The sequence below is a fragment of the Patiria miniata genome, unplaced genomic scaffold, assembly GCF_015706575.1.
Source record: "Patiria miniata isolate m_02_andy unplaced genomic scaffold, ASM1570657v1 HiC_scaffold_22, whole genome shotgun sequence".
Classification (NCBI taxonomy): Eukaryota; Metazoa; Echinodermata; class Asteroidea; order Valvatida; family Asterinidae; genus Patiria; species Patiria miniata.
The window spans coordinates 14,554,954-14,612,099 of record NW_024037061.1 but is presented as its reverse complement, the minus strand read 5'-3'; the positions used below and the strand labels follow the sequence as shown (position 1 = coordinate 14,612,099).

Genomic DNA, 57,146 nt, shown 5'->3' with positions numbered 1-57,146 from the left:
AAAGTTCCCCGGGCCGACAAATCACCGTATACTAGTAAATTTGTTTTCGCGCCAAGCATTTTTTTTTTATAACTTTTTTTTTTAGCGTAGGGCTCATGTGACATTTCTTATATTTAGCACAACTATGTAATTAACAAGTGCCTTCAGTCGACAAAGTGACATTTTCGAACGCAGTGTCGAGTGCGAAAGTGCAATTTCTACAGTAGTCGTGCGCAAACAGTTCATAAACAATATACTGCTTAAATTCGGATTGAAGTACATTATGTACCATCGTCAGTATTCCTGTTATTGTCCTTATCTGACTCGAATATTGTCGCTCTTGATTGGAATTAGAATTCCGTAAGTTGAGAAAGTGAACGGCCTGGCCTCTAACCCGAACGCAAGAAAGCCCGCTAACCGGAAGAGGACCATTTTTGTTTCTTCGGCAGAAAACTATTGGACACCATTTTGGGCCAGTTGATCTACTTGTACCAGTTTTCTACATTTTAGTTTCTTCGAAAACTTTGTTGCCCGAGGGGCCCCCACCGTTCTTTGTCAATTACGAACATGCATGGTGATACTACATGCAGTTGACTCGGTTATGCTTGATCGGCATGGGTGTAATATAACGATTTGCAAATGATGCAAGCGGTGAAAAGCTGTCATCTATTTTATACAATGCAAGTGAGTTTTGATACAAATAACCACTTATCAAAAAACAAAACCCAAGAATAGCGAACGCATTTTGGAGCAATGATCAGACGCAAGTACTCATCGGTATATCGAGAATAGTCTTGCCGCCCAAGACGTCAGTGATCAAGAGCGATAGTTGCAATGTTCTGTAGCGCCCTTGCATCTTTACGTTTTCTCACTAACGTCTTGGTCATTTCGTAGCAATGGGGACGTGGCCATTTTATATAAATAGGACCGTCTGTGTCAACTTCGAACAAAACGGCAGTTACCATTTGCCGCAGTGGTCGCGCCCTCGACGCTGCAGCGTCGCGAATGTTTAACCGTCGGGCGGTATTTCTCGATCGCTGATTGGTTCCCTAGGAAAGCCTAGGGAGAAAATAAAGAAAAAATTAAACCGCTGATACGAAATAGCCAAGACGTTAGTGCGAGTAGGCCCGCTGGTCTAATAATGTGCCATTATAGAGGGCGCACTATGCACCGTCCACTATCGACTAGCGTCTTGGGCCAAGACTGTATCGAGAACTGCTTACTGATGATTAGCACACGCAACAACGAAAGTGAAATCACGTCACGCGATTTCCCGTTTCGGTCTGGTTCAACCAGTCGGTATTTTGTGAAGTAAAGAACTTTTGGTATAAGCTTGACGTGTTTTGTTTATCCAAAAAATGCATAATTGTTGAAGTTTGTACATGGGCGAGCGAAATGTCGAATTGGCTTATACGCGTCTGGCGGACACACGAAGCCCCCGGAACCACTGTCCAGGCTATTGTGCAAAGTAAAGCAACTGCCTCACGAGGAACATCTGAGTAATATCACCATATGCGTGATAGAAGTGATAGCGTGCCCGGATTGATCTATAGCTCAGAGACTGAAAAAACAACAACAACAAAGGCTTTTAGATTTACATAGTGTACGGACCTGGAACCATGGACTCGGAAAGTTTTAGCAGGAATGGGTGCTTATTAAAGCGTCATTAAAAATCAATAAATAAATAAATACATTGCTGCAGGATGAAAAGATGCCATGGAATTAAGATTCAAAACATTCTACTGCCAATTTCAAAGTTCAAGTAAAGTGGTGATTTTTCGTCAAGGAAGCCTAATGAGAACCTCGAAAAACGGGGCCGGAGTCTGACTCAAGGGGATATTATGCACATAATTATGAACGTTTCCTTCAGCCTCCTATCTCATGGTATAGTGGTGGCTATAATTATATTGAGTCTCAAAAAACAAGGCCTGAAATAAAGGCAGGTGATACTTTCCATAAACTCTCTTGATCAGTAATCGTCAAAGACACGTGCAGATTTATCGTAAAATCAGAAAGTATTTTCAATCTTTTCTTTGTGTTGTGGGCCTACTGACCATGCTGACAAAAGGAATATTCTTAATTAACATATTCTAATCAACTTTGCGCGACTTCTCTCATAGCAGATTATTTGTGGTAAAGAGCTTGATTCAGATCAGACCCCCCCCCCCCCGACATGTTTATATTACATTCCCTATGTGGACATTCCGTTTTGCACAGTTAAGGTAAACCGGAGGGGAAAAAAATACTCACACTGTGAAAACTCTCTCAACCCAAATATTTTATCCTGATTTCCTTGCGTGTTCCTCTTCATTTTGCGACCAATGACCCTAACCCCAAAATGCCTCTAAACCTGTTTTCCAGAGAGGGCGAAACCTTATGTGGACCTGGCTTACTTAATTCCTTCCTCCATGCTCCACATAACGTTCACACAACCTGCGTTATGTGGACCTGTTTTATTGTCAGGTCCACAATAAAGATGGTAAGGTTGGCACACACACCCGGTACCCATCTATGTAAACACCGGCAATCGTGGACCCCCCATTGTCCCTAATCCTCAGTCCTTAATTTGTGTGTACTGTAACTTTTTAGCAACAGCTCTCATTGGTGTTTTACATACGCTATGCGGACATTCCTTTGTTTTCCTTTGTCAACAACACAACCTGCATTATGTGGACATCTTTTGTTCACAAGTCCACATAGCTACTATAAGACAAACTCACACGTTTGTTTTATAAGGTGTAAATCGGTGCTTCCTAATGTTACTTATCATCGATCTTTTGTTCATGCTTAAACTTTTGTGCAACAGCATTGGTTTTGTTCACGTTTTCTAATCGAGGACGTCCTCGATTTGACTCTTGTCCTCAATTACGCAATGATGTTTCACGTACATGTGTGTCCTGGATTTATAAACCCACACACACATAGACATGTTTGTTTTACATTTTTTCCCCCTGTAGTTAAGAAAACTCGGTGCACAAAATAATTAACTTTACTTAAACTGTGAAAAGTCTTTCAACCCCAATTTTTTTGCTTTATTTCCTTGAATGTTTCTCTTCATTCTGCGATGGATAACCCTAACCCGAAAATGCCTCTAAATCTGTTTTGCAGAGAAGGCAAAACGTTATGTGGACACGGCTTAGTCCACATAACGTCAACACAACCTGCATTATGTGGACACTGGACACTGATCTTTGTTCACGGCATGTCCACATATTGACTGTAAGACAAACTCATACACTTCTCACCGCATTTTAATAAATACTCCCCCCCCCCCCCCCCTTAAAATCTCCCAAACACACGCAAACATGTATGATCAAAGATCTGAACGAACGCATAGCAATCAACAAACGAAATCAAAAGTTTGCTTCGACTCCACTTACTCAATTTTGCAGAAAAAACACTAATGTCATCTAAAGGACACTGTACACGTGCCGAAAGAAAGGACGGCTGATTTGCGGCTAGGCCCTCAAAACTTCACACTTGGCATGCTTGGGAATCGATCCCGGATCTCGGAACTCACGGAAGTAAAATCCGCTACGCATGAAGGATGACAGTGCACCCTGTTCTCGACCTCTTTACGTAAATCGTCCTTGAAACTGCCTAGATTTATCCCCTGAGTGACAATGAAGTGTACTTCTTAAAGCTCACAAAGTTCAGTAAGCTGGTAGACCTAGCTGAATATGGCGATGATATCTGAGAAAACTAAGTTGAAAGAGTCGGATGATCGCGTTCGGCATTGGAAGCGATGGGGACCGTACCTGTCTGAGCGGCAGTGGGGGACAGTCAGGGAGGATTACTCGGCCGATGGGAGCTGGTTCGTATGGTGGCATCGTAAAACAAAAAAAACAATATTATTTTTAAGACGTTTTAAGTGGGATCAGACATCGATACAGTAATTTTGCCCGCCCTGGCACAAAAAGCTGCTACGCTACTGACGGCAGGGATAGCATAGTGTTAGCCCCACTAGTGTGGCCGTCGGTATGCTGCGCAGAGGTTCAGCGCAGCATACCGACGGCCACACTAGTGGGGCTAGCATAGTGTAAGGAAAAGTTGTATTTAAGGCAATCAATATCGGAACTGTTTTCTCGCTTGATATTCACTATAGAACTGAGATACTAAGGGGATATGTCCCCACCTAATAACGTAGCCCCACTAGTGTGGCCGTCGGTATGCTGCGCTGAACCCAGCGCAGCATACCGACGGCCACACTAGTGGGGCTACTAATAACCATGAAAAATTGAATTATTTATCTCTAGATGTCTGGGTATCCTGTACTTTTCAGGCCAAATTTACAGTTAAACTCTTCCTAGATAAACAGTGCTTTACAAAGTTAACTAGAAAGCACTCAGACAGCACACACCACAATTTTCTGTCATATTGTCAGTACACCCAGAAGAAATACTTGCATCCACTGGGCTTCCATATTGTAAACTATAACTGAAAAATTACATCATTTTTTAAAAATAATTCGTTTACACTGTAGCGACTGCCCCTTTAACTTTAACTGTGTGTAAGCATATGTGGCATTATACTTGACCGTGTGTACCCCATTCCCCCATACCATCAAATGGTCCAGTCCATTGACCTGTTGGTTTCAGTGTTGTGTGCGCTATACGCTCATATACTGCACGCTGCGTTACCCACACACAGACACAGTGGCAATCTTTTCTGCTCGAACTGTGGTGAAGAATCCTTAAAAAAAATCCTAGATCCACATCCAGATCCGGATCACTTCCAAAATCTAATCCATTTGTGCTTGTACCAAGGGCCACCCCTAACATTTTTTTTTATAGTTTATAACTTTTTTAGTTATCATGTTCAAAGACCAACCAACCAACACACAAACCATTGCCGGTGAAAACAACCTCCTTCGTGGAGTTAATAAACGCTATGTCAATAAAATGGGAAACACAATATTGAAAAATAACCTACTTTAAACTAAACCAAATTTTTCAACTTTCTGTCTGTATTTCGACTCATTTCTCACCCATTATAAACTTGCGGTTTCCATGGTCTTCACGGTCGAGGAATCTGGCAACAGGAGTTGAAAAATAGACCCTTTGCATTCATCAGCAGCCATCTTTGAGGTTTTTCCATTATTTGAGTAATAATGGATGGAATGTATATCCTTATGGAACAAAAGCCCACACACACACACACACACACACCTCAAAGTTGGCTGCTATGCAAAGGATTTCCCAATCTCAGTTGCAGTCCCTCGCCCACAGAACAGTCTGTTAGTGTTAAGAATACAACATGAGCATAGGTTCTTTTTAACATCTAAAACCAAACATCTCTTGCAGTTGGGAATATTTCCCACATGACCACGCCCGTTCCCGGGCCTACCGCTGGGGAGAGGATGGGCTTCTTGGAATCTCAGATCGTCAGTGTCGCCTCTGCTTCGGATTGGCTCTCTGGAACGGCAAAGATCCCATCTTGAAGGAACGACTGTATGGTTTGACAGGTATAGATGAACCCAGGCGCATGATTACTGAACGCACATGATGCTTCCTTCAGTGGAGAAACCCTTGTGCACGCTATACATGTAGGTCTCTCTCAAATGACGTCATATCCTACAGATCAGCCACGTGTATCAGCATTTTGAACGTCAACTTGCATAATGCACATCGGCTGCGTTGTATTTGAACACATTTCGAGCAACAAGGCGCGCTTGTCAAGCACACGTGTTTGGAACATTTTCAACACTGCGCAATGCGTGCTTGATTGTGTAAAATACGCAGTTGCAGTTCTCCTACAGAGATGGCCTTCTTTGAGAGAGAGACCTATTGTACAAAATAACTGCCTCATGACAGATTGTCTGAACAGAAGCTAGCACGATGCTTTCGCCATTAAAGGGGGCCCTTGTGTTAGAATTTATAGCATGCCCAGATTGGTCCATGGATGATTGTGTATAGGAAGTCCTGTCAGATGTCATCATTCACAAGTTGGTCACAAGTCAAATCACAAGTCGAGCGCAAATTTGTGGCAAGTTACGTATCGAATGGTGGCTCTCCCTCCCCCCCCCCCCATTTTTTGCCCAATTTTTATTTTGGTTTTTTTAATTTAAAGGAACTGAAAGCGCAAACTCTCAGCCGCTACTAGTAGTATTAACCCTAACAGTCTTGAATCCTCCAATTGTGATTTTTCACACATGTATCCAAGGGAGTTAGGGTTTGTACTCTTTCTTAATGACGATGCTCAAATAGTACCGAACATTGCATGATAGTGTCCAAAACTGTGCCAGGACAAAGTGTTGCAATCTGATGCCACTTTTTCTTCATATATTATCTCAATGAAGGTCAGTCATTTCAAAAAGGATGATAAGACATGAATCTGGGACTGAGAAACATTTCCAATTTTGTTAGGAAATACACATTTTCTTGACTCTCCATAGACTTTGTACACAACCGCTGCAACATTTTTTTCCTGTGCCATTTGAACAGCACCCCAATAATCAGATGGTGTCCATCTCCCTTTTAATTTTCCAGTAGTCAAGTGACCAGATCAAATTCCTGGCTACCTTTTTTGTCAAAAAAAGTCCTATAATCCCTCCCTCCCCCACCCCCCGGACCAAAATCTTGATACACTACTGTTCTAAATCGTAAGAAGTTTGTCATCAACTTTTTTATTCGTGCCCAGGTCCGCAGGGCAATCATGGCGAAGACTGCAAGGAGAATTACTACTACCTTGATTCCTCCCCGACCCACTCCTACATGAAGGCGTTGTACAAGTACCCGCAGGCTGAGTACCCCTACGCCAGGCTGGAGAGAGAAGGGAGGGAACGCAGTGTCCATGATCTAGAGTTTGAGCTGGAAGACTCCGGTATGCATGTGCATCGCGAGGGGTGGGGCAATGAGGGGGGCACTTTCTCCTCCCCCCTGGAAAAGCAAAAAAAACAAGGGATCAAAAGAAAGAAAAAGAGGCGCGAAGTCATACTACTGTTAATTTAATGGGTTGATTGGGGAGGGGGGGGGGGGAAGTCCCTGCCCACCCTCGAAAAATGATAAATCAAGAATATGCTGGAAAAGTACTGGGATTTCACGGAGAAAATATGCTCTGCCCTCTTTAAAAAAATCCTAGAAAAAATCCTATTATAGGTGGACTAGTTTTCTCAAATTGCAACTTTTTTTGTTGAACACCAGAATCCTATTTTTTTCTAATAAATGCAACTTATCATCGAAAAAGTTACCAAAAAGTCAGGCAGCTGTGTTATTAGGCAGGCAGATGCAGGTAGAATAGCTATGCAGCAAATTTCTTTAAAAATTTTGCAGGGAATTGAGGGGGAATTGATAATGGTTATTTTCTTTAAAATATTTGGGTTACTGATTTAACGTGCTTATCCGTGTCTGAAATTCTAAATGTACGACAGGTGCTTTTGCCGAGGGTCGGTACTGGGACGTCTTTGCCGAGTATGCCAAGAACACGCCCAACGACGTCTTGTGCCGCATCACCGTGGCCAACCGCGGCCCGGAGACAGCGACCATTCACGTGCTGCCGCAGTTCTGGTTCCGCAACACGTGGATATGGGGCTGTGATCACGAGGGGTGTGGGATGAAACCGAGGATGTCCCTGGGCAAAGATGGCAAGATAGCGCTCACCCACGATACCTTAGGTACGTAGCATTGGTGTTATCAATCCATTTCAGTAGTCCGAACATTCAACATCGAAATATGTGTGAGCACAGTAGGAATTCAGTCTGAGAGACTGGTTATAGAGGGCTGAGCATCTAGTTACAGAGGGCTAAGCAGCGGATCAACCCCCCTCCCCCAATTTTTTTTTCAAGAAATATATTAATCAATTGTGTATCTCCCTCGCAAGCCATGAGTGTGAGCACAGTAGGAATTCAGTCTGAAAAGACTGGTGACAGAGGGCTTAGCATCTAGTTACAGAGGGCTGAGCAGCGGATCTAGCCCCCCCCCCCCCACCAATTTTTTTTTTTTTCAAGAAATAAATGAACAAATTATGTATCTCCCGGCCTCGTAAGCCATCAGCTACACGTACCTTTTAGTTTTTATGTTACAATGTGGAAATTGCGCACGATAAAATCCCCCTCCCCTTTTTGAGAAAAAAAATACTTGAGTCCTCTTGACGCCCCTCCCCCCGAAAAAAACACCCCCAAATTGGTTCTGGATCCTCCATTGGTTAGGCTTGTGATGATGGATAGGATTCGGTAGTTGGACAAAAAGCCATACTGAAAATGTTAGCTGTGTGTTCAAACACTCACATTCCTTTCTATTTTAACCATTAGCACCTGTAGTACATTGTATTACATTGTATTACATTTTATTACATTGTGTTTATTCACTGGAGAATCAATACAGCCATATAGTGCTCTGGGGGTTTTGGGTACTACAGCATGTACAGGGAGTAACGGGCAGGGCAGTTGTGGGCACTACAGTGACTTAAGACTAGTGTTAAGTAGTCGGTACAGCCCTAGGCTTGATTCCAGCTGTGTAACATTGTATGCCACCCAGGAAAAGACAATGACTACAGCATAACTACTCGGAGGTCTAGAGAAGGCGTGATTGAACCATTCAAAGCAGAGTTGATGTTCTTATATCACAGTGTAAAAACAATTCTTTTAGAACATTTTTCACAACATTTTCCCTAAATCTCAAGGTATTTTGGTGAGGAAGTGCCTAAAACCTTCCCCTTTGCATGTTAGCAAAGGTACATATTGTTCAAGGGGCATTAGCCCTAACCCCCTTGGCCATTTTGCTAGGATGCATCCTCAATCAGGCAAAATCCTCCAACTGCCTCCATTCAAAACTTGGATAATTCGTCAATCCACTAAAATCATGTGGCATCTGGAGTATTTTTAGTGGAGGGGTGACCACTGCCTCGATCCTTAAAAACAAATCACTTGACTCACTAAGAACAGGTTCAGAAGCAGTGAAGACACTCTCCAGTATACTGTAGGCCTCATTTATGCATGGCTAAACATAAAACTATATCATCTCAAAGTTAAATTTCAGTAACATCAACATTCCCTGTCCACTTCTCTTTTAAATCAATGCAGATAACATAACAATTGTGTACGACACGGCACCAGACGGCACCAAGGCACCGTTACTCTTCACGGAGAACGAGACGAACATGCGCAAACTCTTCGACACAGACAACTACACAAAATTTGTCCGGGACGCTTTCCACCGCTACATCATTGATGGTAAGCAAACTATCATAACGTAACAATTTGATATGTATTTATTAATGAAATTAAGTTTTTATCAGCTCACAAAAGCATTATATTGAGGACAAGTTAGACAGTTGTGTTTTGTCTGTTGGGGCCCCCAATATTTACTAGCTAGGCGCTCGCTGTGTATCGTCATGACATTAATTCCTGGTCTTAAGACTTGACTAACATGAATTCAGACGGTTATTCATTTATGCGCCCAGCGAGATGTGCATTACGTTCCCATAGAGAGGGCCAATGATAGCCCACCCATAGTTTAAAGGAACTTCATTGGCTTCCAGTTAATCAGAGGATTTTGTATCAGACTGTGCACGTTTGTGTCTTCGGTCTGCTGATCAAGACTTACTTATTGAATCACTGGTGCGTACTTCATGCGGATTGAATAGAATTATATGCACTCTGGGACCGGCGTTCCTAGGGAAAATTAAATATCACTAATTTTAAAAATGAAATATCCTCATCCGTTTTCCAGAGGAGAAGGACGCGATCGATGGTCGATGCCGGGGTACAAAATGCGCCTCTCACTACATCCTGGAAGTGCCCCCTGGGGAGGAAGCCGTCGTCCGCGCCCGATTCTTCTTCAAAGGAGAAGACCCGGGGACGTACTTTGGGAAGGAGGCATTCGAGGACGTCTTCGCAACCCGCAAGGCAGAGACAGACGAATTTTATGCCACGGTGAGTAGTAGCCAACCAAAACCCAACCCATATATTAAAGATATAGTCCATCATTTGTAATTTGTGCATTTTGTTCGTCTGAAGCAACAAAAGTGCTCAAAATCTAAAGAAGGGTACTGAACAACTGACCTGATGAAGTTTCAGCTCAGCTTCAGCTGTATATTCCGAGAAAAACAGCATTCTAGGATCTCAATTTCAAATCAAAAGTTGCTGAATCATGTTTTGAATTGGGCCTGAATTCAACGTCCGAGACACGTTTTCACTGAGCCGATTGCAGCTACGCCATGTCGCGCAATGATATATGGATCCGACGAATTATAGCAACTGCATGTGCGTCGTGCCAATGCTTGCGCGCTTCGCCGAATAACAAAATGAACTACTAATTTAAATTTCCTACGGTGCGTCTTAAGAAGCACCATTGGAAAAGCCTTCTTTCGTTGATTACTTCAAAATGACAGCCTACCAGAAAGAATCATTCCACAGGGAGTTTAGTCCCCTTACTATCTTTCAACCAAGCATGTTTTTCAACAATTATTACAGCAGTTACTTTTTGGATAGCTGTAAATGATGGACTATATCTTTAATCCTTCAGATTAATAGTTCAGATTGTACACAGTCAGTGACTCATCATTTTTGTTGGATAGATATGAAGCACTTAAAAGACTAAGGTAAACATTTGCAATCTGGGTATTCAGTGGTTGCTATGAAATCATATGCAATTTTTTTTTTACATTTAGTTAATTGTTAAAACTATTCAACCTTTAAAGCTGCTGACATGACTGCTCAATTGCTTGATCAATGACAATGATGTATAAAACATAACTTCGGGGAAACTCTTGAACTCTTCAAATGACTGAATGCATTGCTGTACTTCCATTGCATTATTTAAAAAAAACATTGCACTATGACTTGCAGTCCTATGCATAGACCTTATGCATTAAGGCGGAGTTAGAGGGCAAAGGTTTTGTATCTCTAGGATAGGCATGAGTCAACCATTCTTGAATTCTCTTTCCCCGTCCCGACCAGCTGTTTTGCTTCCTGTTTCCTCGTAGTATTTATTTAGTCTCATTATTATGTAAATCTTTGACCCCTGTTGTCTGAATGTTTGTCAGTCCGTTCTTGGTTATTGTTTGCGTTTCAGGTGTATTTGTCTATAGTTTGTCTGTTTTTTTTTATTCAATGCGTTGATATCCCTTTTTACAATTTTGCATTTAAGTACAGCCATGCCCTTATAAGCTTCAACATTTTCAAATCCTGCCTCCATCTTAATATAACTACTTATTGTTCTCATGATGCTTTTACTTTGCTTTTGATGGAACTAAATGTTATTGAAATTGAATTGAATTGAAACATATTAAAATAAAGAATACCCGCTTAAACAGTGGCAGGGCGTTTGGTGAATGGGCTCGCAAGTCATATTTTAGTGTCAACAATGTAACTTACAAATGTAACTTACCTTCATAAAAAGCCTTCAGTACATGTAGCTCATATGAATCACGAACTCTCATTTCTTGCCTATGTAAACAAAATGTGTACTGTAAGAACAGCACCTAATTCATAGTGATTCATCCCTTAATCTAAGCGGATGAAATTTCCAAGAAAAAGTTATCAATATTGTCCCATTTCAGTCTTTTAGATCACTGCAAATCGCCCTTGTTTCTTTGCAATCTGCTTTGAACATCGAAATCTCTTCATCCCTTGCATCTAGGCGTGCTCTATTCAGAAACAGAGAAAAAAAATGGTTGACCCGTTTAGCTTCATGACTGACATTATAATCCTCTCAATCCAGGGAGATCATTGAGCTGGTTTATGTGTAATCCACATAATCCATTTGCTTTAAACCATCTACTACTAGATATATTGCTCAGCTTAAAACCGTGTTGAAGCCAGTAACATTATTAGAATCAGGTAGAATATGTTTTTAGCCCCATTCCACTTGGGTCCTTATATCCAGAAATACAATCAATTAAGTGAAAGGGTGTAAATGTTACTTGGGCCACTCTCGCCTGTGACGTCACCAACTTCAATGCCTATTCAATGCTTGACCCAGATTCAGCATGTCCAGGTGAGAGTGGGCCAAGTAAAATTTACACCCTTTCACTTAATTGATTGTATTTCTGGATCTACGGACCCAAATGGAATGGGGTCAAAAGGAGTGGATTGAGAAATAGTCAGGCCTTAATGTAATATATGATTTTATTGAAGAAAAAAACATTCAACAGTTTTAATTATTTTTTTTCAGAATGTTGCATTTTTTTTGGCACACTCCGTATACAAATGTTTCTGTATAATAATCCCTACGCTTTCTCTAAAATCTCCAAGTGCGTTGCGATTATTAGCCCTGTCCACCATGCCACGAGACTAGTCTAAAAGTATACAACTGCAACAGGATGTTTGGCGATTGTGTCAGTATTATCCAGGCATGCAACTTTTCCTCGGATCCGCTGATTTCCTCGTTTTTAACTTCTCGCGAATGCCATTACAAATTGAAAAACACTGTGCAAAGTCTTGTGTGGTTTGGAACTTCCTTGTTTCTTTCTAAATTCTCTGTTGCATGCCTGATTATCAAATGTTAAAGGGAATATACATTATTTGCTTTTGCTGTAATTTACAGAAATGGATGGAATTGGGGGTTGGAAATATATAGCAAATATAGTTACACTGACTTTTTTGAGGTTTTGGGTTCGAAAATGCTATAAAAACCAAGAAAAACCATCATTTTCCTGTAGTCTGGTTCCCTGACTCCATATAAGAAGAAACAGAGCAGTTTACATACATTGGGGAATTGTAAGGTCAGGGAACCAGTCTAGCTGGCTTGTACCCGTTCATAGGTGTGTTATCGATTGCAAACAAGTGCGATGGTCAATTGGGGCCAGTATTTGAAAAAAAAGCCAGTTTTTTCCAACGCTGATCGGCCGATCAGCGTTGGAAATTGATACAAAAATAACACTTTTCTTGAAAATGACAGTATACCAGGTGCCATGATTTTACAGGATGCTTTACACTGTCATTCACTAACCGTCCAGCAAGGTATTTCAAAATGATTTGGTAGTTTTATTTTTTGATGTTTGCAAATGTTGTATTTTCCCTTTAATCCTAAAGCCCCCATTAATCCCGTTTAATCCCCCTCAGATTATCCCCGCTGCCAGTGAGTCCGAGGAGTACCGAGTTGCTCGGCAGGCCTACGCCAGTCTGCTATGGAGCAAGCAGTTCTATCACTACATCGTCAAGAGCTGGTTGAAGGGCGATCGGGAGACCCCTAGGCCACCAGAGAGCCGAGAGAATGGTCGGAATGTGGACTGGAAACACCTGTACAACATGGATATCATCTCCATGCCGGACAAGTGGGAGTACCCATGGGTAAGTTTCTTGCATCCTCTTAAAAAAGTTTTCTGATAATTTTGAAAATTTTCAAATGAACCACGATTGATCAAACGCTCAATTATACTGCACATGACCAACTCTTGTCAAGTCTCAAAAAATGATTTTGGACTAATATTTGTTCGATTTATTTACTGTAGCTTATTGTTTCTGGAGGCACAATTTCCACAACGGCTTCTGAGACCGTAATTGTTTTAGGGCTTGCATTTGCTTAAAGCCACGCAGGAGCATTTGCAATTACCCGGAAAAATATCTGTACTTACAGAAAGCTTGCTGAAAGTGAAGATAGGACTGGTATCAAACGCCCTGTGAAATTATTCTGCCTGAAATGGTATCGTCCGGAAGAAAACAAACATTGAAGATGGTTTACAAAAATACGGTGCCTGGGGGCACACTTTTAACATGCATATGCAGGGTTCGACCTTAACTTTTTTTTCACTAGCTAGCCGGGCTACTGAAACAGACTCTTAACTAGCCCGCAGGCATTTTCACTAGCCCGCATGTTTGTCTTTTATAGAGTGTCTTAATAATGTGCATACATGTAAAACGTGTATCGTGAGGCAATCTTGTCAGTGTTTTTATAAACAGATCAAGTAATTTAACCCTAAAAAGGTAATAAAATTAGACACAAATTGATACAGGTTTGCTTTCTGAATTTAATGATTTATTTCTTCCTGTCCTTTCATCTTTGCCGTATCCCAATAATTTTGGACTCGCCAGCCAGGCTACTTAAGGAATAGTTTGACTAGCCCACCGCTGTTTTGACTAGCATTTGACTAGCGGGCTACTGCTAAAGTCGAACCCTGGCATAAGCAACGGAATCCAGTCACAAGACCAAAAAAAACTGTGCATTGTTTTCCCTGTTTTTTAAAAAATGTAGTAGCTATTTCAACAGGTTAGTTGTTCCCGCACCCTACTTAAGATTTTGAGCATTTTTTGTTGCTTCGAACAAAAATTTGTAAAAAAGCAAATGATATACCTTGATCCATGAAATTACCCCCTCGACATCTTCAACGAGAGTTATAACATTATCCTTTGTAATTAAACACATGTTTGTGGTTGTTGTGTTACAGTATGCGTCGTGGGATTTGGCATTCCACATGATACCATTCGCCAAGCTCGACCCAACCTTTGCCAAGGACCAACTCCTGCTGTTTCTACGTGAGTGGTACATGGCCCCAAATGGACAAGTAAGTGCATATGCCATTTCTCTTTTTTCTGTAAATCTCTTTTTTTTAATTGAATTTACGAAAAGCATTTTCAACATACAATTTAAGACTTTGCATGGTGGAGAGTTCACCTTGGGAATGGGAGATGCAGTACATGAAGTGACTATTGACTAGTATACAAAATTTGTTTGTGATTTTTCAGATCCCCGCCTACGAGTTTGCCTTTGGCGATGTCAACCCACCTGTCCATGCCTGGGCAGTGTTCAGGGTCTTCAAGGCCGTGGCTCCTAGAGGATCTAGGGACAGGGGGTTCCTGGCTAGGGCCTTCCAGAAACTCCTGCTCAACTTCACATGGTAGGCGGTCTAAGACCTTAACAGGATTGATTTGAGCTATTACAACTGTTACTTTAAAGAGGTTGTGGAATGCTCGAAGACATTTCCGTCATTTTTTGGGTATATGTAGCCTAAGGTGTGATGAAATAAAAACGACTATTGTGTCTGTCGTGAAATGAATACAAAGGGTACTTTTGAGAGCTATTTTTCAGGTCCTGTTTCAACCCGAACGTGCAATTTGTGTAAAAGTCGTCGTTGCGGGCAGCAAACAAAACACAGTAAATCGTGACGTAATAAACAGGACTCGTTTATGCTACTCTGCATCGGGAGTCCTGTTTATTACGTCACTATTTACTGTTTTTTGTTTGCTGCCCGCAACGATGACTCTTACACAAATTGCACGTTTGGGTCGAAACAGGCATGACAGGACTTGAAAAACAGCTCTCAAAGGTACCTTTTGTACTCATTTTATGACAGAAACAATAGTCGTTTTTATTTCATCACACCTTAGGTTACATATACCCGAAAAATGACGGAAATGTCTTCGAGCATTCCACAACCTCTTTAAGCTTCATTAAAGCTTTCAATGGCAACTTAACATCTTGTTCTCTCTAGTGGTGGACTGCAGGAGGCGTGATCAAATCACATTGGGGGGGGGGGGTGATATTGGCTGCCGTCACATGTCTTAATCTAAGATCTTCTGAACTGGGCATTGTTGTCTAAGGCTGCAGCTATTCAATGTTGCTTGCAAATGGCCAAACTAAGCCGTAGCCACAGCCACATTCACAGAAATAACGTAGACTGGAGGTGGACCGAACTTCATACATGTATGGGGACAAAGTTTTTGACATTGTATTACCTTGTGCCATAATGATTATTATCTTCAAGCAAACTTGTATCCTCGATCGTGATTGGTCGATCCAAGGCAACAACAGTGTGATATTATACTGTATCGCATGGTCCATATCGCACCCTGCGTATTGTGCTATTCCAAGAAGCTAGCAACATTCCAGCTGTATTCGCAAAAGTGCTAAAAGGTTCGTGTATTAAAAACGAGCTAGTTCCAACTTTACTGCACGTCAAGTTTGCTTGAAGATAAATTCGTTATCACGCTCGCACTCATAGAACACGGAAAATGTAGTGCGTCTGTGTCCCGCCGAGTGGTATGTGGGACACAGACGCACTACATTATTCCGTGTTCCACTCGCGCTCGCGGGATAACTTATATACCATGCCTATGGGTCCTTGATATAAGTACCGCGTCAAAAGTAACAGGGAGAGAAATGTGGCCGAAAAATGAACACTTTTTGCTGCTGAATGCCAGGCAGTAATATGGAAAGATGCAACCAGTCCATTCACATTATTTTCTGCTACCTGGTTGTCGACAGTGTTGATGTCACATTCATCACTAGTCATCCAGTCCAGTCACAAGCTGTTAAAAACAACCTGTGAAACGAAGGCATTCCTATGTTATAGCTTATCTCCTGTTAGGCCAAGAAAGAGTTTCTGGTCATCAGCGAGCACATCGCTGTAGCCATGCGCCTCAGCAAAATTAAAAAGTTTTTTTTTTTATGTAAGATGATGGCTTAAACCCGCCAAACTCACTGGTTTGACTGGAATCCTGCTGCTGCACAATTTTAATGTGTTTTGAGATGGGTTATGATCGAGTTTAAGCTTTATGTGGCCTCTCTGGGCTCCCATATATTTTGCCCTAAATTTAGTCGGACACTTTTTGCAGACGGTGTTGTAATTTTGTAATTGTACGTCTGAAAGCCAGACTGAAGGAGCGATGGTCGTGTATCTGGAACCTGTAAACGCTTTAATAATTAGCGCACTATATGTAAGGGAGCAGACTAATGACCAGCCTTGCAGCACATGCACGATGTCGATGTCACTGTATGGTCTGATGTTTATACAGTTTTCTCTGATTTTTGTCTTGACTATCCAAATTTCCCAAGGAATGTTCGTGTTGGTCGAGATCGTAAGTGGGTGCAGAATTCTTAAGCCTTATGGCCTTACTGAGGTCACCTCAAGCTCCACCCTGAAGGATAGTTTGAGAGTTTTAAGGAGATCGAAGCATTATCTGTAACATCGGTGACATTTGAAGGAAAAAAAAAGGGGGGGGGGAAAAGAAAACAGCGCCGCACCAATTTTGTGGCAAGCTCCATGCCAGAAACCGGAGACTTTCTTTTGGCCTTACTTATGTCTTGACTTGTCGTAGGACTTGTGATTTTACTCTTGACAGCACTTGTGATGGACTTGATTACAATACTGGTTTTTAATTTCTTGGTAGGTGGGTGAACCGCAAGGACCCCGATGGCAAGAACCTCTTCTCCGGTGGTTTCCTGGGTCTGGACAACATTGGAGTGTTTGATAGGTCACGACCTTTGCCCACGGGAGGTCACCTTGAACAGGTGAGTGAACAATCCATGAAACTTTGCACGTAATTAAAAAGTTTCCACTTGTAAACATTCTCAGGCTAGGTACTTGAACCTTTGGTCTCTGTAGCAACGTAATGGGCATTTTGTGAACTAGGCTGTCTAGCCTTTTTGCCTTTTTGCTCGGTAGTCAATTATAGCATCGGTAGTAGTCTTGGCCCAAGATGTCAGTGATGAAGAGCAATAGTTGCATTGTTGTGTCGCGCATTTGCATTATTGGTTTTTACTTTCTCGCGCTAACATCTTGGTCATTTCGTCACTTAAACGTTGTTCCTTGTGCAAATTGCAGGCAGACGGTACAGCCTGGATGGCTTTCTTCTGCATCGTCATGCTGGACATTGCCCTGGAGCTGGCTAGGAGCGACGAGAGCTATGAGGACATGGCCAGCAAGTTCTTTGAGCACTTTGTGTCCATCATTGACGCCATGAACTCAGTTGGTGGAGGTGAGCAAGTTAGCAATGGAGTGATTGAGTATCATCCATTCACTCAAGCCCCAACATCCCCCAACTTAAAAGAAAAAGAGAGGGAAAATTAAGGTTTTTGAGTTTACGGACTTTTTTAGTAGTCACTTTTGAATATTTTCAGAAAGATTTAGAATTCAACTTTTGTTTTGACAAAGAAATCTTCAATTTCTCAAAACTTTCTTCAATTTCTTAAAATTTCTCAAAGTCAGCGGCTTGCGTGACAAATTATGGCGTAGCTTGCACAATCAATTTAGGTAGCGTTATGAATTTAAGGTGTGGCGTAACGACTAAATATGAACTATTTTACTAGCAAATCGTGATCGTCGCAGTGCCTGTCACGCTCACAGTTATGTGATTGAGATAAATGAATCGCTATTTTTTTATTCTTGTGACAGAATTTTTAGAGTTGATGCACAATTCCAAAGAAAGTCAGGCAAATCTATTTTCAAAATGGTTGGTGGAAATGTTGTTATTATCCTCGTACAAGATGTTTAGATTATTTAAAATGTTGCACAGCTACGCCACGTTTTGAGAAATCGATCTTATGTCTATGGTACAGCTGCGCAACAATTTATTGTGTAAATCTTACGCGTGGCGTAGGCTACTCGCTGTTGAATGAATTAGGCTGCTACGCTTTTGCCATATTTCACTTGAATAGCTTATGACTTCAGACTGAAGTAACTTTGGGGACTTTGACTACTGCCTCTCTTTGTGACTCACAGGTCTGTGGGACGAGGAGGACGGTTTCTACTACGACGTTCTCAAGACAGACACCTGCACCATCCCGCTGCGCATCCGCTCCATGGTTGGCCTGGTTCCGCTCTTTGCCTCGCTGACCTTGGAGGAGGAGGTCATCCAGAAGCTGCCGGGGTTCAAGAAGCGACTGGACTGGTTCATGAAGAACCGCCCCGAGCTGTCCGATCACGTGAGTTGTCATTCAGAAGTAGATTTTGAATTGTGTTGCCTGCCAGGTGATTTGTAAAAGCACTTCACATCTTACCTAAATTGATTTAAAGAAACACTGTGTAAGTTAAGCTTGGCAGTGTATTAATGATATATTTCACAAAAGTGGGCACAGCTGGTCAACATATTAAAGACCTTTTAAAGATTTAGGTGAGGACGGTTACATTTTTACATTGTTGGATTTTTATTGGGGAGTCGGGCTTGGCTGGAATGGTCCGGGGGTTTGGTCTTACTGCTATATGGTATTTCTTGTTCTTAAACCATTAAACCTAATCCCTGCCAGACGCAACACAGTGCATCAGGTGGAAAAGTCTGGTGCACTTTGATGCATTCAGCTACCAACACCAGTGCATAAACGGCCTCTTCTGAAACACCGGGCAGGCAGACTTGTAACTTAGTTAGACAAGTGTTGCATTTTGCTGTGGTTGGCAGGATTTCTAGCCGAAATACCCTGGAGGGTTAGGGTTAATGTAATTTTTACATCTATTAATACGTATTTTAAGGGCTTTTTTAATTACATTTTTGTGATAACTTTTAAACCTTCTGAACCGCAATTGGGCATGTTGGCTGTAAGAGTTTGATAATTTTTAAAATAGAAAAAAAAAAATAAGACTTACAAGTTGCCAAGATGTCACTCAAGCCAAGATGCCAGCATCGTTGGATTTTCAATGCATTTTTCCTTATTGTGTCATTGTCCAGATTGCCTACAAGACCATGGCAGACGGCATCCATGGTCGTCATCTCCTTGGCATCCCTCAGCGCAAGCAGCTGAAGAAAGTCCTCAAGTACATGCTGGACGAGGAGGAGTTCCTGTCACCGTACGGGATCCGGTCACTGTCCAAGGTTGGTCTGTCTGTCTGTCAGTCTTGTTGCCTAGCTGTCTGTGGCATTTGCTGCTTAATGCTAAGTTCAATGATGTAATGAGGATCCAATTTGTGGAAATTGGGAAATCTTCATGTTTTGGACGGGGCACTTTTACTTCTTTTTTTTGACTCTGGCCACATGGAATCAAAGAACTCAGTATCTGAGAGGTTGTTTGATTAAAGGGAATATACAACATTTACAAACATCGAAAAACAAAACTACCGATTTTTTTACGAAAAACCTTACTAGGATGTTGGTAAATGACAGTCTTAAGCATCCTGTAAAATTATGGCACCAGGTGTGAAGTCATTTTCAAGAAAAGTGGTATTTTGTATAAATTTCACGTAATTTTCCACCGTTGGAAAAACCTAACTATTTTTCAACTACTGCTCCAAATTTATCATTTTTTTTTCAGTCCAAATTTTGTTTGCTATTGGTTACATGTTCATGAACGGGTGCAGGCCAGTTAGACTGGTTCCATTATCTTACAATTTTCCGGCATCTATAAATTGATCCATTTCATCTTTAGTGGAGTCAGGGAACCAGACTACTGGAACATTTTTGTTTTTCTTGGTTTTTCCAGCATTTTCGAACACAAAACTTGAAACATGTCAGTTTAACAATATTTGATCTGTTATACTAACCCCTCAAAATAGTTCATTTCTGAAAATTACAGCAAAAGCCAATGATGTACATTCCCTTTAAATCCTGCTTAATCCAGTTTTCTTTAAAAAAAGAAAGAACTTGTATACTCAACCAGTTTCCCTTGTTTTTTATTTCATACAATTCTTGATCCTGGGTGCTTCCCAGGTTACACTATGATTGAAGATGTGATCTTCTGGTACAGGAATTAGAAATTGGGAATTTGCCACCAAAAGTCAAGACAGCTCAGTTGACAGTGCAGCAGTAGTGTTTTTGTTTTTGTACATCGTGGGGTAAAATCCTGGATCATGAAATTATCTTTGTTCACTCAACCAGTAAAATTATTCCTGACAGTTCTAAGACCAAGTAATACACTTTTGTAATGAATCTACAATTTTGTAATTCAGGTGCATAAAGACCACCCATTCACTGTCAACGTGCAAGGGGAGGAGTATAAAGTCAACTATGTACCGGGCGAGTCCAATACCTACCTTTTCGGAGGCAATAGTAACTGGCGTGGACCCATCTGGCTGTGTGGTAAGCATAGTTGTTCTAGAATACTTATCCGCAACAGCCCCACTTCATCATGTATTTGTTGCAGGATTTTGAACAGTTTTCCTCAATTTTCCTTTACGTATCCTCAATAATGCTCAGCAAGTGAAGAATCCTCACTAATTGCAAACTTTTTAAAAACGGTCCAAGTGCCACAAATAAAACATGTATATCATTTTGAAGCTGGGATTTTATTGAAATATAGTTTATAACTAACAATTTTTAACATTTTAGCATTCCTTGCAACTGAAAAAATGATTTAGCCAGTTCCCGTCGGGTTTATTTTGAAATCGATGCTAGACTGGTTCAGGCCAAAATCTGTGGGTAGCACACCCTAATATTTCCGGCCTTGCTCGCTGAGGGTGGCCTCGCCCAATGTGTGTTTATCTGTCATCTGTTCCAAATACCACAAAACCTTTGGGGTATACGCATCATCCGACATGAACTTGGTTAATGGGTACACACAAAAATATCAAGTTGTCTGAGTACCGACACGACGGTGTATTGAGCCGATTTCTACTGCAGCAAAAAAGTTGGATTAACAGTGTCTTTTTTTAAACCATTGTAGTATCTAACTGATACGTTTGATCAGAATTCAGATGCACTATGTGATTATGTCTCGTATTATGAACACTCTTGAATTGTCCATAATGCACATCTGACACCGCGGAACTGACTGCCGATTGTAAAATTTTAACCATAGAGATTTCTATACCTATAAAGGTTTGTGTAGAACAAGAGATATGGCCATTTTAAGGGGTGCTTGTAAGCAAAAACAAACAAATACCATAAATTTTACGTTGCTGTAGGGCCCTAAAATGCCCTCCAAACCCTCTGCCGATTATTTCAGAGATGTTTTAGTCTCCCCAAATCTCACCCCTGTTAATTTTCAATGAACACATATTACAACTTTTTCAATTGATTCCAGTGAACTACTTGATCATCGAGGCCCTGGAGCGCTATGACTTCTTCCACGGACCCACCTTCAAAGTGGAATGTCCGACCGGGTCCGGCAACATGATGCGTCTCAAGGACTGTGCCAAGGAGATCTCCTCCCGCCTGTCCAAGATCTTCCTGCCAGACGAGAACGGCGTCCGGCCCTGCCACGCCGACAATCCCCTGTATAAGGAGGACCCCGCGTTCAAGGATCTGATCTTGTTCTACGAGTATTTCCACGGCGACACAGGGCGCGGCTGTGGGGCTAGGTAAGATTTATATCTGGAAACAAAGGAGCTTGAATTAGCTTCGTTGTAATCAACTACTCATGTTCTTGGTTCTTGGTTGGTTCTTCTTCTAAATACTCCACGTGGGAGTTTATACAGGAGGCCAGAAACCCCTTCTCTTAGCGATAAGTGTCACTGGCTTCTTTTACATGCATTGCATTTCACATCACACGGGACCTATACGGCTTTACGTCCCATCCGAAGAACAAAGCAATAATGGTTAAGTGCCTTGCTTAAGGGCACAAGTGTCCACCCGGCAGGCTCGAACCCATGCCACTGTTGCATCTGAAACACCAGAGCATGAGTCCGGTGCTCTTTACCGCTAGGCCATGACACTACACTCATACCCATGTACGAGTACGAGCATGGATATGAATGAATACATACACGTACATGTTTTCTAAACATTTCATTATGCAGGGCGTGTCGAAAACAAAAGTGACCGAATTAGAAAAATAATGTTAAAAAAGATATGTGACTCACTACATGAAATAAAAATAACATAGGTATAAAGTACATGTTGTTGACTAGTAACTGTGAAAATTGTATACTCTGTTCACAGGAAATACCCCAACATTCAGCTGTCCACCACTGATCATTTACCGATAGGCATTTGATGAATGCCCTTTAAATATAATGAACTCAAATTTGCAAAGGAAAACAGACAAATATCACTATTCTCATTTTGGAAAAGGACTTGATTTATTCCTAAAAAAAAAAAAACACAAAATCTGACAGTAAAAATAATGTTTCAGTCTTGACTCAAATTTAATCGCATTTGAATTTAAATGCCTGTGTGAAATCACTGGTTCAATAGCTTCAAAGAATTAAGCTTTCCGCGGACAACTGTAAAAATGGGTTCTCAATAGTAACACATGCATAACTTCTGATAGCGAGGATCAATTTCAGTAAGTCTTGTTTTTCCCAATGAGTGGAAGAACAATGATAGTTTAAGACGTGGTGTTTCAAATTGATTTGCTTTGGAAATGAAAAAAAAAATGTTGATATTAGTCACTCACTTTCTTTTTGACTCACCCTGTAGTGACAAGTGTAACAGTTGCTAGTATGAACATAAGTTTGAGTGCAGCAATGTAGCAGCCTAAAAAATGTCAAAATTGTCTTTCTTTTCCCCCCCCACTTTTACGTACCTTTCTGTAGCCATCAGACAGGCTGGACAGCCATTGTGACGGCGTGCCTAGAGAGAGTCGTGAACAAGTAACAAGACACTCCACTCCACAAGACATTCTCATCTCTTCATTCTCCTCTAAAAGACACAGTACATACCAAGCTGTGTTGAAGTGTCGAGGGTAAAGGCCATCTACACAAGCATTAAGCCTTGATATAAGGCATTCCTCTATTCTATGTAGTTAAACGTAAATGTACACATCTTCGAACTGGCTTATAAATCTCACAGCGCACCCATATACTTAAAGTTGTGTTCCCATGCTCGTCAACAAGTTCATTTTTTTTTTCAACTTGTATGTTTTATTCAAACCAAAAACCTTCCTTTTTACTCTGTTGGACGTCAGCAACCCTCTGAAAAGGGTTTTGGGGTTTGGGCACAAACAGATCCACTTTGCAAGCAGACTGGCTCCCAGTCCGAACGTTATCATTACTGATTGTGAGGCGGGAACCAGCCTACTCCGCGAGAACAGAATTATTGTCAGGCAGCGAATATTTAGAAATTGTTAAGTAATAACTTGATAACGAAACATGGGCCGTTTTTTTTTCGGACAGTGTCTCATTCAATAACTTTTGTATTGCTAGAAATATAGCAATTTAGAAAAAGAATCTATTGTTCGGGATGAAACTCGTATTAAACACGGGGAACACAATATAAGTGTTTTCAAGTAGCACATTTATGCACATTCCAAGCAGGAACGCACAAACCTGTTATTTACTTCAGTTTCTATAGAGATATCTGATTGATTTCGTTAGTTTTTCGCAGTGGCTACTTTTGTTCTTTTAAGGCAAATGTACGCACATACATTGTACGTCCTTTTTTCAGTAATAGTGCAGAGAAAATGCTTAAATAAAAAAATGTGCAACACGTCTGTAGTATGCGCAAGTCGATGTATAAAGTGCAACTTTGATTCGAATTTTAAATGTGCTTTTCCAAATTTATTTGAAATTTATAAGATTTGTAATGTTTTTCTGGTCGCTAGAAATTGATATATTTTTGTTGTGATGTTTAAAAAACAAAATTGTACAAGTTGATTTTCTATCCGTAAATTTAGTTTTCATCTTACTAAATGAAATTACTCTTTACTAACAAATATTTTATAAAAACTTTTATCATGAAAGTTGTACGTAGTTATCTGTAAACGCGGCATTAAAATTCTGGGTTCTTGGAGTTCCAAGGGTAATGTGGAATATTTTTTTACCCTAATAGGTGCATAGGATCGTTTGCTTTTTGTGCAATTTGTTTTTTATTTGAAGCAACAAAATTGCTCAAAATCTGAAGAAATATGCATAACAACTAACTTGTTGAAGTTTCAGCTCAGTGGGTACTATACATTTTGAGAAAACAGAGAAAACGTATGAACGCTTTTTTGGGTCTCGCAACTGGATTCTGCTGCTAATGCAAATAGAAAAGATGTGCCTGCTGGCACACTTCCTTGAACCACCTGCAACGATTGTTTCCTTCATAATGATACAATTGAAGGGGGAATAATTTCACAGGGTATTTGGTGACAGTCCAATTTTCACTTTGAACAAGGATTTTCTTGTTAAATCGGTAGGTACGTTTCCAGGTAATGGCACTTGACCCTACATGTACGTGCCTTTAAAGTACAAGCCAAACTAAATACTATACACAATCTTCAAACTTGTTCCTCAGTCAATATTGTTCCTCAATCAATATTGCTCAATCAATATTGTTCAGTATTTGTTCAAACCCCCAATAGTGTTCAGTAACCCATACTGCACATGCATTTGTACAACTCAGAAATGCCTTGTAGAAGTTACATGTCTTACTGCCTGGTCATTCCTAACTCATTTTACTTGGGATCTTCCAGAATCCTTTAAAATCAACGGCTATCCAGGCAACTAGTGGAATGATTTTTTGTGTGCTTTAACTTCAGAGAGGCATCAAGCACCATTGTAAAGTAATTCAGATAAGATAAGTTGTTTGCAGTAGCACCATGTAGTAAATCTCTTTTGTGAGTATGTGTGGTTCTGAAAAGAACCGGAGGGACTCAACATCTCGGACAGTTTGCTCAGACCGTTGTCAGGAGACTGAGGGCTTCCGTTGGTGAAGCGGGGTTATATGGTGCCTGGCAGTGAAGTGTGACAAGGATGCAAACCAAGGGTACTGCAAACAACTTATCTTACTTCCTTTTCACCGTGCATTCCTTCAAATCTCATCTAATTCAGATTTTGGCTGTAACTTGTCTAAATTCTGCACATTTTATTTTCAAGATTTCCTGGTGTATTGTGAAGGGTCAGAAAAAGTTCAGCCAGTTTTAATTTTTTTGTCTTTTTCAGAAAAAAAAAATGATGCAGTCTAGGCCTTTTTCAGAAAAAAAAAAATTGGTCTAGGCAATTGTTAGTATGGGTATTCTCATTTTCTGCCAACTTTAAACTACTTTAAAACTATTTAAGCTAGTTTCATCTTTTGAGGTCTTAGAGATTTTGTATTTTTATACTATATAGATTTATGCAATCTTTCGTTAGCACTAGGTGTGTATACTTCAGCCATCTGAAATAATATCAAGGTAAACAAAAAACCAACAAAATTATGAATTGTTTGTTCACATGTAGGTAGTTATTTTCCATTGATTAACAGAGCTTGCAGACTCAAGAAATTTACAGGAAAATTATGTAATGAATGTGTTTTTCTTGAAAACTCTGAAAGTCTTTACAAATTAAAGCAATTGAACTGAATGACATTTAAGTGTTTACTGATTGGCTTGGCATTTTTTTTGTTTCAATTTTACAAGTACTTCATATGTTTAATTTATGGACTCCTTATACTTCCTTTTTGCAAACTTGTAACGCTTTGAGACAGGCGAGCAATAAGCCATTTGCGAGTAACCTATACCCTTTGGGATTTCAGTTTGAAAAACATCTGGTACACTGACTTGCTCAGAATGCTTGGCACATTTGAACTTTGAATTCTCCAGACCAAAGACACTGTTGCTAATCACATGATTCAGGGCAAGCTCTTGCATAGTTGCATAAGAGATGCTCAGCATCAATACATTGTTCACAATGGGTGAAAATGGCACAAAGACACCAGACCATGCCAGAGCTGGGGGTTGCTAGCGTAAGGCTTGCCCCGAATCACGTGATATAGTGACAGTCTCTTTGGTCGGGAGAATGCAAAGTTAAAAACGTGCAAAGCATTGGATTAAGTCAGTGTTCCAGATTTGGTTCAAATTTAAGATGCAAATGGCTTATTTGCTAGATCAGCTCAAAATTGGACCAACTGCATGGCGACCGCCAGCTGAAACACCATAGCTCAAGCATTATAGCTCATTCCTTTAATTTTGCCCTTTTTTGGGTGGGGGGGGGGGGGGGAATTGCCCGTTACAAGGGCAAAATGGGGAGGGGGGGGGGGACTTTCCCTGTGCACCCCACAACCGTCAAGGAAAATCAACACGTTGTTGAAGAAATACATGTACTCTAAAGAAAAGAATTTCTTTTTCTCTTTGAGGTATTAAAGCAAACCATACAATATGGGAAACAAGCCTCAGAACAAGTATTGTGTGTCCTGCCTTTTACTCCCAAAAACTCCAAAAACTGCTATAGTTTTTGGAGTTAGCAGTGAATAAATACAATATAATGTACAGGCTCTCCGGTTTCTGGTTTGCGCGCGCGTCGCCGTTGCCATGCGCGTCGGCAAAATGAAAACGTTTTTTTTTCAATGAAAGATGATGTCTCAAAACCGCCAAACTCACTGGTTTGACTGGAATCCTGCTGCTGCACAATTTTAACGTGTTTTTAGATTGGGTTATGGTCGAGAATAAGCTTTATGTGGCCTCTCTGGACTCCCATATATAAAGTTTAGTCGGGCACCATTTGCAGTCATCAGGCGACATTTGAAGCAAAAAAATCTGGTAAAAAAAAAAAAAAAACCGCATCGCCGCACCACTTTTCGGGCAAGCTCCATACCAGAAACCGGAGACTTTTTTTCTTGGCCTAATAGGTTCAACCTTAATTTGCTAGTGGGGTAGAAAAGGGAGAGAGGCGACTGAAAACATCTAAACAAATCATTCATGCTGGAACTCAAAAATAACTTAAAGATATACGTTCATCTTTGGTCACCAAGTGGTATATATTTATTGCAATTCTAAGCCTAATATAGAAACATTTGTTAAAAACATCACTCAGCAATTCAGCAATATAGAAAATTACACGAAGGAAAGATTGTTGCAAATATATAAACCCTCAGCTTGATCATTTGTTTCTCAACAAAAATATAAACAGTCATCTCCAAAGACTCGGATGTATTTTTAAAAAAAATCAACACATTATCTGTTTCGGTAACAAAAATAGACAATCCAGGTCAAAATAGTGTAAATTCGAATGGTACATTTGTGGTCAAATGGAATCTCGCAAATTGTAGACTAAGCAACGTTATTGAGGGAAAAAAATAAAATATATAACTACAGGCACTTTTTAAACTGACAAAAGGCAGGGAAAGACTCTGACATTTTCAAACACACATACTGTGTTATCTTGTTAGGTATACGTGTATATGCCATGAAAACCAGTAAACTGGAAGCAAATATAATATCAAAGTGAATTTTACAACATTATCATAGATTTAAATGCAGTTTTGTTTAAAATCTTTCACCAGCATGTTACATTAGTTAACCTGTGAGCGCGAGTGGAACAGGGAATAATGTAATGCATCTGCCTCCCACACACCATGAGGCCGAAGGCCGATTGGTATGTGGGACGCAAGACGTACATTTTCTGTGTTCCAAAAGCGCAATAGGATAACGAATTTATCTTCAAACAAACTTGACGCTCAGTAAAAGATGGAACATGCACGCAGTACACAAACTCTTCAGTAGTTATCCTATTACGCATACGTGCCGAAGGATCGGCATGCACATCTTGGAATAGCGCAATAGGCAGAGCGCGATACGGACCGTGCGATTAGGTATATCACACTGTTTTTGCCATGGATCAACCAATCAGGATCAAGAAGTCAAGTTTGCTTGAAGATAATGAGCTATGTATACACTCCTGAAGTGTGATATCACTCCTCCTCAGGTCAGGCTGACATCCGCGAGAACAACTTATGTGCATTCCTTAACAACACAATAAATTGTACATTTAACATTATCACAGACAGCAATTTCACATGCTAATTTTGCAGAACATTTTAACAAATGAGTACCTGAAATGAAATTTTGCAGTGGATTGTCACCACACAAGTTACAATGGCAATTGCACTTATTTCTGCCTTCTAGAGGAGATTTAATCCAGTTATAGAAACTTGGGTTTACAACCACCATAGCAAAACACTGTACAAGCATTACATTCACTGTGTGGACTTCCGAACAAAAGATGTCCACATAAACCAGGTAGAGGCGACGTTGTGTGGACTTGCCCACGTCCGCACAATGTTTCCCCTCTCTGGAAAACAGGTTTAGAGGCATTTTGGGGTTAGGTTTATCCGTTTAAGTTTAAACACTCAAGGGAATCATAGAAAAAAAAAAGGGTTGAAACAGTTTTCACAGTGTGATGAGTAAAATGATTTTTTTTTTCACAGCTTTTTCTTAACTACATGAAAACAAAGGAATGTCCACACTAGGTATGTAACGTAAACGTGTGTGTGTTCACGTGGGCTACTGCAGTGCATGGGGAAACAGGTACTATGGTTGCACCAAGTTGACCTACATGTACATGTATGAGTGACGTCATGACTTTAGCAGCATATACTCGGTGCTTTCCAAGCATACACATTAAGCCTGCTTGGAAGGTTATGAACTTCTGACTGATGTCGCGAGTCGGCCGAGATAAGCTCCTTGATTTGAATTCTGTATTGCATCGGAAAGCTCAATTAATGAGATGTAAAATTAAAAATTACCATCACACAACTGAACAAAATTCAAATCTTGTTCACAAATTCAAATCTTGAGCCCAACAAATTACATTGCTGTCAAGTCCATGCATATTTATAAGTCTTTACTATGAAAGCAATAAATTCAAATCCCATTAACTACAGATCAGTGCAGCAAATGCAGTGGTTACACGGGAAGAACGATAAATGCATTAATACATGTAAACTTGTTAAAAGCAAGAGTTTTACAGTAATACATGACAGTAATAACAAGAGGTATTTAAAGCATGCACACCTGTGAGCTTTTTGTAGGGCTGCAGCAATATTACCCCTGCTCGTCAGGCCAATACAGCAGTCCCGAGACTTGTTAAAGTGAATTCAGAGAAACTTTTGGGAGTGTTTTGGAAGTAAAGATTCCGATTTTGTTTATTCATAATGACCACTATACCATAAAGTGTAAAGGGTGTATATGTGTGTGTGTTCACAAGTTGATTGCATGTGAAGCAGGCGATAGTGTGACCACAAATCACACACAATAGGGAACAAAACATTGTAAAGGTCTCCACAGGGCAATTTCTATAGATGAATAGGTCTCCACAAGGTTTTCACGAAATAGATATATGGGTTTTACTCAAAAACTAGGAATTTCCAAGGTGGGTTGATCAGTCGCAAATGGAAGAGTTTTAGAAAAGGGATATTAATTCCAAATTTCAGCCAAGGAAACTAATTCTGGTTAAAATAAGAGCATTTTGAAATTTCACTTTCAAAATTGAACACTTTACTACACGAGAACAAAGAAATGTCTCCACAAGGATACAAATTTGAGAATGTGTGCGAAGTGGGTGTCCGTGCATGAAGTGGGGGCGACTCGACTGCAAAGTGGGGTGCTGTGGTCCAATGGTTACGGTGTTCGACTAGTGTGCCGCGGTTCATGGGTTCGAATCCTGACGGGGAACATGGTGCTTGTGCGCTTGGGCAAGGCACTTTACTACGATTGCCTCTCTCCATAGGTTAATACAAGCGGCGATTAAGGAATGCCGTTGTTTAAGTTCATTTGAATACCCGTTTTAGACCGGTGTTCTAGAGTTGGGCCTACATGTAACTGAACAGTAGAGTCATTCCAGTCGACCCAAATACATGTTGGTTTCAGAACAGGCAAACTTCATTTTCGTTGACTGAACCCTACAGTAGAGATGAGATGGTCAATTGAAGAAGAAAAAAAGTTCGGAAAATTGGATGAAAGATCAGAAAGATGTGTTTCTTTCTATATTGATAATGTCTTTCTCTCAGATTCAATAAGTCTGATTTGAGACAAAAGTTTGAAAAATCTCCTGCCTGCCCGTTCTGATTGACTGCAACATGTGTAGCCACTCCTCATCGTATACAGTCCGACTTGATTCTACCCTCCAGAGTAACTTAGATCGGCGCGACTCTGAAATGCCTGTCTTACATGTAAATCAGGTCCAAGTTGACTCCAGACTAGATGAATTAGCATTGAATTGAGAAGCAACAAATACTGAAATAAAAAAATGCAATCTCAGCACCACAGACGGATGCTTCAACACATATGTGTGCTAAATTATACCTTGCCGTTTTGAATCTTTTAAAAAATAAGAAAAAAAAACCAAAGTTGAAACCTTTTCACATGTACAAACCTATCAACTAACATTTGACCACAAAAGAAAAACCTCTTTCCTATAATATTTCAAAGAATGATAGTGCATTTTTAAGATATAATGTCATATAATGTAAATACTTTCTGAAGCGTACAGCAGTAGTTGGTCTTGATGGTTAAATGAATTGCAGACGACCCTTCTTAGCGGAGTTTTTGCTTTTCTAGCTGTCCGTCCAAGTACTTCGTGACGAGGGCCTTCAGCTCATCGCTGGTGTACGCCTTCTTGTCGTAATCTTTGTAGATACTCTGAGACGAGACGTCGATGATACAGAGGAAAGGAACATTGCTGAACTCCAGCTTGCAGAACTCCGTAAGGCCTTCGATAATGTCGTCCTAAAAGAAGGGGACAAACGTATTTTTCAATTAAAGACCAGGCACTTTTTAGCTGCGGATAGCAGCTCTACCAGTACTCATGTCTCTCCATTTTTTATATTAGTCTGTAGATTAGTTAGTTAGTTACCGGTAGTTAGTTTGTACAACAAACGTTTGAATGCGCACCTGTGGACTATGACCTACCTTACCCAGCTCCTGCTTGAGGCCCTAGATGTGTCAGTTTTATGGCCCTCAAGGGAGGGCAGACAGAGTTGCATTATCGACGTCAAGTTTGCATTGTGATGTGAAATCCTTTATTTCAATGCCAGAGACATGTACATGCAAGAGCACCATCTGTCTTATACAGATTAGGCAGAAGTTGCCGGTACACATGTACGAACAAAAACTCATTTGCCGGCAGCTTCCGAGAATATATGAGCTTGTTTTCGATGGTCAATGATCCAATGCGTCAGAGAGCTAAAAGTGGCTATATCCAGCAAGTATGACTGCCAAACCGGTTGCTTGTACCAGGAAAATAGTGCCTTATAAATAGCTCCTAGACTCCCAACAACACAACTGCAGTTACACCAAGAGAGGTTGCTGGTGGCACCACACTAAAACTTTCATGCTAGATAAATTATTGTGCTCAACCGAAGACGAGACTTCCTACAGAATATTATAACGTTTTACTTCATCAAGTTTTACTGTAGTTCAATAAGATGTAATACAACAAATACAACGCAATTTATTTCAGGAAATAATATACAAATAATGAATGTTTATGAGTGCAATGGAAAGAATAATTTCATGAGGTGACAGATGGAACGTTCCATTTCACGAGGCAAGCCGAGTGGAATGGAACACTCCATCTGTCACCAAACGAAATGATTCTTTCCATTGCACGAATGTGAAATATTCATAATTTTTTTAAAACACCACCTGGAATAAATCCTCTGATTGGTCACGCCACCATTGTGAGACCGTGCATTGGTACTTCTATTTACCAAGAAAATTGTGCAGTGCAACCGGTCCGTGGGTTTGGATGAATAATTCAATGACATGTGATAAACGACCCACCAATCAGATGACGGGGATTTATTAAGGCGTTGTATAATGTACCTAATGTACCAACTCATACATATTCATGAGCCAAATGCACTTCTTTCATTGGTCAATGCATCACCGGGCAGCTACAATACGCCCTCCATCTTCTTAATTTTGCCAGGTAGTTACATTGGCGTAGCGGTACTTTCCTCGCCTTCCACCGCTGTGACCCGGGTTCGAATCCCGCCTGGGCCAACATGCGGATTGGGTTTTCAGCCCCAACCTGTTTTCGTGGGTTTTCCCCAAAACAATCTTCTGGGGGTTTCCTCCCACCTGTAAAACTGTAATTTCTTCTCATTGTCTTCTCTCTACAGGTTTCTTCAGGCTTGCGAGCTATAGTGCCTATGGCGCTTTTGAGGAATGTTATTACCAGAAATAAATAATAATAATAACAATAGTAATAAATAATAATTTACTTATGCTATAATAGGGCGACTTTCCCATAGACTTGTGCACAAACCTAAACCGTAACTTAATCCATGTTTACCTAATCCTTTTTCCACGAAGTTTGGTATTTATGCTAATTAGACCACGAGGAATCGATCTGGATGGGTCATGACAGTAAAATTCCTTGTCCCTATGGTCAATTGAACAATAGGCAGACACCAAATCGTCACCTCAATGAGGCGTGTCGCCCTAATCCAGACAACACTTGAGAAATCTGTCACCCTATTGCGGAAATTCTTAATTTAAATCAACCACACCTTGAGATTAGTAATTTATATAACAGCGTTATAGTCTGACCTCATCTTCATCTTCACATGCCACCAGGAAGTCCATGGGCGGGCTTTCACCCTTTGCCTTGGCTGCACTGATTATTCCCTCAGCTGCTGGTATGAGCAGCTCCTTGTTGGCTGCAGCCCCTGCGCTGTCAGCTGAGGAAGGAGTCCAGAAAATCAACGAGTATAAAAGATTTTGAAAAAACACCACATTTTTCGCAGCCATTTTGAACATGCACATCACTTCTTACAAACAAATCTCTTATGAGGAATCCTTGGTTTCATTATCATATTAAATAATAACGAAGCCTGATACTTTTGGAACTTACCTGCAAACCAGATGAGAGTAGTGTTTTCATTGATAGCGCTGGCAGTGTCGCCAGACAGCATGTTGACCGGCTTGGGGTAGAATGGAAAATCCTGGGGGAAATTTAAAGGGAAAATACAACATTTGCAAACATCAAAAAATAAAACTACCAAATCATTTTGAAATACCTTGCTGGACTGTTAGTGAATGACAGTGTAGAGCATCCTGTAAAATCATGGCACCTGGTATACTGTCATTTTCAAGAAAAGTGGTATTTTTGTATCAATTTCCAATGCTGATCGGCCGATCAGCGTTGGAAAAAGCTGGCTTTTTTTTCAAATACTGGCCCCAGTTGACCATCGCACTTGTTTGCAATTGATTACACACATATGAACGGGTACAAGCAAGCTAGACTGGTTCCCTGACCTTACAATTCCCCAATATATGTAAACTGCTCTGTTTCTTCTTAAATGGAGTCAGGGAACCAGACTACAGGAAAATGATTGTTTTTCTTGGTTTTTATAGCATTTTCGAACTTAAAACCTCAAAAAAGTCAGTGTAACTATATTTGCTATATATTTCCAACCCCCCAATTCCATCCATTTCTGAAAATTACGGCAAAAGCAAATGATGTATATTTCCTTTAAGCACAAAGTCTTACATATCTTTTGCAACAATACATATTTATTCCATCATATTACATGTTTTTAGTTTCAGATAAAGATTATCCATATTTGTAAGTTAACAAATTCAGCGTGACAGAGTTAAAGTTGCTCTCCCTGTGATATTTTCATGTTTTATTATCCCAAACCTATATTTACTTTTCGAAGTGGATTTTTTTTTAGCAATACAACAGTTATTATAAAATTGGCCCAGGTTTGGATATTGAATTATTATTTTACAAATTTCAAATTGCGGCCCAATAATTAGTCTGCTCTGGCGCAGTAGCGTAGTTCCCACCCTACAATCCATATCAATAATATGCGGGCCATGAACCAGTCTGCTTGTTAAACGTGTATTAACCCTAACTAGGGACGAGATTGTCAATTTAAAAAAAAGTCTGAAAACTGCATGAAAGGTCTGAAAGATGTATTGCATACTGATAATGTCCTTCTTACAGATTCAAAAAGTCTGAATTCAGAAAAGTCTGAAAAATCTCATGCCGGCAGCCTAAACTTACCAACCCCATCAAAATCCATCCCCCATTTTCAGGGAATTGTGGCAGATAACCCATGTGTACCAAGTCCATCAAAATCCACCAGCACCACTGGTGGATTTCGATGGATTTGGTCCTGAAGCATTATGCGAAGCAGAGTGAGTGATGGATTTTGATGGACATGGTCTTCTACTTAGTGGAACCAAGTAAATAGTTTTGTGTTCGTTGAATTGTGTTGTCCATAAACCTTACTATGAATATGCATGACATGATCAGCATAAGTCACTCCAAAGAAATTCACAAGTTTAATTGGGCAAGTTATGAATAAACATGAGTATTACATGGATATATGCATGAGTGTGATTGATAAAGAACTGACTCACTTTGCCCTCAGGATCTTTAGAGATGGCTCCTCTACCGTTGGTTGTGATCACGTTCCAACTCTCATCCAGAAAGACCAAGGTGGGAATGCCTGTGCGGTGAAAAAGTTCAAGGCTAAATGAATGTATGCATTATACGCAGCATGCTTTGGCCAATGGGTGAATAGGCAGAGCCAAAAGTAGGCTGTGGCTGAATTTCTTGTCTAGGGCTATAGGTCTTCGCCAATTCCAACTTCCTTCCTTGAAAGTGCAGCCTCATGAGGATAAACGCACTTGCCAGAAACACCGGGGCAAACCCCTTCTCTTAGCGATTATTGTTACTGGGTTCTTTTATGTGCATTATACAACGCACGGGACCTACAGCTTTACGTCCCATCCGAAGGACTAAGCAATAATGGTTCAGTGTCTTGCTTAAGCACACAAGTGTCAAGACCGGGACTCGAACCCACACTCTGCTGAACTACATGGGAACAAGCTGACAATACCCATAGCCATAGCTCTTGATGCTCGTTTTGGACACGGCTGTACATACATGTCCTAGTACATGTCATATTGTAAACTGATGTGATACAAGTCATATATAGCCACTGGAAATTGGTTTACTCAAAACAAATTTTCAGGTTAAAAATAAAATCAAGGTTTATATTTATCTGCTCAGCAGCCCCGTAATTGTTGGGTCAAGGGCAGAGGGCCAATGAGAAGCAATGTACACAGTATGAGTTTTCACAGGTAACCTGTTTGTCCTAACAAGGATTTCCTGCCCTCAACACATTCCACTGCTCGGCCATGCATTGCACATCAAACTCACCTAGCACGTCCAAACTTGCTTGCTTATGCTTGTCACCGAACGACAAGCCAGTTACACACAGTGTAAACATCGCAAGATTTTTTCCGCTGGTAACCCGCTTTTTTTGCCGAGCAGTTGTTTGCCATGCTCACCACATTTGTGTCCTCCGCCCCTGAACTCACCTTGCACATCAAACCTCTCAGGCAGTGTCTGCCTGTGCTTGTCACCTCGATTTTTAACACTAGCCAGTCACAAACAATGTGCATTGCATGATATTTTGCCCAGTTCCCGTTTTGCTAAGCAAAAATTGCCAGTGTTTCATAGTCAGCAGGCCTCGTACATTTTTTTAAAATGTAGTTGCCCTTCGGGCAGGGGTGCTTGAAATCTGGTTGCCCTAATTTCATTTTCAGTTGCCCAATTAAGAGCTTTTAATATCGCCCCAAACTGAAGGCCAAACCCTAATAATGTACATGGCTGCTTTCCCTGAAGTGGCTGCAGGGCTGGCAAAATTGGCTGTCCGACGTGCCGGGACGACCAAAATATGTGTACTCGGCTACTGCGCTATCGCCATTTTGCAAGCTTGCGTGGCCGGCATTGACCGATCGTGGTTGTGTGCGTGTGTACGGTACCCGCGCTCTGCGCCGCGCTGGTACACAGTGTACAGCGGTCCAGTCATAATATTTTTTGAAACACACGTACACACAGGATTGCATTCACTGCCTACACACATTACGTACGCGAAACGTTACTGCACAATGTAGCTGGACTGTACAGAATGAGATTGACCGCTGTTCTGTTTTGGCTGGTACCCGTTATTGGTTTATGTGTAGATTACCAACATTAAATGGTGAAAGCGCAGCAGCTGAGTCAAAATATTGATATTATCATGATTATTGTTCGACGCTGTGCACATGGGTCATTCCATGTCAGACCAACGCACTTTTTTACCTCATGTCTTCCGATTTTAATAAAAATTGCTGTGCTTGTAGGTCCTAATGAGCAATGAATACACACCAATTTTTAGCCCGATCCGACCTACCATGTGGTCAGGGCAGAAGCCACAAAAAAATGGCATTTTTAGAGTAAAATACCACCCTTTTGGTATAAATATGTCAAAACTATGGCAATTTTCATCGAATATATGTGAATTTGGTTTTAAAATAATGAGGATTGCATGCTCAAATCACTTTTTTTGTCAAAATTAAATTTTGTGAAAAGTAGGTCACGTGACCTTTAATATGCTATCGTGACCTTTGACCCAATTTTTGTAATAATGTATCATTCCGAAAATCAACGAAATTAAAATAACTTGCTAGAGCATGTCTTCCTCTATCAGAATCTACTAAAAATCAGTTGGGGTCTTCAAAATTTACAACTTTATGACTACTTTTGTACAGTTGGTAGGTTACAAATGAGTCAATTTATAGACTTTACATAAGAAATACACCAACACAACTTACCATTCTGTTTCTTAAGTTACTAAAATTAATCTAGATTTTTATGTATAAAGTACAAAGCCAGGAAAAACAAAATTCTTCCTTCTGATTCCAAAGAAACTGTCTAATCAGAATATCTGGACTCGGAAGTGTGCTAACCACTAACAGTAACCAGGCCTTCACCCAGTACAGCGGACTCACGTCCAGGTGAAATTCATCTCAAAGGAACAAAATGCCAAGTCTGTGAGAGTCATTAAAGTTCAAGAAGCACAGTGATGAATGAGTAAAGGTAACTTTGATTGTAATATTAAGTATTATCTTCAAGCAAACTTGAATCCTAGACCCTGATTAGTCCATCTATAGCAACAACTGTGTGATTTTATATAATATTGCACAGCTATATTGCACCCCAGATATTAAAAATGTACGTGTACATATGTTGTGTTATTTCCTGCAGAACGGACCAATACACTACATGTATGCACGTACATCTTCACCGCGTGTACGCATTTGATATCAAGTTTGCTTGAAGATAAATTGGTTATAAATCCCACTTGCGCTCGTGGAACACGGAATTATGTAGTGCATCGAGTGGCATATGGGTCACAGCAGCATTGCATTATTTCATATTCCAAGCGCGCTCGTGGGATAACTAATTATCAGTGGCACCCAGGAGGGGGGGGGGGGGGGCTTGAACCCACCCCCAACATTGTCAATTTGTTTGTTTGATTTTAGGCTAGTTTTTGTTGGTCCAATCTTTTACAGAAATTTGAACAAAAAACGCCAAATCCTGGGTGCGCCACTGCTGATAATTTACACTATGAGTCTGGTTAGACCTCATCAGCCCTCAGAATGAGAAATTCACAAACCAAGATATATTTTAGTAACTTTAGAAACAGAATGGTAAGTTGTGTTGGTGTATTTCTTATGTAAAGTCTATAAATTGACTTATTTGTAACCTACCAACTGTACAAAAATAGTCATAAAGTTGTAAATTTTGAAGACCCCAACTGATTTTTAGTAGATTCTGATAGAGGAAGACATGCTCTAGCAAGTTATTTTTATTTCGTTGATTTTCGGAATGATACATTATTACAAAAAATGGGTCAAAGGTCTCGATAGCATATTAAAGGTCATGTGACCTACTTTTCACAAAATTTAATTTTGACAAAAGAAGTGCTTTGAGCATGTAATCCTCATTATTTTAATAACAAATTCACATATATTCGATGAAAATTGCCATAGTTTTGACATATTTATACCAAAAGGGTGGTATTTTACTCTAAAAATGCCATTTTTTTGTGGCTTCTGCCCTGACCACATGGTAGGTCGGATCGGGCCAAAAATTGGTGTGTATTCATTGCTCATTAGGACCTACAAGCACAGCAATTTTTATTAAAATCGGAAGACATGAGGTAAAAAAGTGCGTTGGTCTGACATGGAATGACCCACATGTATGCATTCTGGAACTTTCGAAAATCCCATGGACTTAAATAAAGTGCAAAAAATGTGTGAGTATTGGTGAAAAAAAGTGGTTGACTGTCGGGCTGTTAACCTGGAACTTTTGGTTGTCCGACAAAATATTTTGGTTGTCTCGGAACGTCAGGCAGCCGATTTCGCGAGCGCTGGTCAGTGCGTCACTCACCTTGCACATCAAACTTCTTGGACAGGGCCTGCTTGCGCTTGTCACCAAACGGCAAAGCCAGCCAGGGCATCTCCTTGAAATACTCCATGAAGCTGGCCTCGTCACGGTCACTGGAGCAGAAGACTATCTCCAGGTTCTTGCCAGCTTCCTTCATCTTGTTGTAAGACTCGACCAGTTTGGGGGTGAAGCCCCTGCATGGCCCGCACTGTGAGAAAAACAACCATAAAGTAACGACCATTATTTACTAAATTTGTAGCCTTTTACATCAATTTGGGCAATTCACAATGCAGTGCGCCACCTAGAGTTTGCCAGGGAGAGTTAATTTTCTCCAGTGCATTGTGGGAGATGGTTACAGGGCATGTGAAAATTGTTAGTTTTTTCCCGGTCAATAGTTTCGTAAGCGTATGATTCGAGTTTATGTTTGCCATGTTCTTTTCTTTTTATCAATCTGGTGTTTTTGTTAGATGGCAGAGCGATATGCCCCAATCTATAACAAATTAGCTTAAGTTGTCTGCTGACACTCATTCAAATGGGTCATGTTTTGTCGACCGTAAATTTGAAAAATTGACTCTTGAAACTTGACTCTCCATGGCAAACTCATGGTGGCGCTCTACATTGTGAATCGCCCGAACTGATGAGGTTGGGGGGAAATTAAAACGCAAGAGATATTTGGCAGATGTATTGAAGGTCCCAAGGAGCCCCAGAGCAACGGAGGGTATACAACAATATTCTTGTTTGAATTTGCAAAAAGGCACCTCTTGCAACACCTATTGCTTTTGCTTTATTAAAATTTCTATAAAAAAAAGTACAGACACCTGTACGGCAGAACCCCAGGAATTCCAGCTTTCAAAGGGGATTCTCAAGAATCCTGCAATCAGGAGAAATCCAGACAAATGTAATCACTGCATTTCATGGAAGATTTATGTAAAAAACACCTTTAATACTTATGTCTCAGGCATGCAACTTGGAATTAAATCAAATTAGGTTTTGCCCTTCACCGACGTTTTAAACACTGTATACTCAGTGTGTTACCTCCCGAGTGAAAGTTGGAAAAAATCACTCGGGTGGGACTCGAACCCATGACCTCCTGCATTCTAGTGCAGATGTTTTACCACTTACCACGGTGAAGGGCAAAACCTAATTTCATTTATATCACCATGATCACCCCGGCACAAAAAAATTCCATCTTATAACTTGGAATTAACTTTAAAAACCGAGGAAATTCCTATCTTGACAGGACTTTGTACAGTGATTTTCAATTTTAAATGGCAAAAATCTGAAGTGAAAAGTGAGGAAATCAGCTGATCCGGGGAAAAGTTGCATGCCTGATGCCTTTCAACTACCAATGCAAATCAGTGCACCACCAAATCACCATGGATACATGTATGTAATTGGGCTATGACATTTTTCCTGGAAATTTTGAGGTATAAATACCGGGTAGAGAGAGCGTATGTGGTATCTACAGTTACAAACAAAAACAGGAAACGCTTACATTTCAGGAACTTTATCCTGTGCCACAACGATCACAAATCAACATCGAGATTTCGCTTTATTTTTTTTTCTCAAAAACATCCCTGTTTGTAAAGAATATCTGACTCGCGAGTCACAAGTCCCAAGTGTCAAGTCTAATGCTGGACACCGTGCTCATACTGCCAACTTATCTGCAAATCTAAAATTGTTACGAATTAAAGACACTTAAATTTAGGTAAATTTATGTATAAGTACATGAATAATGCACTACCTGGTTGTTTTAGCTCATATTTTTCGATATCATCAAACATACATTCACACAATGCTCGAAGTGCTTCTAGAAAAAATATCCATGTTTGTTACTTGTTTAAAAACAGTCTTGTTCAACGTGGTGCAAATTGCTGAAAAAGTCTTAGTGAATCTATGAAAAAATCACCATCACAGGCTGTAGTTGTCAAAAAACTAAGAAAACAACTTCTTGATGCATATTTATAACTGTAATGTCTAAATTATCTGGTATTGTTATGTCTTAGTACCTGCATGCACACTCATTTGCTGTTGTAGTCCTTTGTCCTGTCTGTCCCATTGTCTGTCCCTAGGTTAGGGTACAAAAGCATTTTTGCTTCACCAAAACCTAAATGTTGTTCTTTGTGTAATAATTTGATATCAAACTTAACCTGTAATATTGTATTTCAACCTATTGTAAACACTGTACATCCAAGGACAGCATTGGAATAAATGTACTACTACTACATTTTTTTTTGTATGTCTCAGTCACTGATAGTCTGGTCTGAGTCTGAGTCCGATTCTTTGATCAATGTTACTCAAGTTGAGTCCAAGTCACCAAAATGTGACTCGAGATGGCCACATGTCCGAGTCCTGGACTTTAGGCCCCGTGGATTAATTCCGATTTGCGTGCGCCCCCGTGCGCCCCCGTGCGCCCCCGTGCGCACGCGTGCGCACGCAGGCAAGCTCGAACAAAGGAGATTTTGAACCCACTGGCCCGCATCGGCACGCATCGGCACGCATTGGCACGGACTTGCACGCAGTGGCACGCAAACGGGCTCAGTGCCAGGCGGTACAACATTACAAACAAACCGCAGAAATGCACAATAGACATCGTCTTGGACTTTAGCCATTGTGTCCCTTAATCCGCTCATTAGTTAATTGTAAACACTTGGCAGGGCCAAGCATGACTCATCTACTCTGGTGGTACCAATAATTACACGCGTTCCAAAAAGACAGGAAATTTTAACGAAATGATAAAAGTGCCCAGGAAAGGACAAGAAATGCCCCAAACATTACCGCGTGAGCCAGTACTTTCATTTAAAACACCGTGTAGAATTAAAATCTACTTGAAAAATCGAACTGTCTTTATCATAACTTTATAAATAAAAATGGTACGGACTGGTACACTCGTACCCAGAACTAAGTGCAGACTTTTATTGAAACAGTGGTATCAAAAGAAATTATTAAAAGCTTGCTGCACCTTGCCGCAAAGAAATTTTAAAGGTCGGGGTACAGGCCGGTCAGCCTTGGCAGATGAGCGTTCATTAGTCCGGGTTTTCAGGGGAAGGGAGGTATGTCATTGGAACTCCAGCCCTTTCATCGCAAACCTTTCATTATTTATCACAACCTCTTTGTCTGGTGCCGCCTTGGCCGGCTACCCAATTTCTTTTGTCAGCGTTAATCTAGGGATTAGTGTAGCAACCCTTGCCTGTGCTCAATAGCCCGCATAAGCACGCAATGGCACGCAGTTGCCCGCAACGGCACGCAACGGCACGCAATTGCGGGCAGACCCGTGCAGCACGGGGTAGCACGCATGAGCACGCGTGCGCACGCGTGCGCACGGGGGCGCACTCAAATCGGAATTAATCCACGGGGCCTTAGTCATACAACTGTGATGTCTACAGAGGGTTCACTCACCCAGTGAGCTGAGAAGTACAGCCCGACCACCTTGCCCTTGATGTCATCGGTTGTCTTTTTCTCCTCCTTGTTGTTGATAAGAGGGCCCGTGAATATCTCTGTTAAGACAAACAAAGTTACAGTTGTCTTGTCAACAAAACACTGATTGGAGACACACTAGATACTACTACTAAATATGCGGTACTTATAATTACATGCTTCAACCCTGTTGAATTGTTTTGTGAGAGGATGCCAAGGTCGATTGGTTATGGTGTTTGACTCATGTACATGTATGATGATACATGGGTTCGAACCACTGATCTCTATTTAAAAACTGGATAGCGGATATGCATACACCAGTCACACAGTAAACTTTGCATATTGACCAATTCGCCCCGGTCTCACGAAGATGGCCGCGTATATTACGAACGTTCTACGCGTATCAAGAGTTGACGCGCATTTTGGTCACGTACAGGTATTATGATGTTCTAAAAAGGACACATTTCCGCAGTGATTATTTTTTCCAAAACGCCGAAAAAGGAACTGCGGCATTAAAAAAAAGTAAACCACGACGTTAGAAAAATTGTAAACCGAGATCAGTGGTGGTGGTCAAAATATAAATCAAGTGAACCGCGATGTTACAACAGTAACCATGGTGCTATGAAGACGGCAACTTGTCCGTTGTAGATCACCAGCCGGTCTCACCAATATGGCGTCAAATTCATTCATTGTGCGGCTCTTTATCCGCTATCCAGTCTTTATATAGAGATCAGTGGTTCGAACCTGCCAGGAACATGATGTGCCCTTGGGCAAGACACTTAACTACAATTGCCTCTCTCCATCCAGGAGTATGAATGGGTACCTGTGAGGGTAGAGGACCAAATGTGCGCTGATATCGGCCGCCGCGTGGTCTATTGGCCTGATGAACGGGGGAATAATTGTAAAGCGCTTTGAGATTGTCGATACAATGTAAAGCACTACATAAGCATTGCAATTTATTAATTTTTTTCTCACTTAACCAGTTCACGACAGATGACATGCATACACAGAAAGGTTTTGCGATATTCGGAACAGATGACGGATAAACACGTAGCGAGCGAGGCCGGAAATATCTATCTGCGACCCGCTCGCAGCGAGCGAGGCTGGAAATATCAGGGTGTGCTACCCGCAGATGACGGCCTGAACCCGTCTGGCATCGAGGTTCGTGAAAAACAATCCCGCGTCTGGGTCCGGTCAATGTCAAAATAATCCTGGTGCGAACTGGTTATAAGTCATACTTCATGGGAATTCAAAGTAAATTGGGCATCACAAAACAATTGCAAATTGCAAATTTAATTTTCAAAATTTTGCAAGTTCCCAGTGCAAAAACTTGCCACGCGTTCGTGTTTGCTTTGACACAGAGTACGCAGAGGCCTTCAGGCAGCAGTTTCAGAGCAGTTTAATCAGTTTTCTTCCCTTGCAATTTACCAAAGTAAACTGCTGGGTGAAAAGGAAGCAGTTGTAGTAAAGTGTCTTGCCCAAGAACATCATGATCCCCCTCATGTTTTTTAATCCTCATTCTGCTGAACATGATGTAGATAACATACGAATAAAACATTTCTACCACTTCTTACATTCCGTTTGCTGCTCTGTATATGGCATTACTTCAGGTGTTTTCTTGTCTTAACACTGACCTTCAAATGGCTTGGGCGTCCAGGGAAAGTTTTCCCCCGTTGCGTCCTCCATGACCACGCTCCTCCCGTCGCCCTCGTTCACCTTGCCCGTGGCCGCATCCAGGAGAATTAGGGTGGGGATTCCAGACACTTTGAACCTCTGGCTCAACTTGGCCTGTACATGTACAAACACAGAAAAATGAAGTTCTTGCATATTATACCCAGTTTGTACATAGAATAACAAAGTACATGTTGTCGTATCTTTGCAATGGCGTGTGACGTCAAGTACGTGAAACACGTGTTTTCAATGTCAAAAGGTTGTATCTCGCTTAAAATAACCCGGATGTACCGGTGTAGCATGAATTTAGGTTTTATGAAATACGGACTCATTGGTGGTATTGTGCATGCTCATGCATAGATAATTAGGAGAGGGGCCGGTCACGTGAGAGGGTTTAACCAATAAAAGAGAAAAAGAGTCCAATTTTCATACGAGTCCGATTTTCATGACACCAGTACACACAAAGTCAATGGAATCCTTGTTGAACGGAGCGTATTCGCGCGAGCTAAATACAACTTTGTTGCAGAATCGTATGACGACCTTGTTGCACTGACGTGACGGTGTATCACTTTGGATGATATTTACTTTTAAACATTCTTGTTTCAAATCAGCAATGGTTAAAAATAACAAAATTTGCACTTACATAATGTAAAATCTGAATGGCACTGTTTGACATCATAGTGCCATCTGAGATAAAACATCACGAACACTAAAATGCACAATATAGAAATGAACATGCACACACTGACGATATTATACAGTGCTAAAACAAAAGGCATTTAAAACAGGACTTCATGACTAAAATAAACTTTCGGCAAAAGTTTCTTCCCGGATAATTTTAACACACTAGAAATAATAACGTAAGTTTTACACCTCTGGGTTTGGGTTAAGGCACTGACCTACGGTAACTCTGAAATGACAGACTTCTTAGAGTCAGACCAACTGCTCGTAATCAGAGGCTGTTGCAAAATCAAATTTTAAAAAATCCGCAACAAGTTAATTGGTTGGGATGATTGCAAGATGTTAATAACCCCAAGGCCTGTGGCTTGACACAAAATTAAGAGCCATGGCAACAATAAATGCATTGCATTGTAATTAGGCCCACTGTGCATACAAAACCCACACCGAAACTGACCACATCGTCTGTCAAATTGCTACACAAACAAGATTATCTCACTGACTTGATTGAAAACACCAACATGACCAAACTCTGTGATTCTAGGAGCACTAATTCAAACGTACGTCTTACAATGTACCTTCTATGGTGAGACAAAATCTTATACCGGTAGGTTTAGGTTGCTTTACCGAACACTTTAAAAACATAAAATACTTGTCTCCATATAAAAAAAAGACCTACATTTTGAAATTGGAGCTTTTGAAATCTTTTCAATTTTTGAAATCGTATGGGTTAAGGCCATTTCAATTGTGCACTTTATAACTTACAGTATTTTTTTATCCGTTTGGGATTTTTCTTGTAAGGGAATAAATGTGTGCTCGGGAGGTTTTAATCACTCTGTTTAAGACCGCTTGGAGTCTGGGTGCTGATAATTACCCGAGCCGGAGGCGAGGGTAATTACATTGTATCAGCACCCAGACTCCAAGCGGCCTTAAACAGAGTGATTAATACCGACCAAGCACATACTTATTTCCATTCATAATATACCTTTTTGGTCAAAAAATCTAAACTTTTCAGTCAAAAAACCTGATTTTGTTCAAAAAGTTCACTTCATTTTCTGAAAAATCCCTCTAGCTAAGTAATGGAGTGTCCAGCTGGCGAGTAAGCATGGTAAGATGTAAATAACTCCTTTTATGGAGATTGCCATGCGCGTCATGCGCGCTGTCGCGCAGAATGCACCTGGGGCGTTGCATTGTGAATTTAGGACTATAAAATTCTCACTCACTGGTACTATTGCGCATCCCTACGTGAGGATTGTGAACGTTCAACCAATAAAACAGTAAGAGGCACTGGATTTTTAGGAGTCCAAATTACATGTACAATGTACATGTACATGTGACTGGAAAAGCTAGGGTTTAAGACCGGCCAGCCATGTCTTTATCATCCGTTTAAGACCAGCCACGTGATGGGCTCTCGACCAATGGGAATGGGTAAACTGTATTAGGTATAAATGGATGTACGTATGTTTAACAGACGAGTCCAGATTTTCAAATTAGGGCTCTCTAAATTTCCATAAAAATTCTTTGTCAAAAGTGATTGACTTTCATCTGACTGATTTCAAGCAAAATATGAATTACTAAACAACATAATTTGTAGTTTCGTGGCTTCAATGCATGTTTTTGTGGTGCTTTTGCGGTCTTTTTCCCAAGTAAAATATTTTACAAAAAAATCAACTGCCTACCGGTATTTCTAAACTGAATCACCTACACATATTTCTGTTCTAAATTTTGGTTTCAATAGCCCTATTTGATGTTCCGAATCTCACTTTCGGTTTGAATAGGCCTACAGCTCTTACAATAAACCGCATGCCGAACTGCATGTCTACACATGACAGACAATGCACAATACAGTGTAGGCCTACACAATACAGTGTACAATCATGGTATTGTAGCTGCCTGGAAAAGGTTTTTTCACAATCGTTTGTCCGTGGCATGTTATGTCAAGCTGTTTTTTTTATTATGACTTGAGTCAGAGAAAAACAATTCTGGGCAGCAAATTATGAAGATTGATTGCATTGACAAAAGGGTAATGTTGTTGGCACATGTCATGCATGTGTACATGTACAAACATGTCGCATTCGTTGGGAATTACGTCAATATTTCAAGAATTAAGTTTTTCTGCACATGCGTATTCTTGATCTTCCTACAGACAGTAGGGGTGTGCATTTACGGGTAGTACAGGAACCGGATACCCTATTGAAAAAAAATGCGGGTATCCGGTTACTCGTTAAAGAAACCCAAGCCCAAAATTCAAATCTGGGAAGTTGCTGTTCAGATTGTTTATAAAGGTGCGCATGATAATACTACCACATCGGTGCGGCAATACGGCTAGATAGGGTGTATACAGTGAGCTCTTTAGCTATGTGGTGAAAACTGCAACTTTCACAAGCAGCAGAAAATGTGAAATTGGTTTTGGTTTTCCATGTATTGCGTTTTTCATTGGACATCAAATTTTTCCACTGATATTCGAAACATTTCTTTTTCATTGACTGAGAAGTTTTACCAAGTAATTTGTAAAGTTGGTTACGGGTACCCGATTCCATAATCTAGCACCGGTTCCTGACATCAGCGGTCGGGTACTCGGATACCCGGTTCTGATGCACAGCCCTAACAGACAGGCAGCTAACTTGGAAGTTACAACAAAAGAGAAACTTCCAAGCTTTGCAAGACTTTTATACAAGTGTTTTAAAACTAGAAATTTCATCAGTGTAAAGTGTAGAACAAGGAAATCAGCAGAGAGGACAATTTGTATGCTTTTAAAGATGAGCGAAGAAGAGGATACATTGTAGGACCAGATGAGATTCAAATTTTGAGGCCAGTGAATGAAGAAAACTTTTGTAACAAATCAAATCAACAAGGTAAAGTTTGGAACAGGACGAGTTGCGTGTCCGTCATCATGCCCGACACAAGTAGTGAAGCTGCAGTTGAACAATGATGATGATAATGAAAGTTTTTTTTCCAAATACAGCATGTTTTTGTGTGAGGCATATTCTTTTGTTACGCATTTTTTTCAATGAGTTTGGTTTGTTACTAACTCTGCCAAGGAGGTTAAGTTTTCATCAGACTTTGTTGATTGGTTGGTTGTTTTGTTTGTTTGTTTATAACAAGATAACTCAAAAATTTATGGACGGATTTGCATGTAAAATTTTTTAGGGGTGGTCCTTGGTACAAGTACAAATCCATTAGATTTTGGAAGTGATCCGGATCTGGGTCTGGATCCAGGATTTTTTGAAAGGATTCTTCACCATTTATGCGAGTATTTCTGTTGGATGTACTGACAATATGGTGGGGAACTGTTTAGCCTTGGCGGAGGTTTGGGCTCTCTGAGTGCTTTCTAGGTCGAGTGTGATTTGTTGCTTCAAACACCTCATGCAGAACATGCAAGAAATCTTGAAGTGGGCGGGGAACGATAAAGAGTCTTAAGGCAAATGAATCAGGGACGGCTTTGAATGTGACCATGTGTGCATCACGTACATACCAGGAAGTCTGCTGGCGAGTTACATGCAGAGAACATGAGTAATCAACTGCAAGAAAGCCATAATGTGTTCCATGTGCATGCAACAGTACAAGTGCGAAGTCATCATGACTTTTACACAATGTTTTAGAATTGCCAAAAGGCAATAAAGCGAACTCTGACGCTAAACAGTTTTAAAACAAAAAGAATCCCCAATCACTTAAGAAAAGTGGCAGCTAAATTCTTGCGTTTAATTATAAAGAGTAAACAGATGTGAAACAATACTGTTAAACATTTTCAGGAAAGAAAGACCAAGTGGCAGGTTCTTACGATCTTATCAAAAGGAAGTCACTATTTTCGAGAAAGCTACCGATTAAATGACACAGCCAAAAACCCACATACACCTCAATAGCCAACAAAGCTGGCCTTGTTCACCAGGAAGCAATTTGTGTGTCCGCCGCGAAAAGGGACATGTAGGCGTACATGTACACGTAACTGATTCCACAAAAGTAGGCGTGGGGTCAAGGTGTTCTACAATACATTTCTACATTTGAAATAGCATCAGCATTGGACTGATCAAATTAAATATTGTACCAGCATGAATAATTTGGAACTTCACATTTCAACCTTATGACTTCCGTCTGAAAAATTCATGCTTTGCAGAGTTTGCAATAAATCATTAAAGGGAATGTACAACATTTGCGTTTGCTGCAATTTTCAGAAATAAATGGATTTGGAGGATTAGTATGTTATAGAAAATAATGTTAAACTGACTTGTTTCACATTTTGGGCTTGTACAATGTAGATGCTGAAAAAACCAAGAAAACCTATCATGTTCTTGTAGTCTGGTTCCCTGACCCCACTTAAGATGAAACAGAGCAATTAATACCCTTTGGGGAATTGTAAGGTCAGAGAATCAGTCTAGCAGGTGTGTACCCCTTCACAGGTGTGTAATCAATTGCCAAGGAAAGTCAGAATAACTTACCTTATATGAAAAACTAGGAACAGTTTTTGAAAAAAGCCAGTTTTCTCCAATGCTGGTCTGCTGACCAGCATTGGAAAAAATACAGGTTTTCTTTAAAATGTCAGAACACCATTATTTTGAAGGATGCTTTAGACTGCCTTTCCCTAACAGTTCAGTAAGGTATTTTGTGATAATTTGATCATTTCGTTTTGTGATGATGGCAAATGTTGTATCTTCCCTTTAAGTTCTGTCACATACACAATTCAATTGAATATGATTGATGTTTTGATCACCTCATCATGTACATTGCTATGTCACTGTCCTTGTAATTGCACTTTGTGGGTTGGTGGCTTTCAAGGAAATTGCCGAGTGTTTTTGTCTGACAAGTTTGGTGTTGTAAAGTGCCATTCTTCATGCACGTGGCAGCTGAAAATTGATTTACATGTTGGTGAGATCACTTTTGTCATAGCAGTTTTTTGTATCTGGGATGGCATTTGTTTAAAGGGAATATACAACATTTGCAAACATCGAAAAATAAAACTACCAAGTTTTTATGAAATACATGTACCTTACTAGGATGTTTGTAAATGACAGTCTAAAGCAATAAGCATCCTGTAAAATTATGGCACCTGGTGTGAAGTCAGTTTCAAGAAAATGGTATTTTTGTATATACGGCCGACCACCGTTGGAAAAACCTAACTATATTTCAACTACTGCTCCAAATTTACCTTTTTTCAGTCCAAATTTTGTTTGGTATTGGTTACATGTTCATGAATGGGTGCAGGCCAGCTAGACTGGTTCCCTTACCTCACAATTTTCTGGCAACTATAAATTGATCCATTTCATCTTTAGTGGGGTCAGGGAACCAGACTACTTGAACAATTTTGTTTTTCTTGGTTTTTCCAGCATTTTCGAACATAAAACTTCAAACATGTCAGTGTAACAATATTTGATATATTATACTAACCCCTCAAATACTCCATTTCTGAAAATTACAGCAAAAGCCAATGATGTACATTCCCTTTAAAAGGAACAGCTTTCTTCAAGGTAGAAAAAAATGGACCATTTGTCATTGTGCATTTTGTTTCGTTTAACTCTAACCACCCCAACCCCATAAAAATCCATCCCCCCATTTTTGGTGGATTTTGGGGACCTGGACTAGAACGGTCCGGCGTGACTAAATATTGATGGAGTATGATGGACTTGGGCCTAATGGCCTGAAGCAGTGCTAGGGGTATCCAATTGATTTTGCTTAGCTTCGTGTGCTGCTATTGTGATAAAAGCCATGTGTAGCAAGTCCATAAATGTCAACCAGGGTGTCAGTGGTGGATTTCATTATGTCATGTACAGTTTTGAATTGGACGCACAGTGATCGATGGATTTTGATGGACTTACATGTAGTCAGTTCCCAGTAAAAGAGGCTAGAGAGTTAGGGCTAAAGCAACAATCTTTAGCTCAATATATCTAAAGATGGCTGCTTAACAACTAACCCAATGAAGTTTTAGCTCTGTGAATGCTGTATATTTCGAGAAAACACGATGTTTGGGAACTTCCATTTCAGTTAAAAATTGCCATGGATACACATCAGATATGGAATTGCGCCCTCTCATGACACAATTCTGAACTCGGCATTCCCGGGACAAGATTTAGCCGATTGTGCGTCCTGTCAACGCTTGTACCCATTCACGGTTTTGCCCAATTACAAACCAACTACAAACAGACAATTCCAAAAATGTGTCACTTGACACATCTTTGGAAATGACCTTCTCTTATTGTTGTTGTTGAACTTGCCAGGGTGAGATGGTTCATTTTAAGCCCAATCATAGACAGCCAGATGGACCCCGCCGTGGTGCTTACCTTCAAGTCTCGCTTGCTAAACTCCAGGGCTAGCCAGGGCATCTCATTGAAGTACTCCTGGAAGGACGTCTCGTCGCTGTCCGAGCTGACAAAGACGATCTCCAGATTGGCACCCTTGGCCGTGGCCTTGAAGTTCTTGTACCACTCGGCCAGCTTGGGTGTGAACCCGCGGCATGGCGGGCACCAGTGGGCAGAGAAGTACAGGCCCATTACCTTGCCCTCCCCAGACAGGGAGCTGACGTCCACTGTGGACTTGTCCTTCTTGGTCACCGTCTCTCCGAGGAGGTCCACTAAGGCCATGGTTGGTTGATCTGCAATGTGGTAGCTGGTTGGGAATTTCAAACTGGAAAAAATGGGGCAAATGTCTTACAAGAAAAATTCACTCACTTGTAGGCTACTGGGCTCTTGGAAAATTAAAAAAAAAATATGCCCAAACCACAACTCTAATCATCTCTTTAAAGATGAATATCGTGAATTTTGCATCCCCTTTCCAACTTTTTGATTGCGACTAGCGTTCGACCGACAGTCAGCCCCCCCCCCCAACTCTACCTGTTTACTAGATGTATTAATTCTATTCTAGCCAGATGAAGCAGCTCAAACCTGATTTACGATGTACACCACCTGTGTCTGCAAGTGATTTCTGACCATGCTGACTGTGTTACAATCGTTCACCAATCAAAATTACAAAGTGTTAAATACATCCCTCATTTTTTTTTCTTTGGGCATGTGCACAAATACATGTGTCATATGTAAGATAACCAACTATTGGTTCGAACTGAGCAAACGTGTAGTCTATGTAATAGACCATGGGGAAGAGCCATGGTCTATGATATGTGAGCAGATTCGCTGATGGGCAATTCCACGGTTACTCACGTTACATTTTTGATGTACTTTAGAGTTTCCTTGGGCTGTAATTACCTTACTGAAAAGGTTGAATAACTGTTATCCCCATGGTAGATAGAGTAGACCTAGACCTACCTAAGCACCAAAGATGACATCCAGAAAAATGTGTTATGTGTGATAAACAAGACGCTCAAAATAGGTCACTCGCGTTGTAACGTGGAATTGCCCTAATTAATTATGCAAGACAACCACCTCTTGACCTCTAGATTTTGACCAATCAGCAGGTGCTTTCTATATCGGGTCTTCGGTCATTCACCCGTTGTCGCGTCATAGACATGGATTAAAAAAAAACCTAGACACAGCAACAAAGGCTATCGTCATGCGCTCTTATGTTAGGCGATACGCACAAGCTTGTCTAGATTTTATCAATCTAAATGCCCGGCCGTAATTGGTAGGCCTATATATTAAAAACACTGCAATCGAATTGACCAATCAAACATTTAGTCCTGATTTGGGAATGAAATGATGTCACGATTTAGTAAAGTCAACTCTGATTGGCTGAGTCGCGGGATCACATAAATCTGCATGCCTAGATATATCATTATCAGACGTTATACAGGAGACTGGGCTCCGTGGATAATGGTTAATACTAAGACTAGCAAACGTGCAGCTTGATGGGAGAACGTAGGACTGCGGGTCCGCTGTATGTAGTTGAGACCCATAATTAACACTTTCAATTTTTTTTTCTTAGTGATCCATGGCTTTTGAAAATTTTTTTTAAAGGGAAATAAAGTCAGAGAACAATTCAGTTGATGGTCTGTTTCCAAGAGCCGGAGGACCTGACGTTACACGGTCGACTGCCGTAACGATAGCCACTGCGTAATAATTTATATAGGCTAACTGCTGACTTTACATTAAATTGAGTTTACATTATATCTTGCAAATGTAGTAGGATAGGACGCTTTATTATCGTGGTACTTATCACGTTTCTCGATTGGAGTAGAGACTGCTCGCTAAACCTTCCATGAACTCTCCTGTCTTCTTAGTTTACTTTTCACATTGATATTATAAACAAAGTGCTTCGGTGGCTGTTGCATGAGTGTCATTCAATTCTGGTCAACAGCGCACGCTGCAGGCGCACTTCATATCTATGATTACTGTATGACAGGCAACAGCCACAGACGTACGGTACTTTGGCAAAGTTTACGCACGTTCGGTAAACTCAAGCAGATTACAGGAAAATGGACGCCATCATGTTCGAGTGTGGTCGAATGTCATCGGAATTCTGCCCGAAATTACTAATTAGACCTCTGAAGGTACTGAATTCAACAGTTTGTTTTTGCTATAAATGCTAATATTAGTAATAAACAGTTCAGTAACGAATGGACAATAATCAAGTGACAAGATAAATTCATTTTCTGGAAAGATTCCCATTTCTGGCCATCACCCTGTGCACAAACCGTATGATCTAGCAAATAGTAATGGACATTTCCACACATTTTTGAATGCTGTATGGTTCTAGCTGGAGTTACCCAGCCCTGAGTTTTATCATTGGGTTGTCCTAGATGACAACCCAATGATAAAACTCAGGGCTGGGTAACTCCAGCTAGTATGGGGCTATACTGTACTATTTTAAAGGGAATATACATCATTTGCTTTTGCTCTAATTTTCAGAAATGGATGGAATTGGGGGGTTGGAAATATAAAGCAAATATAGTTACACTGACTTTTTGGAGGTTTTGGGTTCGAAAATGCTATAAAAACCAAGAAAAACGATCATTTTCCTGTAGTCTGGTTCCCTGACTCCATATAAGAAGAAACAGAGCAGTTTACATACATTGGGGAATTGTAAGGTCATGGAACCAGTCTAGCTGGCTCGTACCCGTTCAAAGGTTTGTAATCGATTGCAAACAAGTGCAATGGTCAATTGGGGCCAGTATTTGAAAAAAAGCCAGTTGTTTCCAACGCTGATCGGCCGATCAGCGTTGGAAATTGATACAAAAATACCACTTTTCTTGAAAATGACAGAATACCAGGTGCCATAATTTTACAGGATGCTTTAGACTGTCATTTATCAACATCCTATTAAGGTATTTCGCAAAAACTTGGTAGTTTTATTTTTCGATGTTTGCAAATGTTGTATATTCCCTTTAAACTACTGTGTTGTACTACTAGTACAATGTAGTAAGGCTATCGGTGATCGCACGACTACACTACGAAGCTTAAGTACAGCCTGGGCGGCAGGCCTGGGGCGCCCGACGAACTCCGGGCTGTCCTGTGTCGGGAACGTCCTGGTCCTGCAGGCTGCAGTGCTGAACACACTCCAAACGTAAACGGGCACGTTACGTTAAATTTGCATTTTCCATGTTTTCTCTCTGCAATTCAACCAACACTGTGTGATACGAGATGCAAAATGTTAACTCATTAAATTCATGATCATGGGCCTACCTATCTGGTTTTCTCCGTCGATTTTCTTTCACTTCAGACTTCAGATCGGAACTCCAGTCTAAAAAAGCTAGGGATACGTCACACCAGGTGGAATGTTACCCCGGGAAATGGCAAAATCGTTGAAGCGTGATGAATGTAGTCAATGCGCTTAGCTTCAACTTGTAGCCTGTGTGGCACTTCTTAGTGCACTCTTATACCTATGTATGTCTATCATCAACTACACGTTAAGAGGTTTACTACCGCCCGGCTTTCCTGAAACTAGTCTCGTCAGCAGTCGTGCTAAGAGGTCATGACTATAAATAGTAATGATGCCTAGCCTCGACACGTTGTCAACTCCATCCTACTCAGGATGGTGCAACAATAGAATAATGCATTGTAATAATTTCCAAAGTGATGTGAAAGTATAGGCATGGAGCTAGGAAAGGCAACAACTCATCGATGAAGAATTTCAAGTGACCATATGACCATTGCGCAAGTTGTAAGAAGATAGTGCTAGTAAAAGAATAACTGAGTCATTAAAAAGTGTTCAAATAATGCCATGCATTATAAATGCGTCTTAGATCATAATGTTACATATTGCACCCCGTCCAAATCTTAGATTAAAAAAAAAAACCACTGTGTTATTATTACGAGGAGTCTTATGCTTTATTTGTACGGCCCCTTATGCTAATAATTCCGGATGGGAACTGAGTATTTTTCTGACGGAAGTCAGCTTTTGCAAAAGCTGCCAAACAAAAGGTGTTGTGACAACCTGTTTAACCCCAACGTATATAAATCTTACGTTTGGTCTTACGTTTGCAGTGGCGTGGGGATGATTACTGACCAACAACTCAACTTATTTTTGGCTGCATTTTAAAGTGACTCCATCACAATAAAGTTTCACTCTCTCTCAATCTGTCTGAATGACGAGTTTTGTTTTTGTTTTTAATATCATTGAAATAATATTCAAAATATATGGAGTCATGACAAAAGTGAAATTTTAAGCATTAACTGCACTGGTAAACTCAACCGTGAATTTTTCTGATTATCAAATCAGACATTGCCGATGAGGGCGCTGCACCGATCTCGCTGCTGTTAGGCCAACAACAAAAAAGTCTCCGGTTTCTGGTATGGAGCTTGCCCAAAAAGTGGTGCGGCTACGCGGCTTTTTTTTTTTTACCTCATTTGTTTGCTTCAAATGTCGGCTGATGACTGCAAATGGTGCAAATATAATGGGAGTCCAGAGAGGCCACATAAAGCTTATTCTCGACCATAACCCAATCTAAAAACACGTTAAAATTGTGCAGCAGCAGGATTTCAGTCAAACCAGTGAGTTTGGCGGTTTTGAGACATCATCTTTCATTGAAAAAAAAACTTTTTCATTTTGCCGATTCAAGCACTTTTCTCAACTCTAGCCGGTTTGTAGTCTCTTTCGTAAAAGTTTTGGTTTTTACAATTCAGTGTTGTTTTCTTTCATTTTGTCATTTGTTTTTCTGTCATCATCCTTCAGCATTCTTTTGATCATGGTAATTTTTGTTATCTTTCCCCGCTTAAGTCACCTAAGATATTTTTTTTGTTTTAATTCATTCATTGTTTTGTATCTTTGCCTTTTAATCATCCGTCCCCGTTTTAGTCATATTTGGTGTTTTTTGATCTCGGTAATCTCCCCGCAATTTTTGGGTTCATGTTTAAATTCATTGGGTTTTTTTTCTGTCAGTGTCTTTCTTTTGGAACGTTTTAGTGCTTGTCTATATATGTATATATAATGTACTTGCTTTTTATGTATTAATATGCTTTTTTATGGCTTTTTAATTTTTTAATTTTTTATCTATTTTAGCTTGTTTTAACAGTACTTGTACGTTGGCTGTTCCTTGCCTTTCTTTATAATGTTGTGAAAATGGCTAAATAAATAATAATAATAAAAAACTTAGGGCATTTACGAAACGAACAGGATATCCTGCTTATAAACCGAACCTCGTGTTTTGCAGAAATAGTCAAAATGGTCTATAGTACGGTAGCTAGGCTAGGTCTGCAGGCTGCACCACAGCAACAGCCACGCTCATAATGAGGATAAAAATATTGACATAATGATGCCTCGGCATGTTCGTCACCGTAGCAACCAGATGCTATCAACAGGGAACTGTTGCGCATAACAAATGGATAGCTCAATATAGTACGTGTTCCACGAAATTGCGGCATTTTATCATTGAATCGAAAAGCGTCTTGAATGTTCTACGAGCTCGTCGGCTTGGTAGACGGACGAGAATTTAAAAACGATAACGTGAAATTATGGACAAACTGTTTCTGTGAGTATTCCATAATATTCTATGTGTTCCGTCAACGCCGGGAGACTGTAATACTAACGCGCGAAACACTAGATCAGTAGGAATTGACATTCCAATGGACCTGTAGATAAAAATAAGAATAATCTGTTTGCAATATTATTAAAACACAAAAAAAATGGGGAATGATATTGCAGTACCTGTCCTCCGTATTCAAAAGGTTGGCAAGTGGCGTAAACCTGGGGACATCAACGCCTTTGAGAATGAGGTACAATCAGGTGATAGGCTGGAGTTCCAGCGCAGATGGTTTAGTTGTTACTCACACTGGGGTATATACGTTGGTAAATATGAAGGGATGGAACACGCTGTCGTTCATTGCAGTGTAACCGAAGGAGGTTGGACATTCTTCAAAGAGAAGACATCAGGCAGTGCGTCTTCTGCCAGTCAAAAGCCAAAGATACTAGCTGATACGATTGGGAATATTCTCAACGGTTCTGGCTGGGTGAGGTTCAACAACTCAAAAGACAAAAATATACAGCCTTTGTTTCCTGGAGACATCAGTGAAAAAGCTAAGAAAATGCACCGAGACGAAACGCCGATTGATTACAATCTCATCAAGAGAAACTGCGAGCACTTCGTCAATCTTTGCCGATACGACAAAGCCTTCAGCGAGCAGGTTAACAAGGCCGAGTGGAACATGATGGGATGCTTCTTCCTGGGTAAATATCTTAATCTTAATTATGTAAACCATAATTGAAAGGTTGGCCTGGTGTTTTCCTTTTAAATTCACCATTTAGTACGACTGTTTTTACTTATGTTTGTCCCCAAAATCCCTTCGCGCTGCAGCAACTACTCGAGGTACAATTCTTTGTACGTATATTCTACTTTTTAAAAATCTTTCCACCTATTATCATTTGGCGCGATAGATTTACTAAGGGCCCAACATGGACTTGTGGAGCACTTTTTAGAGCGCATTCCGGACAAAAATGACCTTTTATGCAAAACTGGGGTTGGACCTCCCCATCACCCCCTACTCCGCCTCGATTTGCGCCATATTCCGAATCGCACAGATGAATAGTGGTACTTTACCACCCCTCCCCCTTCAGCCCACCCAACCCCCTAAAAACCCACACAAAAAAAC

The 57,146-nt window shown here is 40.5% G+C and overlaps 3 protein-coding genes across 3 annotated transcripts in view; 2 read left to right on the top strand and 1 right to left on the bottom strand.

The window, feature by feature from the left end:
• The first annotated feature begins 3,462 nt into the window (after positions 1–3,462).
• On the top strand, positions 3,463–25,774 carry LOC119730334 (uncharacterized protein YMR196W-like). The gene is made up of 16 exons (XM_038203174.1): positions 3,463–3,793; positions 5,283–5,443; positions 6,619–6,801; positions 7,349–7,591; positions 8,999–9,148; positions 9,648–9,850; positions 12,983–13,210; positions 14,305–14,421; positions 14,603–14,754; positions 17,027–17,147; positions 17,461–17,614; positions 18,358–18,560; positions 19,298–19,441; positions 20,512–20,641; positions 21,585–21,861; positions 23,038–25,774. The coding sequence occupies exons 1-16, from the start codon at positions 3,660–3,662 to the stop codon at positions 23,096–23,098; spliced, it is 2,661 nt and encodes an 886-aa protein (XP_038059102.1). The 5' UTR covers positions 3,463–3,659; the 3' UTR covers positions 23,099–25,774.
• Positions 25,775–30,498: 4,724 nt separating this feature from the next.
• Positions 30,499–53,914, bottom strand: LOC119730423 (nucleoredoxin-like). Its single transcript, XM_038203307.1, has 9 exons — positions 53,745–53,914; positions 50,454–50,796; positions 43,467–43,620; positions 41,815–41,912; positions 38,419–38,623; positions 34,554–34,642; positions 33,037–33,127; positions 32,733–32,863; positions 30,499–30,905 (listed from the first exon to the last, which is right to left on the bottom strand). Exons 2-9 carry the CDS (start codon positions 50,751–50,753, stop codon positions 30,714–30,716), a joined length of 1,260 nt encoding a protein of 419 aa, XP_038059235.1. The 5' UTR covers positions 50,754–50,796; positions 53,745–53,914; the 3' UTR covers positions 30,499–30,713.
• A 2,269-nt stretch (positions 53,915–56,183) lies between these two features.
• Positions 56,184–57,146, top strand: part of LOC119730105 (phospholipase A and acyltransferase 1-like) — a 1,109-nt gene continuing 146 nt past the window's right edge. Inside the window, exon 1 of the mRNA XM_038202888.1 lies at positions 56,184–56,724. Coding sequence (XP_038058816.1) covers positions 56,184–56,724 — 541 coding nt within the window. The remainder of the gene's footprint in view (positions 56,725–57,146) is intronic.

Coding starts and splice junctions, on each gene's coding strand:
- LOC119730334 (XM_038203174.1), top strand. CDS start 3,660: ATGGCGATGATATCTGAGAAAACTAAGTTGAAAGAGTCGGATGATCGC. Junction 9,851..12,982: donor CAGACGAATTTTATGCCACG/GTGAGTAGTAGC, acceptor AATCCCCCTCAG/ATTATCCCCGCTGCCAGTGA. Junction 13,211..14,304: donor ACAAGTGGGAGTACCCATGG/GTAAGTTTCTTG, acceptor GTTGTGTTACAG/TATGCGTCGTGGGATTTGGC.
- LOC119730423 (XM_038203307.1), bottom strand. CDS start 50,753: ATGGCCTTAGTGGACCTCCTCGGAGAGACGGTGACCAAGAAGGACAAG. Junction 34,643..38,418: donor CAAGAAGTTTGATGTGCAAG/GTGAGTGACGCA, acceptor TTCACCGCACAG/GCATTCCCACCTTGGTCTTT. Junction 33,128..34,553: donor CTAAAGATCCTGAGGGCAAA/GTGAGTCAGTTC, acceptor AATTTCCCCCAG/GATTTTCCATTCTACCCCAA.